The sequence below is a fragment of the Bolinopsis microptera genome, unplaced genomic scaffold (assembly GCF_026151205.1).
Source record: "Bolinopsis microptera isolate Bmic1 unplaced genomic scaffold, MBARI_Bmic_1.0 sca5, whole genome shotgun sequence".
NCBI lineage: Eukaryota > Metazoa > Ctenophora > Tentaculata > Lobata > Bolinopsidae > Bolinopsis > Bolinopsis microptera.
In genome coordinates, this window is record NW_026971777.1 from 6,248 (window position 1) to 78,336 (window position 72,089).

At 37.8% G+C, this 72,089-nt stretch overlaps 1 protein-coding gene and 1 long non-coding RNA gene across 2 annotated transcripts; both read right to left on the reverse strand.

Moving 5' to 3' along the window:
• Nucleotides 1–14,333: 14,333 nt before the first annotated feature.
• Nucleotides 14,334–17,161, reverse strand: LOC134825670 (uncharacterized). Its single transcript, XM_063837872.1, has 5 exons — nucleotides 16,567–17,161; nucleotides 15,946–16,471; nucleotides 15,581–15,765; nucleotides 15,348–15,474; nucleotides 14,334–15,149 (listed from the first exon to the last, which is right to left on the reverse strand). Exons 1-5 carry the CDS (start codon nucleotides 17,081–17,083, stop codon nucleotides 15,023–15,025), a joined length of 1,482 nt encoding a protein of 493 aa, XP_063693942.1. The 5' UTR covers nucleotides 17,084–17,161; the 3' UTR covers nucleotides 14,334–15,022.
• A 5,130-nt stretch (nucleotides 17,162–22,291) lies between these two features.
• LOC134825671 (uncharacterized) lies at nucleotides 22,292–22,991 on the reverse strand. The gene is made up of 2 exons (XR_010161589.1): nucleotides 22,770–22,991; nucleotides 22,292–22,602 (listed from the first exon to the last, which is right to left on the reverse strand). It is a non-coding gene; the product is annotated as an uncharacterized LOC134825671 (long non-coding RNA).
• Nucleotides 22,992–72,089: the final 49,098 nt, after the last annotated feature.

Sequence of the window (72,089 nt, forward strand, 5' to 3'; positions counted from 1 at the left end):
ACGGTCAAAAACGAGTCGAGTTGTTACATGACACCCGTGTTGGCTTTTGCAGAATGCAACAAGGTCGTTTTTTCTTTCTCGGGCGGAGTTACTCAGGGGGAGATTGTTTGCGAGGAGCTCCAATTTAATCACCGAGTCTCCGAGTTTGTTGGTTAGATGTGTGACCAGTTTCATTGTTTCCGTGCTACCAGTGGTCTTGCACGTTTCAAGAATATCGCAGACCTTCTTCTTATTCGCAGTGACGTTGTTAGAGCCCTTTAATCCAAGGGTTGACATTAAGGACATCAAGGCGTTCTTTTTGTGCGAATTCACTGCGTTTTTAAATAGATCAAGTGTAATGTATCTAAACACAATAGGATCGATGTTGTTCACATTAGGTATTTCATAGTCGATTTCTTCTCCCTCTATGACATTAACTGAGTTTTCACTGTGTTGTTTATTAGTTGTGCTTCTTGATTCAAGGGAATGGTCGACACTTGTAATATCGTGTTTGGTGCAATAGGCATCAGGAGCGGTAGTCGAGCCAGTAGGGATCGGAAGCGATGTCTCGATCGTAGTTATGAGTAGGCTAGCAGACGTTTCAGTGGTAGATACTGGTGGTGTTATATCAGGAGTGGGGGGTTCAATGTCGCTGATGTTGAGCTGCGATTTCGTTGTCAGTGAGGTTGCTGAATCATCTCTGACTTCTGGTACATCTTCGACATATGGAATGATCAGGACTTGTTCATCTCCGCTATCGCCTCTTTTAGTCTCAGGAGGGAAGTAGCAGTGAAGGTGTTTAGTTGACTCAGGGGACAGAGTAACTAGGCTGAAGTTGCCTAGGCTCACATCGCAGACTTCGGTGGCCTCTATGGCTGGGTTAAATCTGAGTGGGGTGATGCTGAGGTCTCTAGGCTTTCCGATATGGAGGATAACAAGAGGCATATCGTCGTCTTTGTGTGTGTTCTTCAGCGGCATTCTGGAGGTCCTGTCAAATGAGTAGACAATTCTGAGGCCGTTGAACAGGAGGTTTTTGTTTCCTAATGCTCCTAAGCGGGTGTTGATGACTGCGAGCAAGGCTTTCAGAAAGTTTTTGTCTTCAGGGTTGCTAGGGCTGGATGTTTTTGGTTGCAGACCAGATTTGAGGTCATTGCACAGTGATCTAATAACACTCGGGCGCCAAAACAGTTCAGTGCAGCTTGATATGGATTGACCTGGTGTGATTTCTGGGGAAACTTCCCGAAGAGCGTCTTTAATCGCTGATTGAACGGAATGGAGTGAAATTTCGGAGTCTTCGAAGAAAGATCGATCACTCAGTTCAAAGGGATGTCCGTCGCATGTGTGGAGGCCTTGATCCTGTATCATATACCTTTTGTACTGAAGTGGGCTCGCATCTGTGTTGGTCGCTTTTAGGGATGCTACATCGCCTTCGGATATATGACGTGATCTGTCTTGGATTTTCTCGACTTCCTCTGAGACCTTCGGCGTTGCCGCAGTGATCCGGTTCGAGAAGGAGTGTCTCCTGTTTCGATGCTTCTCCTGTATTAGTTGGCGCGGTGACAGGGAAGGCGTGTGCAGCAGTGCCTTAAGTGTATTAGGCAAACCTTTTGCCTTGGTTCGGGGCACTGGGGTGATTTCAGGATCACCGTACCCAGTAAAGAATGCATCTTGTCCCGGTTTAACTGAGGCTGGAGTTGTAAGGCAACTGTATTTTGGGCCCGCATCAGATGGAGGATGAATAACTATTCCAGGGGTCCCAGGGGTACTGACAGGGAGCGATACTTTCAGAGGACTAAGATGTTCGGTGTTGCAGTCACCATTGTCATCTGATTCCTCAGCTGGGGTCTCAAGGTCGGTGTTTCCGGATATCCAGCTGAAGCTCCTTGCAAAACCCATAAGGCTTATGTTACCAAGAAATGATGAAGATGAATTGGCTTCTTGGTTGGTTATGGGGGTTGCCTCGCATTGGGTCTTCAATCTTTGACTAGACCAATTTGGTGGGTCATCCCCCTCATCGTCGTCTTCAGCCCTCTTTCCGGTAGGGTAAGGGTTATGCCTTCGTAGGCGCGGTCGTGAGGACGCTCTGGACCCTTGCGAGGTGGCAGGAGTAACAACTAGATGGGGAAGGGGAACAACTAGATGGAGTAACAACTAGATGGGGAAGGGGAACGTAATAATGTAATTTCTACACTGTGTTTAAATTTAAAGTTACTTACAGGGCAGGAGTAACAACTAAATGGGGAGGGGTAGCGTAATAATGTAATGGGAGGGAAGTGTCAAAATGTAATTTCTACACTGTGTTTAAATTTAAAGTTACTTACTGGGTAAGTAAGAGATATTTACCCTCTGTAGCACACATTTTGCTATTGCACACATTTTCCGACACTTGTAAAAATTTCACGGATTTTCGACACTTGTAAAAATTTCACGGATTTTCGATACTTGTAAAAATTTCGAGCATTTTCGACACTTGTAAAAATTTCGAGGATTTTCCGACACTTGTAAAAATTTCACGGGTTTTCGATACTTGTAAAAATTTCGAGCATTTTCAACACTTGTAAAAATTTCACGGATTTTCGACACTTGTAAAAATTTCGAGCAATTTCATCACTTGTAAAAATTTGTTATTAAAAGGATCAACATCATTATATATCTCATTTCTCTTTTTGTTAGTTTTACAATGTCAGATATTCTTATTGAAGATGAATATCACAGAGGTTTTGTTATTGGGATCATGAGATTACTTGCTGTACATAGTTATTCGGTTACCAGAGCTTTCAGATTAGAGTTACTCTATCTTAAAGAGAATAGAATTTTAAGAGCAAGGATTTTTGAAAACACTCTTGTTTTTAATCGAGTACCCGATTTAAAAGTAGGTAAAAATTATGTTGTAGTAGGGTGGTTAACAGCAAGCAACCATATTATAGAGGTGAATGATATGAGCTAATATGCAAGAGATCCGTGATTTATCAATTGAAGATCTGCGCACAAAGCTGAAAGAGCAAAAACTCTGTTATGGTTATGAGGTTCTAACAATTTGTGAACGTCGTCGCAAAAAGTTTGAAAAGCGATTGTTCTTACACATGCAAGGAAAAGAAGCACCCACCCCTTCATAAATGTGCTGATAATAGGAGTGAATACTTTTTGCTTGATATAGAACTTCCACAGACATGGTATCCAGGAACATCAATACTGAAAAAGACATCAACTAAAAAAACTAAGAAGTCTGTCCGATTTAAGCAAACGGAAATATTTGGAAATGAACCCATCTACCCATACTGTGTTACAAAGTACAATCATAACACTAAAAGCCAACACCTACATGCACCACAATGTTCTAATGCTGTTGCAGAAACGATCGAGGTGTTGGGTCAATACAGATGGATGAATAGAAAGTTTTTGATTGAAGGGAGGCATGATATATAAGAACTTAGAGTTCCAACCTTGACTGGTTGAAGATGCAGACCAGCTCACAATATTTCCAAGAGTTCTATGTCAACTCACCATCAGAATTTCTGAGTTTCCAATGTCTCTTAGAGTCTTAGGTCAACAGAATCAACAACAATTTTAATCTCTCCAATTTGATGATAAGATATTTCAAGTGCAACTCATCAAAACTATATAATTCCTTTGTTCGATCAACAGGTTTTGATATGTCATCCTTTGTACCCATACAGATGCAATCATGACTCGGCTCAGTTTTCAACTTGGATTTTACTCACCGATCTAGAAGATCGGACTTTGCTACTAAGGTTTAAGAGTTGCATCTCGTAAACTTTCCTGGTAGTATCGGTTATAGGTCTAGGTTGAGTGTCATATTCTCTTATGATAAATACTCGAAACTAAAGAGAGTGAATGTGATCGGGCTAATTCAAAACTTATTTATCGAGGTAAATTTATATTTCTTCAAAGAACAGACTAATTCATAACCACACGACACCCCAAAGAAATATTTGCTTACCATGCCACAGCTTTTAACCAATGTCCCCAGTATCATCAGGAACAATCTCGATCAAAACCACCCTGTTAAACATGAACGGAGGTTTGGAGATGGGTGCTACTTTTCAGAGTATCCAGAGTTCATTTTGATTGAAGGGAGGCATGATATATAAGAACTTAGAGTTCCAACCTTGACCGATTAAAGATGCAGACCAGCACACAATATTTCCAAGAGTTCTTTGTCAACTCACCATCAGAATTTCTGAATGAGCTTCACTCTGAGCTTTCATACTATCAAAGAACCAAAGTTATAACTATGTTTGACATTTACCGTATTCGAAAAGAGAGTACTCCCTATGTTTGATATTTTGATATCAGCTCAGAGTAAGAGTTATGAAGATATCATCAATATCCATGAAAATATAGTTTTGCAAGCAATACGAGAAGAGCTGAACTTATCAGATGTTACTCAGATGGCAAATGAAAACAAGTACATGTTACGCAATTGTTTTAAGGTCTTCATGAATTCAATGCCCAGTGACTCGCCTATATAAATCGAGTTGAATGTAGAGAGCTCATTTCTTGATACAGAACTTTGGTTACGTTTCAAACATGGCACTCTTCAACAACTATGGATTGATTTGTGAAATTAATCCAAATACAAAAGGATACACTCGCTTGACGATCTCAACGAATATACCATTCAAGACAAGATTGATTAAGTTCAATGTTTGGGATACCGTACAGTTAAAGAAACCTGGAAGTACTAGATCCAGTACCGCGATTCCCTTCAAAGTGGGAGAAGAAGTACAAGTGGAATATTCCTACAAGGTTGGGTATCCTATACTCGTTAACATGGTTTCATCTCACGTTGACAATTGTCCAATATGATTTAACTCACTGGAGGGTATTGATACTCAAAGAATGGAGATTGGATGCGATGGATGTCGATTGATACCTGAGGAAGAACACAAGAAAAGAGTGAATACTCAAATGCAGATCGTTTCTAAAACGCTAAAGCAGTATTCAAACAGTGCAGGGTTCAAACTAGAGCTTTTCAGTGAAGTAGATAACAAAGCCTTTGCTCCGGTTATTTTCCCAAATAACTTTGCATACCAGAAACTTGAAAATATGAAAATTGGACACAAATACTGGGTCGTCGGATGGATTGCTCCAAACGGAAAGTTTCTCGATGTAGTTGATATCAATTAGTTGTAATTTTATTGGTTTTATTTTATGTCTTTATGAACTTGTTTTCATTTGTACAATAAAACAAATTTATTCAAATTATTGAAGAAACAAAATTAAAAGCTACAGAATCATTTTTTTCAAAATCTTGTGAGTAGTCGTTTAAAAAATCTTTATAATCTAACCCTAAACTTAACACATAGATAAAATGAATGCAAAAGTAACCACATGCTTTGCTATTCCAGCCTTGAACTCTATAGTTTGTGTATCTAACAAACTTAAACTTTTTTACAATATCCTTATAATATTTAGGTAGAGTTTTGTGGTCTGGCGATCGTCCAAATGAATCAAAGAAGCATATTGTATCATCTTTTGCAGCCCAAGCACACCAATGTTCTCCATTTTCATCATGCTCCTCAGTGTTTGAAATGAAAGCATAATATGGTTTGGTAGATGTAGGTGAGAAACAAGAAGGGTAAGTACCAATATAGTTTTGCTAGTAACGCTTGTGTTGAAAAGAATATCGTCAAGTTGCGTTGTGGTAACGGGTTCAAGCATTATTCAATGATGCGTACAATACGATCGGAATCTATTGAATTTGTCTGTCAAAGACAGCATAAACAATTAGTATGAGATCCTTCTGGAAAAGTCTCTGTTCCGAGATCTATTTCAATGCTGGTACTTGCTTTCTCTTGAAGATTCAGATGACGATCATTTTACTAGATCTATCAGCACCGAAGCTTATTGCAGTCATGAAATTCAAATGAAAGTTGTTCTCATTTATAAGACATGATCCTTGGGTATCCTTACCCAAGGTGCGGTAAAGTTGTCGTAGATACTCACCAAATTCTTGAATTGGAAGTTATTCTCACCAATTTTTCTGATACTACCAACTTCTAAAGGATCAGCAAAGACTGGAACACCATCACGGTAAAGTTGAAATTTTTTGTAAGGTATCATAATAAAAGGATTTGAGGGGCATATGTCCATCAAAGTCACGACTCCTCTGCAACATAAAGAATGCATATGGAGGAAGAATAGAGTTTGCAAAAATATCATTTATTCTAACTATCCTCGATGATTGCGTTACCGGACGTACTATGATTTCAGGTCTAGAAATGAAATATGGAATAGGATCTTTTTTAAGTCTCTCCTCAATCATTTCTAAAATTTCATCCCTTACTCGATAGTAAGTAATGTTAGAAAAACAATCTTCAATAACCAAACTATATCCAGTATCTGCTTTGCACAAAAGCAAGAAATCGTCAGTATTTTTAGTTAGACTCATTCTCAAAATTCATATTTGTAGGTAAACATTTTGTAGTGTTTAAACAAGGGACAGTGAAATTTGGTGTTTAGAGTAACATTTTTTCCTCTATTGAAAAGAGTACTTCTTTTAATGGCAGCTGGATTTGTTTGAGTTGGAACCCAATTATCCACTTGTGACATTTGATTCTGATACTCTATTTAAAGTAAATCCTCTAGACTAAATTTTCCCTTCTTAAATAACCCTAACATTTCGCTTATAATCGAACCTTTGGTATTTAATCAAACCTAATCCCTTTTTGGCAATCCCCTTTTTAAAGGACCAAACCCGGGAACAATTCAGATCACCCCTAAGTTTTTTCTATAAAATTTCACCCACCCCCAAAATGTTTTTAATTTTCCCTCAATGTTTTTTTTTACACCTTCATTCAGGAATCCTTCTTGTAGAACAAATACCCATCACGGTTTTGACCCGGCTTAGGTCGATTCAAAAATTTGGGTAAGCTAAGGGATTCCCTACTTTAATAACTAATGCGTTTCCTTTACAATAAAAACTTCCCCATAGATGTTGAAATATTGTTAACTACAAAACATTTTTCCGTGGGGATATCCGACCTTTTTGCTTTTAAACCGGTAAACTATTGTAAACCCTTTTAAAAGTCCTTCGGTTGTGGTGGTATGTTAAATTTAGGGGTCCCTCTTGAAAAATTTGTTACAGGCCACCTTTAAAAATCGTAAGTTCTTAAATCGAAATTGTTGGGTTTTGTCTTTCCCCATAAAGGAGAAAATGACATAAATCACTGATTTTAAAAAATTTCCCATTTTTTTTTGTTTGGAGTGATTTTTTAGGTCACTGATTTTACTAAACTTTTTTTTTTTCCCCCTGTTTTCCCCCAAGTATTAGCAAAACTTTTAACTTTTTTGCTCCTTTTTGCTCCAGAGAAATAGTTTTTTACCACACGATTCAAGGTTTTCCCGTTTTAGCTATTTTTTTAATTCCAGCGGTGGTAACGCTTTCTTTAAAAGGGAACCAAAAAAAATTCCCCCCCTTCCCCCTGATCGAAAATAATGGGTCCAAACTGAAGACCCCCCTTGCGCAAACACAGGGGTATGGTTATTTTCGATCTGAGTTAAATTCCCCATTTTATTTTCTTTCTTCTTTGGCTTTTTTAGTGTAGAAGGACGTACACTAAGTTAGAATTGTCTTGAAAAATTTTAGGATTAAAATTAAAGAATTTACCATTAATACTCTTTTCCGATCAAATTTTTAGAATTCCCTTTTAATTTTCGAAACAAAATTGGATGAGCTGAGAAAAAAAATTCCATCCGGGATTTTTTTTATGGAAATCAAAAAAATTCTAGATAATTTTCCATTAGTAGAGTTTTCGATAATTTTTAATGTAGAAAATGCGGGTATGTTTCCCCCTTCAAACGGGGTATTCTGAAGAGTGTTTGTGCTAAAAAAATCATTTTCAACCCCTACAAGCCCCGGGTGAATCTTTTCGTTCTTTAAAATTAAATTATCCAAACTTAACTGTACAATTTGTCTGGCTTAATAAAGGAAACAGTAAAAGGTTTGTATTTTTTTGGTTTTATTAATAATTCTCTTTTCTATTCAAAAAAATATGCATGAATAAATGGTAAAAACCCTGGTGGTATTGTAACTGCTCAATTAATTAAATTCACCATATGTTATCATTTTCACTCCATGGGTGTAAAAATATTGTCCGTTAACTGTTGTAAAAGGAACTTTTTGTTATCATCACAAATATGAAACATTTTGACCATGAAAATCGATGTAACGAATTTTCGGTTCTTTTATTTTAAAAGGGGGTTAACCGAGTTAAAATTTCGATTGATTGCCTTCTAACCACCAACAACAATGATTGTGAAGTTATCCATTTTGTAAAGCAATTGAAACCCTCCTTTTATATTAAAATGTTATTCCAAAATTTTAAAGATGACAAAAATGGGTTTTCGTAATGTTTTTAAAATCCCCATTACAAAAATCATTGAAAAAATCATCTATTTGATAAAACCCCGGTTTATATCTATAAAAATCAGCCCATTTTTGGGCTTGTACATCTGTTTGAAAGTTTAATTAATAGCTATTATAGTTAAAACCCGGGAAGATTTCCTTTTTGGGTATTAAATGTTTGATTTTTTTCCGAGACCCCCCTTATGGTAAAAGCTTTTGCATTCTTTACAGTGAAAGGGTGATATAATATATCGGACTTTAAAAATTGTTTTTGTATTCCCCCAAGTTTGGAAAAACGTGCAAAATTTAAAGTAATGCTCCGCCACTTTGTGCAACGTTTCTGTTTCATACCGCCCCCTTTTAAACCACTTTCGAGAATTAAAGGGGCATGCTTTTCAAAAGTTTGATGTTGTTTGTTACTAGATCCAGTTTTTTTTTTGAAAAATTTGAACCGTTTAAGAACTTTGAAAAGTTTGGGGTGAATTTTTAAAGATGTTTTTTGGGTTTTTTCATATTACAGCGCTAACTTCCCCAGATTATCGAGTTTATTCAACATATCTCCCTCTTTGGAAAAAATGTTGGAAACCATTCCCAAAATCGTTTTCATTTAGCCCCTGTGGTAGACTTGGTGAAGACTAAGTAAAATTAAAACCCCTTTTCCTGTTTTATGTTCTTTAAAGGCTTATGCACCTTCAAATCTCCCCAAAAAACATTTGTCTTGCCAATGTGTTAATTGTCTAAAAATGACGTTGGGACTTTAAAGAAAAAAATAGTGATTTAGAATCATGGTCTAAAAAGGGACTTTTTGGGAAAGGGTTTTTGGTTAGGTAAAATGTAGATATTGTTTTGTGAGTGACCCAAAATAAAACCCTTCTGCATTTCCTTGTTATCAAAAGAATTAAATCCAACAACCAACATACTAGGGGTTTGAAGATTATTTTTTCAAAATTAAGTCCTTTTAAATGTTTTCGGCACATTTTCTTCATCATTCCAAGTTTTCATAAAACTCTGCTCTATTTTGAATTAAAAATCCGTTTAGGCCAGGGGTGTACTATTTTTTTTGATAATTCCAAAATGAATTTAGTCTTTTACTCTTTTTGGCAAAAAATTTGCAGTTGTGGAGGCTAGAAACTTAAAACGGATCAAAATGAAGAGATCGAATTGAGGTTTCCAAAGGTTTTTTTTTTTCGTCGGATAACCCTTCCCCTTACAAGTATTCGGTCTACCCGTTCGTACGCTTATCTAAAAATTTTTTAATTTTTAAATCTTTAGTTTATCCCCCAATTGTATTTCACTAGTGTAAAATGAAAACCTTTAACTCTTTACCTTATTCCTTCAAATCATTGATAGGAAAGGTCTTTTTTTGATTTTGTAAACACTTCGTGACTCCAAATTTATAACCCTTTTGAAATGTTTTTTTTTTGCCTTGTTTTCCCCTTTCCGTACCCCCACTTTGAAAATGCTTTTTTTTTTAAATTAATTTTTTTTTTCACTTTAGGGAAAAAATTTTTCGAATAATCTTATTTCAGATTTATTATTGGGGGTTTTGCTTTGGGTTTGTTTCTTCTTGTATGTTTAATAGATTTGTAAACATCGATCCAAGGGATACCCTTAGACGTAAAATACTTAAACATTTGCGTTTTTTTAAAGTTCTATTGAACCGCTCAACTATTGCCCCCTTTTTTTTCCCCTATAAACACTGAGGTTTTATACGTAAATTTTTAATAAACGCAAAATTCTTTTGTAAAACTCTTTTCCTTGATCAAACGCTTTTTTGTGGAGTGTTTTGCGTAAAAAAGGGTTTCCCTAAACTACAACAAATTTCTTCTTATTTTTCATTTTAAGGCCCATCTTTTTTGCTAAAAGTATGATTTTAGTAACAATCCATTGTAACCCTCGTTGTGTTGATGTAAACTCGGGGGTCAACTAAATCACACTGATACAAGTATCCAATCCTTTGGGCCCAAAATTTTCCCATTTTTAAAAAAGGTTTTTTATGGGTTTTTGGGGTTTTTTAGCTGTCAATGCCCTTTAAAATTTTTTTTTACGTTTAATTATAAAGGCCTTTATTTTTTAAGCTTTTGTTAAGGATTCTTTCCCGTAAAGGGCCCGGGAAAAGGGAGGGTCTAACAAGTCTTTCAAATTCATTTTGTTTTCATGTATATTTCTTGTCTAAAAAAACCCCCGAGTTCCTGTAATTTTAAAAAGGTTTACAATGTGATAAGTGTGGGAAATCTTACCCAACAAACGCTACATTGTATCAACACAAACCTTGCTCTCCAAACCGAAAAACCCTTTGGTTAACCCTCCCTGGTTCATCATCTTCGGTAAAACGATCTAGAGGGTATAACACATCCCCTGCTAAAAAACGGATTTAGCCCAGAACAAAAATAATCACCTAAAAGAAACCCAAGACATAAATCAAAACTTATCCCACTCCACAAACATCGTGGGCAAACTGAGATAATCTGAAAATTTTCATTTTTGATGATGATGGAAAGGGGATAAAGGACTTCAGGTAGTTACACTTGCAAAGATGGAAATGATGGGTCTAACAGGGTTTATATATTGATAGATTTAACAAGAAATTGTATAAGTTGGGTTTTGCTTTTAAAAAACAATTTGAAAAAATATTTAAAAGAAGATACAGATTAAAAAAAAAGCACAAGAAAGAAAAAGATTTCTAAAAAGAATTATAAATAAATTCGTGATTTGGTAAAGAAATGAAGGGTGAAAAAAGATGAAAGGTTGGTGTAAAAAAAAGAGTGCTTCAAAACTACTAAAGATTTGAATATACACATGAAAAGGGAAATTATTTTGAACGAGAATCAAAAAAAAAAATAAAACTTCTTCCCGAAAACTTCAAGTTGAAAGATGTGCGAAGATTTGAGTAGCTCACAAAAGCGAAATTTTTAAATTTCACAACAATGGAGGAATTTTTTTAAATTTAAAAATTAACAAAAACCCTCAATTATGAAATTTAAATTTAAAAAAATTTACCGCCCCTGCGAAACTACTATTAGCTTGTCATTGGTTTCTAACATTTTTTCAACCACACGAGATCAGGGAACAAAGAAAACCCCACGTGTGGGGGAGCTACAAACGGCCACCCCCAAATGCAAAAAAAATTCTTAGAAAAGCGGGGGGGGTTTTTTAACCCCTTCCCCCAATTATCAAGGACTCTTCAATTTGCCAAGATACCATAACAATAAAATTTTTTAAATTTGGGTATAAAAACATGTGTCACAAACTAAAATTTAAAAAAAGGGAAAAAAGAATTCAATTTTTTCCATTTCAACTCAACCCCTTTCTTTTGTATTCAAGTTCCTGTTAAATTTTAAAGGCCCCCAAAATATTTTTTCTTTGGGGGTAAATCAAAGTGTCATTGTTTAGGTCACAGGAAAAAGTAAAACTATATTTGAACCAGGGAGAAAACTTTTTCGTTTTTGAGGCGGCAATTAAAACAATCAACATTCAATTTTTCCCGGATTGGATTTGAAATTGATGAAAAACTATGAATTTAACAAAAAATTTAGACACTTCCAAATTGAACTACAACACCGCTTTTCCCCGTACTTTATAGATGAATTGAAAGAATGTACTACAAAAAGTTCTGCCCAAATTGCAAATACAATAATTTAAAACTATTGGGATATTTTTTTGAAGTGCTAGTATGGTATTCCTTGAATCTAAAAGAGGGCTATAAAACATGGGTAAAAATCCTTTAAACTTCTGATGGAGTAAATTTCTAAAGTTCCTAAAACTTTCACTGATGTCTAACTTTTTTTTTTATATTGAAAAGCTTAAGACTTAAAGGTATATGGTCAGTTCAACTGTTGATGTCCTAATCGGTGTAGTACAAAAAAATTGCACTAAACTTTTCTATATATCTATAAAAGTACTATCTAAAATGTAAATTTCCTCAACAGGTTTTTTCCCGGTTTTTGAATTTTCAAGCCAAGCTGCCTTCACATGGAAAATACCATACGTTTAATTGGGGATTTGGTTTAAACATCATCCTAAATTTTGGCAGAGTTTTTATTTCTGTGTTTCAAGTATTTTGACCCAATATTAACCCAAGCGTGAAAAATTTTGTTGAAAAATTTAACCCTAAAATAGTTCATTTCCATTAAAACTTCTTGAATTCGTTTTAAATGAATTTTTTCGATAAAGTTGGGTGGGGTTGGGGTTCCTACCGAAAATGTGATAAGAAAAGCGTTTTATGGAATTTCAAAGTCCGGTTGTAAGTGGAATGAAAAAAATTCTCCACCAACACCATCATATCATTTGGATGGTTCAGAACCATTTTTAAAAAGCCCGAGCAATTTTGGTTCCTTTTCCAACATTTTACAAAATTTTTTTCGCCAAGCTTGCCCCATAGTTCCGACCCTAAAAAAAATGCGTCTTTATGTAATCTTGGAAAAAAATTTTCTATTAAAAAGCTTCCTCAAGCATTTACTTTGGGAGATACATCAACATTTAAACGCAGTTGATTTCTGAGGTATGGGTTAAAATAAAGAAAACAAAGCTAAAAGGGGGAGGTGGTGTTCTCATTCATTTCTTTTTTTGGAAATTTCAGAACGTTTAAAACTGAATGTCTACATACTAAACGGATATACTTTACCGAGCGGTTTTATCGTCACAGAAATTTGATGTTTTCAACAATAATTCAACCATACCCTTTTGGGAAAACCCCTTGAATCGGATCAAAATGTTTTGAAAAAAGAACCCTTTTGGTATCCACCAAGAACCCCAACCTTCCATCATATGTGGGTTTCCCCCGAGAAGATAAAAATATTTTTGGGGATTTCAAAATATCTGGTATTTCCTACAACGTTTACTTGAAAATTTTTTCAAAACATTCTACCAACAACTATATTACAAATGTAAGGAATGGATTTCAGATGCCCCGGGGTTGCCAGTGCAAATGTTTAGGTCCCCCAATCCAGATATTGTGCCAAGGGAAAATGTAGGGTATAAAAATTTTATTGAAACTTAATTTTTTTTTTTGGTGTTTTTTTGATTTGTTGGAATTTTGATTTAGTTGATTGTTTTTAGATTTTGTTATTATCATTTCGTTTTAATTTTTAAACGAATAAAAATGCGACTTTATTTTGTATAACCTAAAATAAATAAGATACAACAAAAAAAATCAATCAAATATCCTTATACCCCTATGAATTGTGCAAATTCATTCCTAAAACAACCCCTTAATTCTACAAAACTTAGGCTATTCTCTCGATTGTTCATAAAAAATTTTTGATTTTTTGTATAGGGTGTTCTGAGTAATGTTTAAAAAATGAAAAGTCAGTTTCTACAAAAAAACATGCTTCATCCTTTTGCTATTTCTTTCACTCCCCGGCTCCATTTCGTTTTTTATCTGTAATAAGTAGCATTTGGGGTCTTCACCCCGCAAACTGTGGGTTTTTTGCAAATGCCCCTTTCGTCCCTTTAATCTAAAAAGTGAAAAAAATTAAATTCGGGTGCCTTCAACCCTAATTTCTACATTGATTTTTAATTTGATTTTGTGACTGATAAACTGCCCGGGGGGGTTTATTCTAATGGAATAGAGAAATGTTCACAGGGGAGTTTTAGAATCCCTGAAATTTGGGTATTTTTCCCAAAATTTTTCAGTAAATCGCCCTTTTTGATGTGGTATAGAAAAGTCGTGTCCGTAGCACAACTGAAATTTTTAAATTTTAAATAGAAAAATAAGAACATCAGTAATGGTTGTTGTTGTTTCGTTAAGCTAGAATTGAGTAGAAAATAACCTCAATTTTCCCCGGAAACAGGTCGCATAACTTTTTTAATAAATTTATACATGTGGATTTTTTCAAGTTCCAAAATCACTGGAAAAAAGGCAATTACAAATGAGCTTGCAAAATTTTTTTTGGAAAAAATGATAAATTACGTATAAAGAAAGCGATCACATTAAAATCATTTAAACACCCTTTCCATGCCCGCTAAAGAGGTTTGTTTAACGTTATCTCAAGGTTGTTTGACTCAAAAATGACGAGATTTTCGGATACAACGACAGCAGACTTTAGTTCAACTCTTTGAGAGAGGCGTTTGACTTGCTTTTCATTTGTTGCCAGGTCAAACTTTCGATATTTTCTAACGTTCTCACAGGTCTTGCCAAAGACACTGAAATTATCGATTTAGCAACAAAATTTTAAAGATTCGCGTTTTTCTGAAAATAGTAAAAATAACTTATTTTTTCCGTCAATAATCACCTGTTTATCAGAAGTTTAAAGAAATCCTTCTCAAACTTGTTTTGGGCTTCAATCCTCTTCATAGTATTTGTTTTTATATATTCAGCCATCCAAGAAGATTGGTAAAATGTCACAGCTCGATGTATCTTTTTGATAACAAGTCCTTGTTGTGTGTAAAACAGCAAGTTCTTGACATGCGTGACATAATTCGTTTTAGGTAAGACAGTTTGCGTGAGTCTGGTCTGGGTTGAATATGATATGTTGAAATCATCAAAAACTGCCTCGTCTCCTCACTCAGCATATCCTTTGTTATAGATAACCTCTCCGGAGCCAAGGGATAATCTCTGTGACTCGAATGAAGTGAGTCAGGGTATTCTAAGTCAACCTGTAAAAATTTAGAATAAATGTAATGAAGTCAGAAACATTACACTATATAGTCTTGAAATAATTAAGTAAACTCTTAGCTAACCTCCAAAATCATCCCTGTATCACCATTAACGTCGATCTTTGTGACATCCAGAGAGGATATCTCTTGCTCAGTCAACCATTTAAAATCTTTGTGGGGCAGCTTCATTTGCATGCAATACCTGCAGAGGAAAATAATGATATTGAAAGCATGGTGCATGGTTGAAAGCATGGTGCAGACCTAAACTAACCATCCTTATCTACCCCGATCCAGTTTACAAACCTTGTAACAGAGACCAGATAAGGCTAAACAGAATGTAGTTAATATGATTTACACTTAATTGAGTTACACTTGCCAGTTAATTTATTTTAAAACTTACCCGTACAGGTTATTACAATCTGTGTAGAAAATCGATGACTGAGGCATTTGATCGTTATATCTTTGTAGACCTCTGTTGTTAGCTGTGGCTAGACGTTTGAAAACTGTGCTGCAACCTCCTCTCATTCCTGAAAAATCCTTAATCAATATTCAAGTGAGTTCAAAAGGTTTCTGTATTTTTATTAATATGAAAAACATGAAGAAATAATCTACTCCCTACATTAGGAAACTAACCTTTTTCAAAGAATTCATACATGTTCACATCTGTCAACAATTCTAACTCAACATTCGTTAGATGCAACATAGCGTCAAACGAGTAGCTTGGTGAACTTATGTAATACGCTGGATCTATAGCAAACATTTCAAGACCCAACCGTCTGTAGTCCTCAAAGACACATGCTAGTATCAAAACATCCACTCTGAAGCATGAATTTAGATTAGGCAGGAAAATATCATTCAACTCGTAAGCTTATCAAAATTCTAGAAGGAGGGAATTCAAGGTTACATATCAAACTCATGCGATTTCTTGAGTATAATCGCGAAAGGGTTACATGATAGGCTATTAAAATAAGAGCATTAAAATGTAATTAATGTTTCACCTCAAGTACAAATCGTGAAGTTCCCCTAAAGTAGTTATATTGAAGATTTTGCAAATTCTTAAGAGTGTGTCATAATCTTCGTCAGACAAATCTTCATCGGTGAGTTTGTTGAAAAACGCTGGTTTACCAGGAATTGGCTCCTCGAATCTGTCAAACCCGTCTATATAGTCGTAGGGGTAGATTAACTTTTGCAACACACATCGAAATTGATCATCGAGGGGGAATTCGTTTCGCATTAGATTAAACCCATCCAAGCCCCTCTGTCGCAAGCTTTTGCAGAGATTATCTAGACTGCCAACGAGGTGACTCATTGAATCATGGACTATGAATCTTTGGGTCTTAATCTGGGTATATTTCTCAGCAGTATTGGCAATAACCTCTATGGTACCTGTTCTCTTGTCATCAGCTAAAGCTGTTAGAATGAAATGATTGTCGTAACCCTTCCCATTGTGAAAGTAGACAAACAACCTCTTTTGTTGACAAGCCTTCAAATTACATTGAGAATGAGCGGCACCACGAAATGAACCTGAATAAGATGTCACATTAGTGATAATCAATTTTAGATTTATATTTCAATTGTAAACGTTTGTATTAATCAATAGTATAAGTTAACTTATCAACCTGAAATATGACAGTGATCGCGAACAACAGGATTGTTCAAATCGCTCCAAATTAAGCTTTGTTTACAGATTGAGCAGTTGGTTGCTGTTTGAAATTGCACCATGTTATCGTCTGTGAACTCCATCGGTTTCACCTCGTTGAGTATATCCTCTATGTCGTAACACTCATTTATCAAACAGTCTACAAACTTTGCGGCTGCGTCTTCACCTCTATATAACTTCAATGGTCTACAAAGAACATCATGAGGTGACACGATCATGTATGCGAACCCTGTTGGTTTTTGTTCAGCGATGTTTGAGCTTTTTGAACCGGTGCTCTCGTTCATGCTGATCTGATAGGCTTCAAAATCGGCATACATGACCACAGGACAGGGAAATTTGTATTGAAAGTTTTTGAATTTCAATACAGGGTCTTCAGGCATGAAGACAGAGGGTTCTCCTGTCTCACAGAACGTTGCATGCTTTTCAAAAAAACGTTTGGATGTGAACCTTCTAAAACATCTTTCACATGTCAACATTCTTTTCTCGTATTTCGTGACCAATCTCAAAAATGTTGATAGGGATTTGATCAGAACATAATGTGTTTTATTTCTTTCTGTCAAACTGATAAGATGTACTATCCTCTTAAACTTGAAGTTCGTCGTGTAAATGGGGAAAATGTGTGTTCTTGGCTCACTCTCACTGTAACCAAAAACATTGACGGATATACCTGAAAATCGTAGTTGATATAAGAATAAAGATAAATTTAAAAATATTATGAATGTGTAATTAGGAAAGTTGCTTTATTATATGGATAAAGGGACTTACAGGTTTGTTTCTCAAACAGGGGGATGTCCTCCAACCGTTTTGGTGCGTTGATTCCTGCGGGTACAAGTATCATTTTCTATTCTTCACTAAGCTTTAGATATTCACTAGATTATTACAGTCACGTGATGGTTGCATATGTTATAATTGTTAATATTTGATATATACCTGTCGTGATTAGTTTCTTGACATAACGCTTATAGAATCCTGGTCGTGTTGGGTTTCTATCAGGTCTTTTCAAAGCAGCCACAATACAATAAAGGAATGATTTGTCATCTTTATTCCGTATGTTCAACAGACATCTTCTCTTTTTCAACGGTTTGGGAGTTGGTAAGTAAGTCGACATTCTAGAATTTAAGAGAGTTTATATAATGTTATATAGAGTGTTATATATAACATGGTTAATTACATTCTTAAATCACGTCATAATTCAAACTAAAACGCAATATGTCTTCTATCTCCATTTTAAATTTCAATCACTCTTGTTATTGATTTGTGGTTTTAAACTATTGAAAGTTCTTAAAGTTAATTGAAATTAGTAAGATATAAAACAACAATTTTCAACATTATAGTGATCCCTATATAGACCTTTAATCAATCACTCAATCAATCATCCTGATACAGGGTTGTACTTTATGACCAGCACTGTAACCATTGGCCATCGTCTCCATATCCAACCGCTACCTGTTGAGATTAATTGTAGTAATCTTTGTATCTGCAATTTTAACGTAACTCAACTTGGTTTAATTAGGGTCAAGGTAGTTGGAGGTTAATGAAATAAAAATTAGAAAACTTTACCAACCCATTCCTTGAAAAGACTCGTATGAGTTCAAGAGTTTATTTCGAACTTCATTGATCATCTCATCCTTATTTGATGATCTCAGGCACACAGTTGTTCGTGTCTTGAAACCAAATGTCTGCTCTTCACCGTTTATATGTTTCTGTAAATGAAATATATCAACTTCTATTTATCTATATTTTTTCTTGTTAAACCACTTCTTTTTGATTTGAAAGTTTCCTTATCACTATTTTAACAGATTGTTAGTAGCAAATCAAATACCTGAAATACTCCGTCCAAAGTGACATGGAACTTGAAACAGTTCCGTCGTTGTATGGAGTGCTCTATTATCGTGTCAACACCCCCAAGAGCACCTCCAACCCTTCTTCGGGGGTTCCGTTGAACTGTGTTTCAGGGGCTCTAACCTTAAATTCAATGACAGAGTCATTCAAGGCTCGTGTTACATTAAAAGTCAGTTCGCTCATGCTAATAGTTTTGTGATAAGAGGTCTGTTTTTAAGCCTTTATATAGTACTAAGTATTTTATAACCGATCCGCCGTATTTAGTAACCTCTGCATTGGAAAATAAAAATATAAGTCAAAAAGTAGAGTAAAATAAAATGCAGAGAACGGGGTCACCTCGTGAAGGATGTGGCTATTCACCACCTACGGGCGGTCTTTTTTCTGTGAAAACTGGTTCATATTACAGAACCTTGACGCAAATTCACCCCCTGCAGCTGATCAAAGTTTTAAAATGATAAGAATATTAGAAAAATAAAGTAACGACCAGCTGAGGAAGGCAAATTTTCCCCAAAAATAAAAAAAGAAAAAAGTATGGTTAACCATTTAAAAATAGATAGCAAGAAAAGATAGTAGCAAAATGTGTAATAAGATAATATTTAAAATTAAAATAGAATAACAAGTAAATTCAAACAGTAGTATAACTAGAGAAAAAAAGTAAACGAAGAGAGTGCTCTCCTATTACATTAAATATAGTGGGAATTCCCACCTAATTTAATCCTTTTATCTTTCAGTACTAGTGGTTTCATTATTATAATTATCAGTGATGATAATAACATTGAAGCAGTATGAATTGCAAACAGTCATTTTTCAATTTTTGGAATTAGAGAGAATACTCTCTTATTTTGTTATATTTAGCGGGAATCCCCGCCTTGCTGGAACCCTTTGCTTACAAGCGATCTTACCATTATCTCACACAAACAATGCCCAGCCGTATCATGAGATAGTCAGATTTGTAGCCTTAAACTACAATCCGGTCCACATCCATTGGGGGCATTGGAAACACAAACTCGATAGAGCGGATGGGACCGTCTGCTTGTAAATTGCAATAAGATGATGATTGACTGTTTGCTCTTCATAGCTTCGTATCATTCTGTATTAAATATAATTTGACTCATGCTGCACAGTGTGATAGTCAGGCTACCAGTGATTTAGCAGAGCTTTCGAATATCTTTCAGATTCTTATTTTCATATCTTTATTAAAATATAATTTGACTCATGCTGCACAGCGTGATAGTCAGGCTACCAGTGTTTTAGCAGAGCTTTCGAATATCTTTCAGATTCTTATTTTTATATCTTTATTAAAATATAATTCGACTCATACTGCACAGCGTGATAGTCAGACTACCAGTGATTTAGCAGAGCTTTCGAATATCTTTCAGATTCTTTATTTTTATATCTTTATTAAAATATAATTCGACTCATACTGCACAGCGTGATAGTCAGGCTACCAGTGTTTTAGCAGAGCTTTCGAATATCTTTCAGATTCTTTATTTTTATATCTTTATTAAAATATAATTCGACTCATACTGCACAGCGTGATAGTCAGACTACCAGTGATTTAGCAGAGCTTTCGAATATCTTTCAGATTCTTATTTTTATATCTTTATTAAAATATAATTCGACTCATACTGCACAGCGTGATAGTCAGACTACCAGTGATTTAGCAGAGCTTTCGAATATCTTTCAGATTCTTTATTTTTATATCTTTATTAAAATATAATTCGACTCATACTGCACAGCGTGATAGTCAGACTACCAGTGATTTAGCAGAGCTTTCGAATATCTTTCAGATTCTTTATTTTTATATCTTTATTAAAATATAATTCGACTCATACTGCACAGCGTGATAGTCAGACTACCAGTGATTTAGCAGAGCTTTCGAATATCTTTCAGATTCTTTATTTTTATATCTTTATTAAAATATAATTCGACTCATACTGCACAGCGTGATAGTCAGGCTACCAGTGTTTTAGCAGAGCTTTCGAATATCTTTCAGATTCTTTATTTTTATATCTTTATTAAAATATAATTCGACTCATACTGCACAGCGTGATAGTCAGACTACCAGTGATTTAGCAGAGCTTTCGAATATCTTTCAGATTCTTATTTTTATATCTTTATTAAAATATAATTCGACTCATACTGCACAGCGTGATAGTCAGACTACCAGTGATTTAGCAGAGCTTTCGAATATCTTTCAGATTCTTTATTTTTATATCTTTATTAAAATATAATTCGACTCATACTGCACAGCGTGATAGTCAGACTACCAGTGATTTAGCAGAGCTTTCGAATATCTTTCAGATTCTTATTTTTATATCTTTATTAAAATATAATTCGACTCATACTGCACAGCGTGATAGTCAGACTACCAGTGATTTAGCAGAGCTTTCGAATATCTTTCAGATTCTTTATTTTTATATCTTTATTAAAATATAATTCGACTCATACTGCACAGCGTGATAGTCAGACTACCAGTGATTTAGCAGAGCTTTCGAATATCTTTCAGATTCTTTATTTTTATATCTTTATTAAAATATAATTCGACTCATACTGCACAGCGTGATAGTCAGACTACCAGTGATTTAGCAGAGCTTTCGAATATCTTTCAGATTCTTTATTTTTATATCTTTATTAAAATATAATTCGACTCATACTGCACAGCGTGATAGTCAGACTACCAGTGATTTAGCAGAGCTTTCGAATATCTTTCAGATTCTTATTTTTATATCTTTATTAAAATATAATTCGACTCATACTGCACAGCGTGATAGTCAGGCTACCAGTGATTTAGCAGAGCTTTCGAATATCTTTCAGATTCTTTATTTTTATATCTTTATTAAAATATAATTCGACTCATACTGCACAGCGTGATAGTCAGACTACCAGTGATTTAGCAGAGCTTTCGAATATCTTTCAGATTCTTTATTTTTATATCTTTATTAAAATATAATTCGACTCATACTGCACAGCGTGATAGTCAGACTACCAGTGATTTAGCAGAGCTTTCGAATATCTTTCAGATTCTTTATTTTTATATCTTTATTAAAATATAATTCGACTCATACTGCACAGCGTGATAGTCAGACTACCAGTGATTTAGCAGAGCTTTCGAATATCTTTCAGATTCTTATTTTTATATCTTTATTAAAATATAATTCGACTCATACTGCACAGCGTGATAGTCAGACTACCAGTGATTTAGCAGAGCTTTCGAATATCTTTCAGATTCTTTATTTTTATATCTTTATTAAAATATAATTCGACTCATACTGCACAGCGTGATAGTCAGACTACCAGTGATTTAGCAGAGCTTTCGAATATCTTTCAGATTCTTATTTTTATATCTTTATTAAAATATAATTCGACTCATACTGCACAGCGTGATAGTCAGACTACCAGTGATTTAGCAGAGCTTTCGAATATCTTTCAGATTCTTTATTTTTATATCTTTATTAAAATATAATTCGACTCATACTGCACAGCGTGATAGTCAGACTACCAGTGATTTAGCAGAGCTTTCGAATATCTTTCAGATTCTTTATTTTTATATCTTTATTAAAATATAATTCGACTCATACTGCACAGCGTGATAGTCAGACTACCAGTGATTTAGCAGAGCTTTCGAATATCTTTCAGATTCTTTATTTTTATATCTTTATTAAAATATAATTCGACTCATACTGCACAGCGTGATAGTCGGGCTACCAGTGATTTAGCAGAGCTTTCGAATATCTTTCAGATTCTTTATTTTTATATCTTTATTAAATATACTTTATAAATGTTATTATTTTTATTTCAAGTACATGGACTCATGTTGTAACTAGAAGGGGAAAGAAACATTTTAGAATTAGTATTACAAAATATGATTACAGTAAATTGAGATCACGATAGTTAATTCTTTGAATTATAGCAAAAATATCTTTATCACTTAATTATTACTAGCAGCTCGAAGTAGAATTTCTTGTCTTGTGATAGAAGTAGAGGAAGCTGGCATGGTAACAGGGGGAGGGGGAGTAGAAGTAGAACTAACGGTCTCCCAACCAGATTTACGTTTCTCTATAAACGGTTTTATCAACTCTTTTAATCTACCCACAAAATCGAACTTAGGTTTTATCAAAACGTCCAGGGAATCTTGAGGCACAATTTCAGACTGAAATATAAAAACTTTATTTCAGATTAAAATATAATGGCAACATGTAAAAGTATTAATAAATACCACTTTTACAGAATATTACCTAATTTTAAATGCATCTGAATAAAAGATGATAATATAAAACATGATAACATTTTAACAGACTGTTCACATATAAAACCAACCTCAAATGGTTCCTGAATGAGAAGCAGTTTCAGAATAGATTCCCAAGCCTCCTTAGGTGCAATATCTCTCAGTTTCGACAGGATTTTCTCAGCGCCCTGAATAAAGGTGTTGATATATAGTTGAGTTTTATCACAAGTTTAACAAGTCCTTTACATGCACTATTTATAAAGGTAACTGCACCTTCTATAATCATTCTGAGTGAGAATTTAATGTAAACAATTAAAAAAGCAGATAGTTTAAAACATTAATAACCTGGTCATAAAAATTAACGACAGTAAAGTATTTGAACATTTGTAGTGATAGTTGTAGATATATACTAAATCATAAAAACAACCAACAAAAAAACAAACTAATATATCACTTTCAGGGTGATCCCGATCGCTCATGGTTAAATATCGTCTCAGAGTCTTAAACAAAGAACTTAAACTTAAAGAGAACCGAATGTTAGTGAACTGGAAGTGGAGCAGCTACATAAGAACGGCTGTGCTCATTTCATTTGGGCTCAACATTCCTCCTTTTCTGCTTACTTGTATCCAGTCCAAAAAAGAATTTCACTGTAGTTTGCTTGCATCAAGATACCTTACTAGCTTGCATCAAGATAGTATGGTAGGTAAACTGTGCTACACTTCACTCTGTTACTATGATCTGTGATAAATTTAAATTAAAATAAAATTTGTCACCGTTCAAGTTAAATAAGGCAGTCCAAAAAAAATTTCACTGTAGTTTGCTTGCATCAAGATACCTTACTAGCTTGCATCAAGATAGTATGGTAGGTAAACTGTGCTACACTTCACTCTGTTACGATGATCTGTGATAAATTTAAATTAAAATAAAATTTGTCACCGTTCAAGTTAAATAAGGCAGTCCAAAAAAAATTCACTGTAGTTTGCTTGCATCAAGATACCTTACTAGCTTGCATTAAGATAGTATGGTAGGTAAACTGTGCTACACTTCACTCTGTTACTATGATCTGTGATAAATTTAAACTTCTAAGAATTTAGCTTCCATGCAATAGACAGTGAGCTAGTTGAACAATGAGTTTATCGTGCACCTGGATCAGTAAACAGTACTTTCATCTAAGGACTGAATAAAGGAACGAGTTTGTGATGAATGCGTTAAAGTCTAGTAGGGCAGGGGTGTGGTAGTTTTTAGATCAGATAAGTGAAGAATTTAGCTTCCATGTGGTGGATATCAAGTTGGTTGAACAATGAGTTATTGAATTTTACAAGCTCACCGCTCGGTTCAATCATCTGCTCTATCTAAAATGAAAAACTTCGTACGCTGTTAATTAATCTTCATGGTTCATACAATAACTTCACTCGAGGAGAGACCGTTTGCACTGTTAACAATATCTAGAGAGGCCAGAGGGTTGACTGTTTTCTCTATTCTAGATCTATTCAATAGAGGCTGACAAAGTTTTATGGAACTGCAGACAATAGTTAAAAAGAACTAACTGTTTTCTGGATCTTCAGACTCTAATCATAGAGAGTTACTCTTTAGATCTACAGATAATAGTAAAAAAAGGAGTGATTGGTTCAGCAATAGAGTTTGTAAAACGGTTATCAAGTATCAAAAATCCGTGAAATTTTTACAAGTGTCGAAAATGCTCGAAATTTTTACAAGTATCGAAAACCCGTGAAATTTTTACAAGTGTCGAAAATCCTCGAAATTTTTACAAGTATCGAAAATCCGTGAAATTTTTACAAGTGTCGAAAATCCGTGAAATTTTTACAAGTGTCGAAAATGCTCGAAATTTTTACAAGTGTCGGAAAATGTGTGCAATAGCAAAATGTGTGCTACAGAGGGTAAATATCTCTTACTTGGGTAGGAGTAACAACTAAATGGGGAGGGAGAGCGTACTAATGTTATTTCTACACTGTGTTTAAATTTAAAGTTACTTACAGGGCAGGAGTAACAACTAAATGGAGAAGGGAGTGTAATAAAGTAATATCTACACTGTGTTTAAATTTAAAGTAACTTACAGGGCAGGAAAACAACTTAATGGGGAGGGGGAGTGTAATAATGTAATTTGTTCACTGTGTTTAAATCTAAAGTGACTTACATGGCAGGAGTAACAACTAAATGGGGAGGGGGAGCGTAATAAAGTTATTTCTACACTGTGTTTAAATTTAAAGTTACTTACAGGGCAGGAGTAACAACTAGATTGGGAGGGAGAGCGTACTAATGTTATTTCTACACTGTGTTTAAATCAAAAGTGACTTACAGGGCAGGAGTAACAACTAAATGGGGAGGGGGAGCGTAATAAAGTTATTTCTACACTGTGTTTAAATTTAAAGTTACTTACAGGGCAGGAGTAACAACTAGATGGGGAGGGGTAGCGTAATAGTCTAATTTCTATACTGTGTTTAAATTTAAAGTGACTTACAGGGCAGGAGAAACAACTAGTTGGGGAGGGGGAGCGTAATAATGTAATTTCTACACTGTGTTTAAATTTAAAGTAGCTTACAGGGCAGGAGTAACAACTAAATGGGGAGGGGGAGCGTAATAAAGTTATTTCTACACTGTGTTTAAATTTAAAGTAGCTTACAGGGCAGGAGTAACAACTAAATGGGGAGGGGGAGCGTAATAAAGTTATTTCTACACTGTGATTAAATTTAAAGTAGCTTACAGGGCAGGAGTAACAACTAGATGAGGAGGGGGAGCGTAATAATGTAATTTCTACACTGTGTTTAAATTTAAAGTTACTTACAGGGCAGGAGTAACAACTAGATGGGGAGGGGTAGCGTAATAATGTAATGGGAGGGAAGTGTCATAATGTAGTTTCTACACTGTGTTTAAATTTAAAGTTACTTACTGGGTAGGAGTAACAACTAAATGGGGAAGGGTGTGTAATAATGTAATATCTGCACTGTGTTTAAATTTAAAGTAACTTACAGGGCAGGAGTAACAACTAGATGGGGAGGGGGAGCGTAATGAAGTTATTTCTACACTGTGTTTAAATTTAAAGTAGCTTACAGGGCAGGAGTAACAACTAAATGGGGAGGGGGAGCGTAATAAAGTTATTTCTACACTGTGTTTAAATTTAAAGTTACTTACAGGGCAGGAGTAACAGTAATTGCTCTACATAGAAACATCTGGCCTGATCTTATCACATTGTGGTCCCCTGGGGTTCGGTAAAGCCCTTACAGGCAACTGGGTCCTTTTACCAGCCACAATAAAATTGTTCATGTCAGTACTGTCATAAACTGTAACCAACTATTTAAAAATAAGATATCTTTTGCTAGAATTTTAAATTTTAAGCCATAGAGCAATCTTCTCAATTTTAAAATTTAAAAATAACATTTTACCCTAACTATGATGTGGTGGCATTTCATACTTAACTAAAATTCAACTTTGAAAGTCAATAGATTATTAGTCACAACAAAATTATAGTTTAAGACATCCATTTTGCATTGTGTTTCCAATATTAGAATTTATGATATGTATTGATTGAATAATTGGTAATAAATTTAACTTTTGTTTTATTAAAAACTTTTGTTTTATTAACAACTAAATGAGGAGGGGGAGCGTAATAATGTAATTTCTACACTGTGTTTAAATCTAAAGTAGCTTACAGGGCAGGAGTAACAACTAGATGGGAGGGGGAGCGTAATAATGTAATTTCTACACTGTGTTTAAATTTAAAGTAGCTTACAGGGCAGGAATAACAACTAGATGGGGAGGGGGAGCGTAATAATGTAATTTCTACACTGTGTTTAAATCTAAAGTAGCTTACAGGGCAGGAGTAACAACTAGATGGGGAGGGGTAGCGTAATAATGTAATTTCTACACTGTGTTTAAATTTAAAGTGACTTACAGGGCAGGAGTAACAACTAAATGGGGAGGGGGAACGTAATAAAGTTATTTCTACACTGTGTTTAAATTTAAAGTTACTTACAGGGCAGGAGTAACAACTAAATGGGGAGGGGGAGCGTAATAATGTAATGGGAGGGAAGTGTCATAATGTAATTTCTACACTGTGTTTAAATTTAAAGTTACTTACTGGGTAGGAGTAACAACTAAATGGGGAAGGGTGTGTAATAATGTAATATCTACACTGTGTTCAAATTTAAAGTAACTTACAGGGCAGGAGTAACAACTAGATGGGGAGGGGGAGCGTAATGAAGTTATTTCTACACTGTGTTTAAATTTAAAGTAGCTTACAGGGCAGGAGTAACAACTTAATGGGGAGGGGGAGCGTAATAAAGTTATTTCTACACTGTGTTTAAATTTAAAGTTACTTACAGGGCAGGAGTAACAGTAATTGCTCTACATAGAAACATCTGGCCTGATATTATCACATTGTGGTCCCCTGGGGTTCGGTAAAGCCCTTACAGGCAACTGGGTCCTTTTACCAGCCACAATAAAATTGTTCATGTCAGTACTGTCATAAACTGTAACCAACTATTTAAAAATAAGATATCTTTTGCTAGAATTTTAAATTTTAAGCCATAGAGCAATCTTCTCAATTTTAAAATTTAAAAATAACATTTTACCCTAACTATGATGTGGTGGCATTTCATACTTAACTAAAATTCAACTTTGAAAGTCAATAGATTATTAGTCACAACAAAATTATAGTTTAAGACATCCATTTTGCATTGTGTTTCCAATATTAGAATTTATGATATGTATTGATTGAATAATTGGTAATAAATTTAACTTTTGTTTTATTAAAAACTTTTGTTTTATTAACAACTAGATGAGGAGGGGGAGCGTAATAATGTAATTTCTACACTGTGTTTAAATCTAAAGTAGCTTACAGGGCAGGAGTAACAACTAGATGGGAGGGGGAGCGTAATAATTTAATTTCTACACTGTGTTTAAATTTAAAGTAGCTTACAGGGCAGGAGTAACAACTAGATGGGGAGGGGGAGCGTAATAATGTAATTTCTACACTGTGTTTAAATCTAAAGTAGCTTACAGGGCAGGAGTAACAACTAGATGGGGAGGGGGAGCGTAATAATGTAATTTCTACACTGTGTTTAAATCTAAAGTAGCTTACAGGGCAGGAGTAACAACTAGATGGGGAGGGGGAGCGTAATAATGTAATTTCTACACTGTGTTTAAATCTAAAGTAGCTTACAGGGCAGGAGTAACAACTATATGGGGAGAGGGAGCGTAATGAAGTTATTTCTACACTGTGTTTAAATTTAATGTGACTTACAGGGCAGGAGTAACAACTAGATTGGGAGGGGGAGCGTAATAAAGTTATTTATACACTGTGTTTAAATTTAAGGTGACTTACAGGGCAGGAGTAACAACTAGATGGGGAGGGGGAGCGTAATAAAGTTATTTCTACACTGTGTTTAAATTTAAAGTTACTTACAGGGAAGAAGTAACAACTAGATGGGAAGGGGTAGCGTAATAATGTAATATCTACACTGTGTTTAAATTTAAATTAGCTTACAGGACAGAAGTAACAATTAAATGGGGAGGGGGAGCGTAATAATGTAATTTCTACACTGTGTTTAAATTTAAAGTGACTTACAGGGCAGGAGTAACAACTAGATGGGGAGGGGAGCGTAATAATGTAATTTCTACACTGTGTTTAAATTTAAAGTTACTTACAGGGCAGGAGTAACAACTAAATAGGGAGGGAGAGCGTAATAATGTAATTTCTACACTGTGTTTAAATTTAAAGTTACTTACAGGGCAGGAGTAACAACTAAATAGGGAGGGAGAGCGTAATAATGTAATTTCTACACTGTGTTTAAATTTAAAGTAACTTACAGGGCAGGAGTAACAACTAGATGGGGAGGGGAGCGTAATAATGTAATTTCTACACTGTGTTTAAATCTAAAGTTACTTACAGGGCAGGAGTAACAACTAGATGGGGAGGGGGAGCGTAATAATGTAATTTCTACACTGTGTTTAAATTTAAAGTAGCTTACAGGGCAGGAGTAACAACTAAATGGGAGGGGGAGCGTAATAAAGTTATTTCTACACTGTGTTTAAATTTAAAGTTACTTACAGGGCAGGAGTAACAACTAGATGGGGAGGGGTAGCGTAATAATGTAATGGGAGGGAAGTGTCATAATGTAATTTCTACACTGTGTTTAAATTTAAAGTTACTTACTGGGTAGGAGTAACAACTAAATGGGGAAGGGAGTGTAATAATGTAATATCTACACTGTGTTTAAATTTAAAGTAACTTACAGGGCAGGAAAACAACTCAATGGGGAGGGAGAGCGTAATAAAGTTATTTCTACACTGTGTTTAAATTTAAAGTTACTTACTGGGTAGGAGTAATAACTAAATGGGGAAGGGAGTGTAATAATGTAATATCTACACTGTGTTTAAATTTAAAGTAACTTACAGGGCAGGAAAACAACTAAATGGGGAGGGAGAGCGTACTTGGTACTAATGTTATGTCTACACTGTGTTTAAATCTAAAGTGACTTACAGGGCAGGAGTAACAACTCAATGGGGAGGGGGAGCGTAATAAAGTTATTTCTACACTGTGTTTAAATTTAAAGTTACTTACAGGGCAGGAGTAACAACTAAATGGGGAGGGGTAGCGTAATAATGTAATTTCTACACTGTGTTTAAATTTAAAGTAGCTTACAGGGCAGAAGTAACAATTAAATGGGGAGGGGGAGCGTAATAATGTAATTTCTACACTGTGTTAAAATGTAAAGTAACTTACAGGGCAGGAGTAACAACTAGATGGGGAGGGAGCGTAATGATGTAATTTCTACACTGTGTTTAAATTTAAAGTTACTTACAGGGCAGGAGAAACAACTAAATAGGGAGGGAGAGCGTAATAATGTAATTTTTACACTGTGTTTAAATTTAAAGTAGCTTACAGGGCAGGAGTAACAACTAAATGGGGAGGGGGAGCGTAATAAAGTTATTTCTACACTGTGTTTAAATTTAAAGTTACTTACTGGGTAGGAGTAACAACTAAATGGGGAGGGAGAGCATACTAATGTTATTTCTACACTGTGTTTAAATCTAAAGTGACTTACAGGGCAAGAGTAACAACTAAATGGGGAGGGGGAGCGTAATAAAGTTATTTCTACACTGTGTTTAAATTTAAAGTTACTTACAGGGCAGGAGTAACAACTAGATGGGGAGGGGTAGCGTAATAATGTAATTTCTACACTGTGTTTAAATTTAAAGTAGCTTACAGGGCAGAAGTAACAACTAAATGGGGAGGGGAAGCGTAATAATGTAATTTCTACACTGTGTTTAAATTTAAAGTAACTTACAGGGCAGAAGTAACAACTGAATGGGGAGGGGGAGCTTAATAATGTAATTTCTACACTGTGTTTAAATTTAGAGTGACTTACAGGGCAGGAGTAACAACTAGATGGGGAGGGGGTGCGTAATAATGTAATTTCTACACTGTGTTTAAATTTAAAGTAACTTACAGGGCAGAAGTAACGACTAAATGGGGAGGGGGAGCGTAATAAAGTTATTTCTACACTGTGTTTAAATTTAAAGTTACTTACAGGGCAGGAGTAACAACTAGATGGGGAGGGGTAGCGTAATAATGTAATTGGAGGGAAGTGTCATAATGTAATTTCTACACTGTGTTTAAATTTAAAGTTACTTACTGGGTAGGAGTAACAACTAAATGAGGAGGGAGAGCGTACTAATGTTATTTCTACACTGTGTTTAAATCTAAAGTGACTTACAGGGCAGGAGTAAGAACTAAATGGGGAGGGGGAGCGTAATAAAGTTATTTCTACAATGTGTTTAAATTTAAAGTTACTTACAGGGCAGGAGTAACAACTAGATGGGGAGGGGTAGCGTAATAATGTAATTTCTACACTGTGTTTAAATTTAAAGTAGCCTACAGGGCAGAAGTAACAACTAAATGGGGAGGGGGAGCGTAATAATGTAATTTCTACACTATGTTCAAATTTAAAGTAACTTACAGGGCAGAAGTAACAACTGAATGGGGAGGGGGAGCTTAATAATGTAATTTCTACACTGTGTTTTAATTTAAAGTGACTTACAGGGCAGTAGTAACAACTACATGGGGAGGGGGAGCGTAATAATGTAATTTCTACACTATGTTCAAATTTAAAGTAACTTACAGGGCAGAAGTAACAACTGAATGGGGAGGGGGAGCTTAATAATGTAATTTCTACACTGTGTTTTAATTTTAACTGACTTACAGGGCAGTAGTAACAACTACATGGGAAGGGGGAGCGTAATAATGTAATTTCTACACAGTGTTTAAATTTAAAGTAGCCTACAGGGCAGAAGTAACAACTAGATGAGGAGGGGGAGCGTAATAATGTAATTTCTACACTGTGTTTAAATTTAAAGTAACTTACAGGGCAGAAGTAACAACTAAATGGGGAGGGGGAGCGTAATAATGTAATTTCTACACTGTGTTTAAATTTAAAGTAGCTTACAGGGCAGGAGTAACAACTTAATGGGGAGGGGGAGCGTAATAAAGTTATTTCTACACTGTGTTTAAATTTAAAGTTACTTACAGGGCAGGAGTAACAACTAGATGGGAGGGAAGCGTAATAATGTAATTTCTACACTGTGTTTAAATTTAAAGTTACTTACAGGGCAGGAGTAACAACTAGATGGGGAGGGGGACCGTAATAATGTAATTTCTACACTGTGTTTAAATTTAAAGTTACTTACAGGGCAGTAGTAACAACTAGATGAGGAGGGGGAGCGTAATAATGTAATGGGAGGGAAGTGTCATAATGTAATTTCTACACTGTGTTTAAATTTAAAGTTACTTACTGGGTAGGAGTAACAACTAAATGGAGAAGGGAGTGTAATAAAGTAATATCTACACTGTGTTTAAATTTAAAGTAACTTACAGGGCAGAAGTAACAACTAAATGGGGAGGGGGAGCGTAATAATGTAATTTCTACACTATGTTCAAATTTAAAGTAACTTACAGGGCAGAAGTAACAACTGAATGGGGAGGGGGAGCTTAATAATGTAATTTCTACACTGTGTTTTAATTTAAAGTGACTTACAGGGCAGTAGTAACAACTAAATGGGGAGGGGGAGCGTAATAATGTAATTTCTACACTGTGTTTAAATTTAAAGTACTTACAGGGCAGGAGTAACAACTAATGGGGAGGGGGAGCGTAATAATGTAATTTCTACACTGTGTTTAAATTTAAAGTGACTTACAGGGCAGGAGTAACAACTAAATGGGAGGGGGAGCGTAATAATGTAATTTCTACACTGTGTTTAAATTTAAAGTAGACTTACAGGGCAGGAGTAACAACTAGATGAGGGAGGGGGAGCGTAATAATGTAATTTCTACACTGTGTTTAAATTTAAAGTACTTACAGGGCAGGAGTAACAACTAAATGGGGAGGGGGAGCGTAATAATGTAATTTCTACACTGTGTTTAAATTTAAAGTAGCTTACAGGGCAGGAGTAACAACTAATGGGGAGGGGGAGCGTAATAAAGTTATTTCTACACTGTGTTTAAATTTAAAGTTACTTACAGGGCAGCTGAGTAACAACTAGATGGGAGGGGAGCGTAATAATGTAATTTCTACACTGTGTTTAAATTTAAAGTTACTTACAGGGCAGGAGTAACAACTAGATGGGGAGGGGGACCGTAATAATGTAATTTCTACACTGTGTTTAAATTTAAAGTTACTTACAGGGCAGTAGTAACAACTAGATGAGGAGGGGGAGCGTAATAATGTAATTGGAGGGAAGTGTCATAATGTAATTTCTACACTGTGTTTAAATTTAAAGTTACTTACTGGGTAGGAGTAACAACTAAATGGGGAGGGAGAGCGTACTAATGTTATTTCTACACTGTGTTTAAATCTAAAGTGACTTACAGGGCAGGAGTAACAACTAAATGGGGAGGGGGAGCGTAATAAAGTTATTTCTACACTGTGTTTAAATTTAAAGTTACTTACAGGGCAGGAGTAACAACTAGATGGGGAGGGGTAGCGTAATAATGTAATTTCTACACTGTGTTTAAATTTAAAGTAGCCTACAGGGCAGAAGTAACAACTAAATGGGGAGGGGGAGCGTAATAATGTAATTTCTACACTGTGTTTAAATTTAAAGTACTTACAGGGCAGGAGTAACAACTAGAATGGGGAGGGGGAGCGTAATAATGTAATTTCTACACTGTGTTTAAATTTAAAGTGACTTACAGGGCAGGAGTAACAACTAAATGGGGAGGGGGAGCGTAATAATGTAATTTCTACACTGTGTTTAAATTTAAAGTAACTTACAGGGCAGGAGTAACAACTAGAATGGGGAGGGGGAGCGTAATAATGTAATTTCTACACTGTGTTTTAATTTAAAGTGACTTACAGGGCAGGAGTAACAACTACATGGGGAGGGGGAGCGTAATAATGTAATTTCTACACAGTGTTTAAATTTAAAGTAACTTACAGGGCAGGAGTAACAACTAAATGGGGAGGGGGAGCGTAATAATGTAATTTCTACACTGTGTTTTTATTTAAAGTGACTTACAGGGCAGGAGTAACAACTACATGGGAGGGGGAGCGTAATAATGTAATTTCTACACTGTGTTTAAATTTAAAGTGACTTACAGGGCAGGAGTAACAACTAGATGGGAGGGAAGCGTAATAATGTAATTTCTACACTGTGTTTAAATTTAAAGTGACTTACAGGGCAGGAGTAACAACTAAATGGGGAGGGGGAGCGTAATAATGTAATTTCTACACTGTGTTTAAATTTAAAGTGACTTACAGGGCAGGAGTAACAACTAAATGGGGAGGGGGAGCGTAATAATGTAATTTCTACACTGTGTTTAAATTTAAAGTTACTTACAGGGCAGGAGTAACAACTAGATGGGGAGGGGAGCGTAATAATGTAATTTCTACACTGTGTTTAAATTTAAAGTGACTTACAGGGCAGGAGTAACAACTAAATGGGAGGGGGAGCGTAATAATGTAATTTCTACACTGTGTTTAAATTTAAAGTTACTTACAGGGCAGGAGTAACAACTAAATGGGGAGGGGGAGCGTAATAATGTAATTTCTACACTGTGTTTAAATTTAAAGTTACTTACTGGGTAGGAGTAACAACTAAATGGAGAAGGGAGTGTAATAAAGTAATATCTACACTGTGTTTAAATTTAAAGTAACTTACAGGGCAGAAGTAACGACTAAATGGGGAGGGGGAGCGTAATAAAGTTATTTCTACACTGTGTTTAAATTTAAAGTTACTTACAGGGCAGGAGTAACAACTAGATGGGGAGGGGTAGCGTAATAATGTAATTGGAGGGAAGTGTCATAATGTAATTTCTACACTGTGTTTAAATTTAAAGTTACTTACTGGGTAGGAGTAACAACTAAATGGGGAGGGAGAGCGTACTAATGTTATTTCTACACTGTGTTTAAATCTAAAGTGACTTACAGGGCAGGAGTAACAACTAAATGGGGAGGGGGAGCGTAATAAAGTTATTTCTACACTGTGTTTAAATTTAAAGTTACTTACAGGGCAGGAGTAACAACTAGATGGGGAGGGGTAGCGTAATAATGTAATTTCTACACTGTGTTTAAATTTAAAGTAGCCTACAGGGCAGAAGTAACAACTAAATGGGGAGGGGGAGCGTAATAATGTAATTTCTACACTATGTTCAAATTTAAAGTAACTTACAGGGCAGAAGTAACAACTGAATGGGGAGGGGGAGCTTAATAATGTAATTTCTACACTGTGTTTTAATTTAAAGTGACTTACAGGGCAGTAGTAACAACTACATGGGGAGGGGGAGCGTAATAATGTAATTTCTACACTATGTTCAAATTTAAAGTAACTTACAGGGCAGAAGTAACAACTGAATGGGGAGGGGGAGCTTAATAATGTAATTTCTACACTGTGTTTTAATTTAAAGTGACTTACAGGGCAGTAGTAACAACTACATGGGAAGGGGGAGCGTAATAATGTAATTTCTACACAGTGTTTAAATTTAAAGTAGCCTACAGGGCAGAAGTAACAACTAGATGAGGAGGGGGAGCGTAATAGTGTAATTTCTACACTGTGTTTAAATTTAAAGTAACTTACAGGGCAGAAGTAACAACTAAATGGGGAGGGGGAGCGTAATAATGTAATTTCTACACTGTGTTTAAATTTAAAGTAGCTTACAGGGCAGGAGTAACAACTAAATGGGGAGGGGGAGCGTAATAATGTAATTTCTACACTGTGTTTAAATTTGAAGTGACTTACAGGGCAGGAGTAACAACTAGATGGGAGGGAAGTGTCATAATGTAATTTCTACACTGTGTTTAAAGTTAAGGTGACTTACAGGGCAGCAGTAACAACTAGATGGGGAGGGGGAGCGTAATAATGTAATTTTTACACTGTGTTTAAATTTAAAGTAACTTACAGGGCAGGAGTAACAACTAGATGGGGAGGGGGAGTGTAATAATGTAATTTCTATACTGTGTTTAAATTGAAAGTAACTTGCAGGGCAGGAGTAACAAGTAGATGGGGAGGGGAGCGTAATAATGTAATTTCTATACTGTGTTTTAATTTAAAGTGACTTACAGGGCAGGAATAACAACTAGATGGGGAGGGGGAGCGTAATTATGTAATTTCTACACTGTGTTTTTATTTAAAGTGACTTACAGGGCAGGAGTAAGAACTAGATGGGAGGGGGAGTGTAATAATGTAATTTCTACACTGTGTTTAAATTTAAGGTGACTTACAGGGCAGGAGTAACAACTATAGATGGGAGGGAAGCGTAATAATGTAATTTCTACACTGTGTTTAAATTTAAAGTAACTTACAGGGCAGTAGTAACAACTAGATGGGGAGGGGGAGCGTAATAATGTAATTTCTACACTGTGTTTTTATTTAAAGTTACTTACTGGGTAGGAGTAAGAACTAGATGGGAGGGAAGCGTAATAATTTAATTTCTACACTGTGTTTAAATTTAAATCTCATTAAACTATATAAAAAATAAGTATAAAGAATAAGGAAAAGGAACGGGAATGAAGCCAATACCAGAAGTGAAACCCCACCAAAGAATAATTGATCCTTAGGTAGACCTGGTGAAATAAAGTAACTGAACTGTAAGTTTAAGAAAAGACGGAAGGAATAAAGGAGAGAGGAAATAATGTTATGTGAACATCATCAGCAGATGACTTGGCACACCGGTTTCGGGGGTTTAATACCTGTACCGGTTTAATGTGCCAAGACCCCCTAGCAATCACTCGTCAGTGATCACCTGTTCACGTTAAATGTGATGTCAAGGATGTCGCTGACATCAAGTATACTGTATTTGTACAGAATACTAGGTCGGTCTTTCAGAAGCTTTCTGAATTAACTCTTCAGGAGTCTGTCATTATAACATCTTGAAAGAAGTGTCCTATAAAGGGTGTTGGTAGAACACAGAAAAGAATCAAGGTCAGAGATAATGGAAGAGTAACGAAGGACCTGACCGTAAAAAACATTATAACCAACAGAAGAGGAAATATTACTGTTAGGAAAGGTGTACATGACCACAGGAAAGTTGAAGTCATCAAGTTTGTTGTAAAGCTTGGTGGCGACGTGTCCGGAGTTATTCATCGAGATGTTGATGTCGAGATAGTTTACGGACTTATTGTCGTCACCACTCCTCTCCATAAGCAGGTCAGGTGGATAAATGGACCTGATTAGGTTAGAGAAATGCAAATAGTTCATGGTGTTGAGGTCGTCGACATATCTGCAGTTTCTTGAGAGGAGCTTAGCGAGACCGAACTTCTTTTCTTTGATTAGGCGTGTCATGTAGTTGAATTCACACTTCCCTAGCGAAAGATCAGCGAACTGGCTACTAGAATTCCCTCCCATGGGAATGCCTTTCGTTTGTCTTAAAATCTGATCCCCAAAACAAACAAAAGTGTTAAACAGAATAAATGTAATAGCTGTTTTGAGTTTATCAGCAGAAAAACATAAGTATCCGTTATATTCCTTTTTAGAGAAAAAATTGTTGTTCTTATACAGAGAAACACAAATAAATTTATTCGTATTACTAAAGAGGAGATCTATTAGCTCGAAAAGCAGTGACTGTACAACCTGAAGGTCTAGATTGGTATACAGAGTGGTAAAGTCGTATACCTGCATATTAAAAATCTCTAGTCTAGGCAGCCTTTCCAGGAACTGTTTAGAGCTGTTAATGCTCCAGTCGCAGTTAATTCCAGTATTGTTGTAGATAGAGTTGCAGTATTTGGAAAAGTATTCTTTTAAAACTTTTAAAGCTTTGTTGACTACAACTGATATCTGCTTAGTGGTACATTTACTGGCCCCAGCTATAAATCTAGACTTATAAGGATTCTTGTGAAGTTTAGGAATCCAAAAGATTCTCGGTAGACAAAGGTTGTCCTCAGAAACACGAATATTAAAGTTATCTTTAATGAAGTTCACATGTTCCTGAATAATATCATCCTCTACAGAGTTAACCGGATGATAAGTAGAATTGCCACGACACTCTAGAGAAGTGAGATCGTAGCCAAGTTCGTTGAGAAGGGTTAAAAGATAAAACTTCTTGCAGACAAAAACATAATTATTTGAAGCTTTATCTACGGAGCAAATAATAAAAGAAGAAGAAAGACTGTCGAGATAAGATTTAACATCATCCCTTTGTAGAATGGAATTGTAGGGAGTGAAGTTATTAGGGGAGGAGGAGAGGAAGTTAAGGCGATTGGTGAAGATCCGGGAGACCTCATCTTTCCAATCCTGGAATTCCAAACATGAAAGTCCATGTTTCCTAGCCATACGGGTGGCGAAGTTGGCTGAACACTCGTTGAGGCTCTCCAAGATTTGCTCAGGAGGAACAGACACAGGTTCCCTAAATTTGGTACCGTAACTCATGATGCCTCTTAAATCCTCGTGCTCAATGAAAGCAAGGTCACCGGTGATGATGTGGCCTCGAGGCTGATAGCAATAAGGGTTACTGGAACAGGGGCAATCACCTTCCAGGATGGAGGAAATAGTAGTATTATCAAGTGATTTAAGGAATCTATTATAATTAAAAAGCTTACGCCCGACAGGAATATCGTACTTATAGTAAACTTTTAAGGGAAGGAAAGGCGTAAGGTTTGGAGGGAGAAGAGTCAAGATCCTAGAGTCACGAATGACTGATTCTATTCGGAGTTTATCAAATATTTTAGAACAATAGTGAAAAGTGATAAACTCGCTATTAACAGAGGTGATATTAGGAGAAGAAGTGCTGTCTTGGCCAGCAAAAGATTGTATAACAAGGAAAATGGCTCCAGATTTGCAGAGGGAATGAGAGCTAAGTTGCTTGAGTTCGCCTTTTTGAAGGCTACTTATATCTTTATAAAAGCTGTATTTGCCTTCAGACATTTTTCTTTTTAAACTTTCATATTTATTGTCAATCTCTCTTAAAGTGAGAGTCCTTTTGTATATTCTATCTTCATGGCTTTTGTTTTTCTTTTTTCTGCCATGTCCTCTTTTATATCTTTTTATTTTACTTTTAAAATAAATATCGTTAAAGTTGCTTTTAGAAATATTACCAGAACCTTTTATGTTGTCATTGAGACCTAGAGGGTGAGCAGTGCTCAGGAGATTAATCCAAAGAAGTTCCCTGTCAGCTAAGGCCAGACGAGGGTCTTCAGTAGAGGAAGGGTCAATAAAATCAATAATTTGAATGGAGGCGTCATGAAAATTATGACCGGGAGTATTAAAGTGGTCATGGACAAAGGAGGATTTGCCGGCTTTAACCGAAGCACGGTGTCCATTCATGCGTTCATTAAGGCGCTGTTCTGTGAGCCCAACATATTGAATACCACAAGAACAAGTGAGGAGATAGATAATAGAAGAAGATTTACAAGAAAAGGATTCAGAGTGAGTTAACATGAAAGAATTATTAGTAACGTAACTGGTGAAAATATTACTTGACCTGAATGGTTTACAGGTGAGACATCTTGACTTATTACACGGTGTTATATCAGGGGAAATAATACTGTTGGGATGAATCCAAGTGTTGGATGTGATGTTATATATTTTATTTCCTTTCTTAAGTCAAGAATTTACAGGACAAACTTAACAGCCGACTCCAACTGAAAAAGCCCTGGGAACCATCACCAACCAGATGCCTTGGGGCTGCCAAGGTTAAGCGGGCGTTAGGTGACATGAACTAATGTTCTCCCACTGTCACAGTGCAGCCAAGCAGAGTGCTGTTGTTCCAAGAACACTCTTTATAACCGGATCACACACTGCCGCTGCTTCTCGTACCGTAGCTAGGGCGGGCAGCTCACGCCCCTGTTTGGTCTAAGGAACAGAAAACATGAAGGGAAACACTCCTGAAGAACTGTGCAAAAAGGGGGTAATAATATCATAAAAAGGGCCAACTAGCAAAAACTAAGGACGTAAATCATATAATAACAAGCTATCACTTGGCGCATCCGGCAGGGCGGAGGAACCGCCACACACTTTCAACAGTGATACAAATTGTAATCTCATTAAACTATATAAAAAATAAGTATAAAGAATAAGGAAAAGGAACGGGAATGAAGCCAATACCAGAAGTGAAACCCCACCAAAGTTACTTACAGGGCAGGAATAACAACTAAATGGGGAGGGGGAGCGTAATAATGTAATTTCTACACTATGTTTGAATTTAAAGTGACTTACAGGGCTGGAGTAACAACTAAATGGGGAGGGCGGTTCTAAAATGACTATCATGTGACCTACGTAAAAAGTGATAACTTATATGGAAAATAACTGATAGTGGTTGTTTTAACTGAGAGGATTGCAATATTTTTAATCCAAATTCACCACATGAACATCTAGGCAGGCTGTGATTGGTTCAAGCACGTAACCAAACACCAAAATCTGCTGCTGAGTCGGCTGAGATGTTTTAGGAAAATCTCTCAATTCTAGTCTTTTCTGAATTTGGGGGATCATTTTTCACATCCGTAATTTTTTTTTCAAATTTACACGTGAGTAGATCCAATTTTTTGAGTTAAGCTTTACCTCAACCTGACTGTGTATGTTGTATGTACAATCTCGCTCATTTCTTAAGCAGTGGTTCTGATAAATGCTCAAGGTCCTTAAAATGTTCAAAATACAACAGTTCAATTATTGGTTACTCAATACTGACAATAAAAACTATTGCGTGACCATAAGAATGATCATTTCCAGTATCAGTAAGTCAGTAAACTGCTGAACTCGTAAACAAATCCCTGTGTAACACCTTGCTTAAAGATTTCCCCTACACCAATCTAACATATTTATTAATTCTCTTTAGATCTATCAAATGATGGATATCCTGTAAACACCACCAGAGAGAGAGGTGAGATTACAAAGATCTTGGTAATGGTTACCATAGTAACCATCTACAGATGGTACCATGGTAACAGAGATCTTGTCAAGGTTCACAAAAGCAAGAGGAAGTTGCCGGTCGCCAGATGAACATTTTTTCAATATTGACGACTACAACATTGACGGCTACATCATTGACTGCTACAACATTGACGGGCGACGGCTACAACCTTGACGGCTACAATTACATTGACGGCTACATTGTCGGCTAGCTCCACGAGTACGCTGCTTATAGCCTTGTAGGACGTGTCACTCAATGCTGATTGGTGGGATATCGACACAATGTCGTCTAAAGTAAGTAATCTAGCTTGGTAAAATGATGATTGATTAGCGTTATGCGGTAGGTAACTGGTATCATAATATGTCTGTCTGTCTCTCATTCTTAGTTACTTGAACCGTCGTCCTGATCACTGACACATCCTTGTCATATAGCCACTTGACCCCTTAGGCCTGAAATCTGGCCCTTCACACCCAAAGTTGATATCTTACTCCCTCATTGCCTCAACCATGGTGACCCATGAACCCTAACAGGACCAACTTTTATTTAAACATGTATCTTAACTTGCACCATTGATTAAGATAAGCTTGGTAGTGAATTTGTAAAAACTAATGATTGATCTATGATGAATAAGTGGTTACTGTTTTCTAGTCTAAGAAATCAGTCTTAAGTTAGATGACTTCCGGCCCCCAAAGTTTAGGCTGGCCAATGGCCTTATAAGTTTAGGCTGGCCAATGGCGTAATAATGTAATTTTTACACTGTGCTCTAATTTAAAGTGCCTTACAGGGCAGGAGAAACTACTAAATAGGGAGGGGGAGCGTAATAATGTAATTTCTACACTGTGTTTAAATTTAAAGTGACTTACAGGGCAGGAGTAACAACTAGATGGGGAGGGGTAGCGTAATAATGTAATTTCTACACTGTGTTTAAATTTAAAGTAGCTTACAGGGCAGGAGTAACAACTAGATGGGGAGGGGGAGCGTAATAATGTAATTTCTACACTGTGTTTAAATTTAAAGTAACTTACAGGGCAGAAGTAACAACTAAATGGGGAGGGGAGCGTAATAATGTAATTTCTACACTGTGTTTAAATTTAAAGTAGCTTACAGGGCAGGAGTAACAACTAAATGGGGAGGGGGAGCGTAATAATGTAATTTCTACACTGTGTTTAAATTTAAAGTGACTTACAGGGCAGGAGTAACAACTAGATGGGGAGGGGGAGCGTAATAATGTAATTTCTACACTGTGTTTAAATTTAAAGTGACATACAGGGCAGCAGTAACAACTAGATGGGGAGGGAGAGTGTAATAATGTAATTTCTACACTGTGTTTAAATTTAAAGTAACTTACAGGGCAGTAGTAACAACTAGATGGGGAGGGGGAGCGTAATAATGTAATTTCTACACTGTGTTTTTATTTAAAGTGACTTACAGGGCAGGAGTAACAACTAAATGGGGAGGGGGAGTGTAATAATGTAATTTCTACACTGTGTTTAAATTTAAAGTGACTAACAGGGCAGGAGTAACAACTAGATGGGGAGGGGGAGCGTAATAATGTAATTTCTACACTGTGTTTAAATTTAAAGTGACTTACAGGGCAGAATAACAACTAGATGGGGAGGGGGAGCGTAATAATGTAATTTCTACACTGTGTTTAAATTTAAAGTGACTTACAGGGCAGGAGTAACAACTAAATGGGAGGGGGAGCGTAATAATGTAATTTCTACACTGTGTTTAAATTTAAAGTAGCTTACAGGGCAGGAGTAACAACTAGATGGGGAGGGGGAGCGTAATAATGTAATTTCTACACTGTGTTTAAATTTAAAGTGACTTACAGGGCAGGAGTAACAACTAGATGGGGAGGGGGAGCGTAATAATGTAATTTCTACACTGTGTTTAAATTTAAAGTGACTTACAGGGCAGCAGTAACAACTAGATGGGGAGGGGGAGCGTAATAATGTAATTTCTACACTGTGTTTAAATTTAAAGTGACTTACAGGGCAGCAGTAACAACTAGATGGGGAGGGGGAGCGTAATAATGTAATTTCTACACTGTGTTTAAATTTAAAGTGACTTACAGGGCAGGAGTAACAACTAGATGGGGAGGGGAGAGTGTAATAATGTAATTTCTACACTGTGTTTAAATTTAAAGTAACTTACAGGGCAGTAGTAACAACTAGATGGGGAGGGGGAGCGTAATAATGTAATTTCTACACTGTGTTTTAATTTAAAGTGACTTACAGGGCAGGAGTAACAACTAAATGGGGAGGGGGAGCGTAATAATGTAATTTCTACACTGTGTTTAAATTTAAAGTGACTTACAGGGCAGGAGTAACAACTAGATGGGGAGGGGGAGCGTAATAATGTAATTTCTACACTGTGTTTAAATTTAAAGTGACTTACAGGGCAGAAGTAACAACTAGATGGGGAGGGGGAGCGTAATAATGTAATTTCTACACTGTGTTTAAATTTAAAGTGACTTACAGGGCAGGAGTAACAACTAAATGGGAGGGGGAGCGAAATAATGTAATTTCTACACTGTGTTTAAATTTAAAGTGACTTACAGGGCAGGAGTAACAACTAGATGGGGAGGGGGAGCGTAATAATGTAATTTCTACACTGTGTTTAAATTTAAAGTGACTTACAGGGCAGGAGTAACAACTAGATGGGGAGGGGGAGCGTAATAATGTAATTTCTACACTGTGTTTAAATTTAAAGTGACTTACAGGGCAGCAGTAACAACTAGATGGGGAGGGGGAGTGTAATAATGTAATTTCTACACTGTGTTTAAATTTAAAGTAACTTACAGGGCAGTAGTAACAACTAGATGGGGAGGGGGAGCGTAATAATGTAATTTCTACACTGTGTTTAAATTTAAAGTGACTTACAGGGCAGGAGTAACAACTAAATGGGAGGGGAGCGTAATAATGTAATTTCTACACTGTGTTTAAATTTAAAGTTACTTACAGGGCAGGAGTAACAACTAGATGGGGAGGGGGAGCGTAATAATGTAATTTCTACACTGTGTTTAAATTTAATGTGACTTACAGGGCAGGAGTAACAACTAAATGGGGAGGGGGAGCGTAATAATATAATTTCTACACTGTGTTTAAACTTAAAGTGACTTACAGGGCAGGAGTAACAACTAGATGGGGAGGGGGAGTGTAATAATGTAATTTCTACACTGTGTTTAAACTTAAAGTGACTTAGTACAGGGCAGGAGTAACAACTAAATGGGGAGGGGGAGTGTAATAATGTAATTTCTATACTGTGTTTAAACTTAAAGTGACTTAGGTACAGGGCAGGAGTAACAACTAAATGGGGAGGGGTAGCGTAATAATGTAATTTCTACACTGTGTTTAAACTTAAAGTGACTTAGGTACAGGGCAGGAGTAACAACTAGATGGGGAGGGGGAGTGTAATAATGTAATTTCTACACTGTGTTTAAACTTAAAGTGACTTAGGTACAGGGCAGGAGTAACAACTAAATGGGGAGGGGGAGTGTAATAATGTAATTTCTACACTGTGTTTAAATTTAAAGTGACTAACAGGGCAGGAGTAACAACTAGATGGGGAGGGGGAGCGTAATAATGTAATTTCTACACTGTGTTTAAATTTAAAGTGACTTACAGGGTGTTATGAATCGTTGTGACAAGGTAAACGCAAGACTAAAAGCTAAAAGCTAAACCAAAACCAAAACCAAAACCCAGGTAGTCATCCTGAATAGTATATCGGTTAATAATACAATAAATTACTAGGATATATAACATCCCGTTCAACTAAAAAGTGTTAAAAACAATATAGATTTAATAATTTAACTGAATTCGTAAAAAAATGTGATATAAATCAATCGTACAAAATTTAAAATGTTTGAAAACGTGGTCAAAATGAAATCTACAAAAAGTGTGAAGTGAACTCACGTGAAAATGTTGAAACGTGTTGCGCTCGCTACACGATTTAAAACTTAGCGCATTCCGTTTAAAACAAAAAATAACGTGTTATTCTTCAAAACTTAGACGTGACAGGGAATCTTTAATGATTTTACGTTTGATCTGGATAATTTAACTGGATTAATGTGTGGTTAGATTTACACATTCAAAATAAAACAACTGTCATAAAATGTGTTAATGAAACGTGTTTTATGTTCCTCCCAGTTTGCGGTAACTTAGCCTGTCTGGTGGTTTACTATCACGTGCAAAGTTTGCTGGCAGAAGCAAATTAGGTTGTTGCAATTCATGCTCTCTAACAATATTAGGTTTTATAGTGCTACGGTTAATTTCTATGGCAAGCTCACGTGGTTTAAGTGCAGGTTGTGCAGTGTAGAGGCGTGAGCTAGCCGGCTAAGCCGGCTTAGCCAGCCGATTGAAATTGCCGGCTTAGCCAGCCGATTGCCATCGGCTAGCCGATCGGCTAACACATTTTCAGCAGTTATCACTTATCTCTACTTCAGGCCGGGAATCTAGACGGCATGTAACAAATTATACCATGATCGACTTTAGAGATAAATTTCAGAACCGTCAGACGGATCGTCTTCAAGACGAAATTAAAGTATATAAGGCCTTGCAGTGCCCTAAAAACTTTCTGTCCAAGATGGACACTCTTAGATTTTGGAAATGTCGTAGTGATACATTGCCCCTTCTTTCAAAATTAGCATGCGCTATATTTTCGGTTCCTGCATCCGCTGCTGATGTGGAAAGTTAACATGGTCAGCAGCAGGGCTGACTGTAAACAAGAGGATATCAAAGATCTCATCAGACAATTCAAAAGCCATTATGCTCATTAATCGTAACAGAGATCTTTTGTTAAGTTTTATAAGTAAATTAGAGATTGACTCTGACCAGTGAGAATTTCCTAACTTATTATTGACTAACTTATTATTATTGAAGTTGTGAAATTGTATCACTTGTTACCTTCCATTTCAAGTTTTGCCCTTAAAATCGACATAAAGTATAAAGAAACATAAAGTATAAGCCAATCAATTTTAATACAAAATAGTAATATTAGCAAAATAAAAATTTTTGGTACAATATCTGATATTAGGATCTGGTAATCCCATTCCCAGTTTTAGCCGGCTTAGCCGGCTAGCCAGCCGATTTTTTCTCTTAGCCAGCCGATTGCCGTCGGCTAGCCGGCTCACGGCTCTAGTGCAGTGATTATAGGTTCAACGGCTGCCTTATGGTCAGGCTCGGCGGGTAGATTTGGATTATTACCAACTATAATCGAAGTTTCCGGCTCTGTACTCTCAGGTAAGCTAGCTGTCTTCTCGAAATCACCATCAATAGCTGTAGAAGTCTGCTCATCTCTTATCTCCAGCTCAACTCTCGGTGTATCCGGATCTGTTTGTTGCAACGGTTCTGACACAACAGATCTCTTGATCACCTGGTCCAAATGCTTGCGGTAGACTCCATCAGGTGTCTTGATCAGTAGCACTTTGGTACCTTCCTTACCCTCGATAACACCGTTTCTCCAGCACTTCTTGTTCTCATCAAAGAACGATATAGTGTCATCAATCTTCAGATCACGAAGTCTCGATTCAGCAATCGTGTTCTGATCGTTTAAAGCAACTTTGGCAAACTTACTACTCGAACTCGGGTGTAGAAAACTCAAGGCGTTTCTCGTCCGTCGTTTCATCATCGCAACTGCAGGCTCTACTCCGGTAGTGGTGTGTGGTGTGTTGCGGTAGTTTAGCAGCCAATCAGCCAGGTTACACATAACGTCAGGGTTTTTCAAGATCATTCGTTTCATAGCTCTTTTAAACAGTCCGACTGCAACTTCTGCTTGTCCATTACTTGCAGGTGAGTAAGCAGGAATAAGCACGTGTCGAATCTGGTTATTATTCGTGAATACTTTAAACTCTTCTGAAGTTAAACTCGATCCATTGTCTGATACTAGTATCTTGGGTAGTCCCCAACGGCTAAAGATGTCTCGTAACTCTTGAATCACTCTCTTACTTGTAATGTTCGTCATTCTAACAACTTCTAACCATTTTGAATACGAACAGATAACTATCAGCCACATAGATCCAAGAAAGGGTCCACAGAAATCTAGATGAATCCGCTCCCAAGCCTCCATAGTTTTAGCCCATGGGTGTGGTGTAGATCTAGCGGGTTTCTTCTGGTTTAGTTGACATGGTTCACATAGTTTAACCATTTTCTCGATCTCAGTATCCATGTTTGGCCAATAAACATAGCCTCTCGCTAGTGCTTTGGTCTGTGAAATGCCCATGTGTGTTGCATGAAGCATTGAAAGCACGCTCTTTCTCATACTCTCTGGAATAACAACTCGAGATCCCCAGACAATACAGTTCTGGTCTACTGACAACTCGTTTCGACGTGTGTAAAACGGTTTCAGCTCGACATCAACAGGGGGTTTCTCGTTCCAGCCGTCTTTAACAAACTGTAACACTCGACCAAGTGTTTTGTCTCTTCTTGTGTGACTAGCTATTAACTCAGCGTCAATCAAAGGTTTGTCATCACCGAAGTAGTGCACGCTGAAAACAGTATCTAGAGGTTTCATTTCAAACTCCTCTGTTAACTCGTCATCAAACTCTCTCGTCTCTGCCGATGTGTCTAAAGGCAGTGGAAAACGGGAACATAGATCAGCATTACAATGTTTACCAGTGGGTCGAAACTGGATCTTGTAAGTGTAACCGCTAAGGAACAATGACCATCGTTGTAAACGACCTGCCACCATGCTAGGAATTCCACGACTAGGGTGAAAGATAGATTCCAGCGGCTTGTGGTCTGTAACTAGGGTAAACGGTCGTCCAAAAAGATAACGGTGCAGTCTCTTAGTCGCCCAAACTATTGCCAATGCTTCTTTTTCTATCATGGAATAGTTTCTCTCAGATTTCGTCAGAGTTCGAGATATATACTCGATCGGTCGCTCTGTCCCATTTTCATCAATATGTGACATAACAGCTCCTAAACCAACGGATGAAGCGTCCGTGTCAAGCTTTAACTCCAGCTCAGGGTTGTAGACTGTTAGAACCAAGTCAGACGATAACAGTGCTTTTAACTCATCAAAAGCTTTCTTTTCTCTATCTCCAAAGTGGAAAATACTGTCAGCGGGTCTTAAACGGTTAAGTGGTTCAACAACTGTTGACATGTTGGGAATAAAACGTGAATAGTACTGTGCACCACCAAGAAATGATATCATCTCCGCTCTAGTAGTAGGATACGGTGCTCTCACTATGGTTTCAACTTTCGAACTCAGCGGTCTTATCCCGTCAGCAGATATTTCATGGCCTAGAAATGTCACCTTAGGCTCCATGAAAACACACTTGTCTAGCCGGCATTTGTAGCCTTCATTCTCTAGTGCTGTAATCACCGTTCTCACGTTCTTCATGTGACTCTCATCATCAGGTCCTGTTATTAGGATGTCGTCAACACGCCATGCTGTGTTCTCCGTCTTTCTCAAGGTATCATCCATCTTGCGTTCAAATATCGGTCCGGCAGATGAAATACCGAATGGTAGAGAAGTAGGACTGAACAATCCTTTGTGTGTGTTCAAAGTCACAATCTTTTGGTCACATTCTCTCAACTTCAAACTATTATAAGCGGCTCTGATATCCAGCTTAGTAAACAGTTTACCTCCGACAATCTTACTCAAGCAATCTTCTATCGTAGGAAGTGGGTAAATAGCTGTGTCGAGATTAGGATTTACAGTAGTCTTGTAGTCACCACATATGCGAATCGTACCATCCGCTTTCATGACAGGAACTATGGGTGAAGCCCAGTCTGAGTGCTCTGTTGGAATCAGCTGTCCATTCTTCACTAACTCGTCTATGGCTTTCCCAACCTTGTCTACGATGGCAAATGGGACCTGCCTTGCCTTGCAAAACTTTGCTCTCGCATCAGGCTTAAATTGTAGACAAGCTTCGAATCCTTTAACAGTTCCAACACCAGGATCGAACACAGGACTGCGGAGTATCTCACTAACAAATTCATCTCTCTGAAGCTTGGAGACAGCGTAAGATTGCTCAACATCAACAAGTCCTATCATATGATCCAACCAGTCTTTACCAAACATCTGGATGATCCACTCTCGACCTAGGAGTGTGGGAAACCGACAATCGACAACATATAGTGGTAAAATCCATTTCTTACCTCTAAATTCAACGTTTACAAGGGCCTTGCAGTCAATGCTTTCACAATTAAAATTAGCTACTCGCAATTTCTGGGAACATGGAACAATCTGGCAATCAGTTAGTCCTAGTCTAGCAAAATCAGACTTACTTATACAGCTTAAAGATGAACCAGTATCTAACTCCATTTTCAAAATCTTATCATTAATCTTAACTTTAAGAAATGGTTTCTGATTACAATCAATACAACTGGATAAATTACTAACAACTGATGCAGGAAGAGTACCATCGGGAACAGGAATCTGTACTGGAATCTGGACAGGATCAGCCGTCTCCACGCAGTACAACGTGTTCTCCAACTCTTGATGTGTGTACCCATAATCAGCAGCGCAAGCGTTGCCATCATCATGATCACCAATCCCTTCAACACAATGGGATTGCTTCTTAGCTGAACGACAGTTCTTCGCGATATGTCCGGGTTTGCGACAGTTTCTGCAACGAACTTTGCAGTTTTTCGCAACGTGACCACGAACAGTACAACGTGAACAAACAATGCTAAGGTCGGCCTTTTGATGGAACTTAGAGTTTTGAGGTTTCTGAAACTTCCCGGGTTTTTGAACATAGTGTGTTGTGACTAACATTGAACTTTGCAGAGCATTCTCCTTCGTCTGAGCTTTATCAAACAGGCTGGCAGACGTGTCGTTGGTAGCAGATTCTGATATGAGTTCAGCACGTATCCTATCAGAGGATAGTCCAGCCACAAAACGTGTACGCACCATTAAATCAAACAAATCACCGAACTGACAAACATTAGCAGCTTCCTTCAATCGTGACATAAAAGTACATAAGGATTCACCAGCAATCTGATTTAAAGTCATAAACTTCTGCTGTTGAGCTACAATGTTCGTTTTGGGTGATAACCGATCAACAAGAGTTTTTCTCAGGGTAGCGTAGTCAGTGTCTTTAATTTCAGCTGGAAATGTAAATGCACGCAACTTCTTCAACGCGTCAGGCCCCAGATTGACTGTTAACAGTGTTCTCATGAGTTCTGCTTTTTTAGCAGTTTTCTCGTTTGCGTCATCTGGTAACTTATCTGCGTGTGCAAAAATGAACACAGAAGCGGCGTTTTCAAAGATTTCCAGCCACTCTCTGACACAATCAGTTTCCTTGGATAAGCGTAAGTTCGAAACCAGACTCGTCGCCATTGTTATGAATCGTTGTGACAAGGTAAACGCAAGACTAAAAGCTAAAAGCTAAACCAAAACCAAAACCAAAACCCAGGTAGTCATCCTGAATAGTATATCGGTTAATAATACAATAAATTACTAGGATATATAACACAGGGCAGGAGTAACAACTAAATGGGAGGGGGAGCGTAATAATGTAATTTCTACACTGTGTTTAAATTTAAAGTAGCTTACAGGGCAGGAGTAACAACTAGATGGGGAGGGGGAGCGTAATAATGTAATTTCTACACTGTGTTTAAATTTAAAGTGACTTACAGGGCAGGAATAACAACTAGATGGGGAGGGGGAGCGTAATAATGTAATTTCTACACTGTGTTTAAATTTAAAGTGACTTACAGGGCAGCAGTAACAACTAGATGGGGAGGGGGAGTGTAATAATGTAATTTCTATACTGTGTTTAAACTTAAAGTGACTTAGGTACAGGGCAGGAGTAACAACTAAATGGGGAGGGGTAGCGTAATAATGTAATTTCTACACTGTGTTTAAACTTAAAGTGACTTAGGTACAGGGCAGGAGTAACAACTAGATGGGGAGGGGGAGTGTAATAATGTAATTTCTACACTGTGTTTAAACTTAAAGTGACTTAGGTACAGGGCAGGAGTAACAACTAAATGGGGAGGGGGAGTGTAATAATGTAATTTCTATACTGTGTTTAAACTTAAAGTGACTTAGGTACAGGGCAGAAGTAACAACTAAATGGGGAGGGGGAGTGTAATAATGTAATTTCTACACTGTGTTTAAATTTAAAGTGACTAACAGGGCAGGAGTAACAACTAGATGGGGAGGGGGAGCGTAATAATGTAATTTCTACACTGTGTTTAAATTTAAAGTGACTTACAGGGCAGAAATAACAACTAGATGGGGAGGGGGAGCGTAATAATGTAATTTCTACACTGTGTTTAAATTTAAAGTGACTTACAGGTCAGCAGTAACAACTAGATGGGGAGGGGAAGTGTAATAATGTAATTTTTACACTGTGTTTAAATTTAAAGTAACTTACAGGGCAGTAGTAACAACTAGATGGGGAGGGGGAGCGTAATAATGTAATTTCTACACTGTGTTTTTATTTAAAGTGACTTACAGGGCAGCAGTAACAACTAGATGGGGAGGGGAGTGTAATAATGTAATTTCTACACTGTGTTTAAATTTAAAGTGACTTACAGGGCAGGAGTAACAACTAAATGGGAGGGGAGCGTAATAATGTAATTTCTACACTGTGTTTAAATTTAAAGTAGCTTACAGGGCAGGAGTAACAACTAGATGGGTAGGGGGAGCGTAATAATGTAATTTCTACACTGTGTTTAAATTTAAAGTGACTTACAGGGCAGGAATAACAACTAGATGGGGAGGGGGAACGTAATAATGTAATTTCTACACTGTGTTTAAATTTAAAGTGACTTACAGGGCAGCAGTAACAACTAGATGGGGAGGGGGAGTGTAATAATGTAATTTCTACACTGTGTTTAAATTTAAAGTAACTTACAGGGCAGTAGTAACAACTAGATGGGGAGGGGGAGCGTAATAATGTAATTTCTACACTGTGTTTTTATTTAAAGTGACTTACAGGGCAGGAGTAACAACTAGATGGGAGGGAAGTGTCATAATGTAATTTCTACACTGTGTTTAAATTTAAAGTTACTTACAGGGCAGGAGTAACAACTAGATGGGAGGGGGAGTGTAATAATGTAATTTCTACACAGTGTTTAAACTTAAAGTGACTTAGGTACAGGGCAGGAGTAACAACTAAATGGGGAGGGGTAGCGTAATAATGTAATTTCTACACTGTGTTTAAACTTAAAGTGACTTAGGTACAGGGCAGGAGTAACAACTAAATGGGGAGGGGTAGCGTAATAATGTAATTTCTACACTGTGTTTAAACTTAAAGTGACTTAGGTACAGGGCAGGAGTAACAACTAGATGGGGAGGGGGAGTGTAATAATGTAATTTCTACACTGTGTTTAAATTTAAAGTAACTTACAGGGCAGTAGTAACAACTAGATGGGGAGGGGGAGCGTAATAATGTAATTTCTACACTGTGTTTTTATTTAAAGTGACTTACAGGGCAGGAGTAACAACTACATGGGAGGGAAGTGTCATAATGTAATTTCTACACTTTTTTTTTTTTTTTTTTTTTGAGTGCAGTACCCACAGACTGTGACTCTAGAAAGAGCACAGCAACTCTCCAGAAAGGAGCATTCTACTGGGGTCCATCTGGTTGCACCGTTAGTTTTGCTAAGGTCTCTTTCCTAGACACCAGATGATACAGCCCGAGGGCTGCAACTGAGCGGGGGCGCCCCTCCTAGGATTGACTACCATAGTTCCCTTGGAAAGAAGGTTAGGTTATTATGCCTGGTCCCTCGAGCATGATACCGTGGTTACATCGGTATGCCACCATGACGAGTTGTGCTGGACTATTCATTGTATTAGTCTTGGTAAGAGAAGGAAGAGAGATAGATGTGGCCTTATTAAAGTGGTATATTGTTGTGATGATGTGGTTAGGAGATAGAACAACAGGTACAGAGTCTTGTTTATTTCCGCGCGCGCACGAAAGTGCTGAAAAGATGTGTTAACTATACTGCTAAAGTCCTTGCGCGCGCTCGTTGGCTCAGTTTATGCAGCGTGCTCGGAGTCTGGATAGTAGTTTTTGTTTGTTCTCCCAGTAAGTTTGATGTACTGTATAAGTTTATTTGTGCCGAATTCTGTAATTATTTGAGAGAGGTCAATGTAAGGTAAACCGAAGATTTGAATCCTTACCATGGCGTAAGCTGGACATTCTCCAATATAGTGTTCAGCGGTTTCCTCAATGTCATAGCAGTGGTCACAGAATGGAGAGATGTTTGGTTCTCTTTTGCTGCGACTGTTGTGGAGCCAGCTCTGGTCTGAGAAGAGATGAGTAATCTCCCGTATATGTTTTTTATTGTTGGATGCTAATCTGAATCCATATCTTCCTATATAGTTCAAAAGGGGGGTTTTTGCATTGGGTCTTATGGGGTGTTTACTAATCCTGTTTGCTGTTTCATCCTTAGCCTTCTTGAGGAGATCCATAATTATGTTGCTCCAGCTTATAGTAAGAAAAGGTTCCGGGCCTATTGGGGTGGAATCAGCCCCCTTTTTTGCTAAATCATCTGCTCTTTCATTTCCTTGTATGCCTATGTGAGCTTTGACTTTAATAAGTGTCAGGTTATTGAGTTTGCCTAGTTTATTTAGTAGCTTAACTGATTCGATGGTAAGTCTAGATGAGGAGCTACCTTTGTTGAGTTGTAGCAGGCAATTAAGCGAGTCTGAGTAAATATTAATCGTTTGATTTTTCATATCCGCAGTGTTCAGAAGGGAAACTGCGTTGTTTATGGCTACCATTTCACATTGATTGATTGTAGCAAGCTTACCTAAGCTGATGGAGTGTTCCGAGATTGTTCTCCCGTTCCTGTAGATAACGAAACCAGCTCCGGCTTGGACCGGGGATTTCTTGAGAGATCCATCTGTGAAGATGTTTAGATCCTCCTCCTTGATGGGAGCCTGAAGAAAGTCAAAGATAATCTTATAGTTACATTCTAGGAGGGGAGTTTCAATGGTTCTGTCTATAAGAGTGGTTTCACTGGGTAGGTTCAGTTTGTCAACTTGAGTGTCAAGGAACTTAGCATGTGAAATGATTTTGCTTGACAGAGAGTATTGCCCAGCCCAGTTATTTTCTATTTTTAGTCTTAGTGTCGTTTTGGTAGCGTTATATTTTAGTTGAATGTCAATTGGCATGATACCAGCAATGGTATCGAGTGTGATGTTGGGTGTTTTGTTAAAGCCCCCCGTTATTTGTAAGGTTGCCAATTTTTGAATTTTCGCAAGCCTTTCACGGAGATAAGCTGTCTCATCAACTCTGTGTATCCAGACAAAACATGAGTAGCTTAGCGTCGGGAGTATGACTTGTTTGTACAGCCATCTCATCCGTGCTGGAGACAGTCCCCAGGTCTTCGCAACATAGTTGCGGCACATAAACAGGAGTCTGGTTGCTTGTTTGCATTTATTTTGGATGTGTGAGTTCCATCGTAGGTGGCTGTCGAAGGTTACTCCAAGGTATTTAACCTCTTTGGAAACTTCAATGGGTTGCCCGTTCAGAATTATGGGTTCCATTGAGAATTTCTTTCTAAGTGTGGAGAAGACGATTACCTTGGTTTTAATTGCACTAAGCTTAACTCCATTTTCTGTGCACCATTTGTCAATGATGTGGAGATACCTGGTTGTTATATCTCTCATTGTTAGTCGGAGATCGATTCCTTGAATGAGGATTGCTAAATCATCTGCGAAGGCTTGGATGAAATCTGGGTTTAGACGCTGATCTGCTAGAAGGGTGTTAAGTGTTAGATTCCATAAAAGCGGGGATAGAATTCCTCCTTGGGGACATCCTTTGAATATCTCCTTTTTTATTGAGTATCCATGCAACTCTAGGATGATTGATCTGTCATTTAACATCTCCCTGATCCAGTTTGCAACGATTGGTGGAACTTTAGCTTTATTGAGCGCTTTCCATATAGAGTTATACTTGATATTGTCGAAGGCCCCCTCAACGTCGAGAAAGACTCCAAGAGCAAACTGGCCGTTCTGTATTGCATCTTCAATTTTCCTGGTCAGTCTATGTATCGCTGCTTCTGTGCTTTTCCTCTTTCTGAAGCCAAATTGATTCTTAGTTAGTTTTCTATCAATGTTAGTGTCCCTCTCTAAGTAGTCCAGGATTGCTCTTTCCATAAGTTTTTGTATGTTTGATGTAAGGCTGATGATTCTGTAGGCTCGAGGTTTGGTGTAGTCATCCTTTCCCTCTTTTGGAATAATGATGCCTTTGCTTGTTTTCCAAATTTTTGGACAATAAGTGTATGTTAGACTTTGTTTGAAAACGTGTATTAGCGGAAGTTGGATATGTTCCCACGATGCTACAATCATGTTGTTCCGTACATTATCCAGACCGGGAGCTTTGTTGGAGGGCAGTTTCTTTATTATTCTGTCCATTCTGTCCTTATTGAAGATGGAGTTGATTATGTCCTCATATTCTCCGCTTAAGTTTGCGTCCACAGCAGAGGGGTCCTCAGCTTGGTTTCCGACAGGCTGGGGGTAGTGAGCCTCAGAGAGTATTTTCAGGGTTTCTAGTGAGTCCTCAGTATATTCCCCATTTTCTTTGATGAGAACGTTCAGTTCCTCCCATGGCTGGGTCTTTTGTTTGGGAACTCTTGCTATTTTTCTAGAGTCAGTTAGATTAGAGCAGTAGTTTCTGTAAGATTCTCTATCAGCTTTCCTTAGTGCTGCGTGGTACTCTGTTTCTTCCTTTTTGAGATTCTCTTTTAGGGCTTCCTTTTGATCCGGTGTCAGTTTGGATTTCTTCGAGTTTGAATTGATAACTTTTCTTTTCGTTCTTTTAACTCTTTTCTTTTTGTTATTTAACTCATTGGTCCAAGGCATTTTAGATTTGTGTGTAACTTTGATCATAGGGCATACTTCATCCATAGCTTCAGTTAGCAGTTTGTTTATGTATTGTAACGATGAGTCAATGCTGCCCTTTTTGAATTTTGCTATTTTGCTCCTGAAAGGAGCTTTATCCATACGTGATTTGACTGCTTCTTTGAAAGCTGTAGGGTCCATGCTCTTGTAATTTCTAGTATAATACTCCCAGCTATTGCCCATGTCAATGTCGAATGTTATCAATTTGTGATCAGATAATGAGGTTTTTGTTGATACATTCCAGTTAGAGATTATTTCATTACCCTTTTTATTTGTTAGTGTGATGTCAATAATACTCTTGTGGCCCCTGCTGTTTACGAAAGTGGGGTTCTTCCCTTTATTTGCAACAGTAAGGTTAAGCTTAGCAATTTGTTCGGCCAGGATTCTGCCTCTGTGGTCATTGTTTTTGAAGCTGTTCCAAAGGATGTGGTGGCCATTACTGTCTGCTCCCATCACTAAGGGTAGGTTTTTGGATTTGGAGAATTCCACCAGTTTAGTAAATCTGAGGAGGGTTGTAGGTTCGATCTCTGGTCGGTTTGGTTCGTGACCCATGTAGATTGAGCAGAGGATCACGTCCTTTCTGTTTTTAATATTGCATCTTACAGATATCATATCCCTGTTGCTGAAAGGTGTCATGTTGTAGGAGATTTTCCCTAGTTCAGTGGGAAGGAGTATGCACACTCTTGGTGTCTCCTTGTGATAAGGAGTGAAGGCTTTGTGGGTTTGTGGTACATAAACTAGTCTGTTTTTGACAAAGTATGGTTCTTGTCCTAGTAGAATGTCGTTCGAGTTCAGCTCTTGGAAATAGGTACGGGATGCCGTCTTTTTCTTCTGGAGATTGATCTGTTTGACTGTTGTTGTGTACTTTTGGTCGACTCTGGACCTGGTTTGTAATTTTTTCGTACGGATTGGTGTTGGAGCAGGTGCTGATACTACAGTGGGTGTAGGTGAGTTATTTCCATTTGATTTAGATCGTAGCTCATAGAAGCGTGTTATTTTAGAGTCTCTCATCCTCTGCTTATTATTATTCGCAACTGAGGGCCTAGGACTACTCTCATTCGAGTTGTTTGTTGTGGCTATATGACCTTCAGTGAGTGAACTCTCTTGATAGGATTGAGTGCTTCGTGAGCTGGGGTTGCTTTCATAGCAGAGATTGCCTTCAGGGCAGGGGTTGCTTTCATAGCAGAGGTTGCCTTCGGGGCAGGGGTTGCTTTCATAGCAGATGTTGCCTTCAAAGCTGGAGTTGCCATTAAGGCTTATGCCAGTGATGGCCGAATATCCCTTCCTTTCACTCATTTAATATAAAATATTGTGTGGTAGGATGTAGTTTAACGTAGTTTATTCGTCTGTCGAGTCGGTTGACCAAGCTAGAAAGTTAGTCTCAAAAAAGCAGAAGTACGGGATGTAGAGAGTGGTACTAACCTGGGGAGCCGTGTTGTTGATGAAGGAACAAGTGTTATCGTATGCAAACGCCAGATAAAACAAAATTGATCTGTTAATATAAGGAGGTAACGCGCACTCTCTTAGGCAGGAATGCTAGCGGAGGGAAATCACTTTTCCTTGTTTGTGTGAGGGGTTTGACATAGTGCGCGCGGCGCAGCACTTTTTCTGGCTCTTTTAGGTATTATACGTATGGTTAGGTATTACTACGTTTACGATTTTATTTTCCACTACACTGTGTTTAAATTTAAAGTTACTTACAGGGCAGGAGTAACAACTAGATGGGAGGGGGAGTGTAATAATGTAATTTCTACACTGTGTTTAAACTTAAAATGACTTAGGTACAGGGCAGGAGTAACAACTAAATGGGGAGGGGTAGCGTAATAATGTAATTTCTATACTGTGTTTAAACTTAAAGTGACTTAGGTACAGGGCAGGAGTAACAACTAGATGGGGAGGGGGAGTGTAATAATGTAATTTCTACACTGTGTTTAAACTTAAAGTGACTTAGGTACAGGGCAGGAGTAACAACAAAATGGGGAGGGGGAGTGTAATAATGTAATTTCTATACTGTGTTTAAACTTAAAGTGACTTAGGTACAGGGCAGGAGTAACAACTAAATGGGGAGGGGTAGCGTAATAATGTAATTTCTACACTGTGTTTAAACTTAAAGTGACTTAGGTACAGGGCAGGAGTAACAACTAGATGGGGAGGGGGAGTGTAATAATGTAATTTCTACACTGTGTTTAAACTTAATGTGACTTAGGTACAGGGCAGGAGTAACAACTAAATGGGGAGGGGGAGTGTAATAATGTAATTTCTATACTGTGTTTAAACTTAAAGTGACTTAGGTACAGGGCAGGAGTAACAACTAAATGGGGAGGGGGAGTGTAATAATGTAATTTCTACACTGTGTTTAAATTTAAAGTGACTTACAGGGCAGGAGTAACAACTAGATGGGGAGGGGGAGCGTAATAATGTAATTTCTACACTGTGTTTAAATTTAAAGTGACTTACAGGGCAGAAATAACAACTAGATGGGGAGGGGGAGCGTAATAATGTAATTTCTACACTGTGTTTAAATTTAAAGTGACTTACAGGTCAGCAGTAACAACTAGATGGGGAGGGGGAGTGTAATAATGTAATTTCTACACTGTGTTTAAATTTAAAGTAACTTACAGGGCAGTAGTAACAACTAGATGGGGAGGGGGAGCGTAATAATGTAATTTCTACACTGTGTTTAAATTTAAAGTGACTTACAGGGCAGGAGTAACAACTAAATGGGAGGGGGAGCGTAATAATTGATTTCTACACTGTGTTTAAATTTAAAGTAGCTTACAGGGCAGGAGTAACAACTAGATGGGTAGGGGAGCGTAATAATGTAATTTCTACACTGTGTTTAAATTTAAAGTGACTTACAGGGCAGGAGTAACAACTAGATGGGAGGGAAGTGTCATAATGTAATTTCTACACTGTGTTTTTATTTAAAGTGACTTACAGGGCAGCAGTAACAACTAGATGGGGAGGGGAGTGTAATAATGTAATTTCTACACTGTGTTTAAATTTAAAGTAACTTACAGGGCAGTAGTAACAACTAGATGGGGAGGGGGAGCGTAATAATGTAATTTCTACACTGTGTTTTTATTTAAAATGACTTACAGGGCAGGAGTAACAACTAGATGGGAGGGAAGTGTCATAATGTAATTTCTACACTGTGTTTAAATTTAAAGTTACTTACAGGGCAGGAGTAACAACTAGATGGGAGGGGGAGTGTAATAATGTAATTTCTACACAGTGTTTAAACTTAAAGTGACTTAGGTACAGGGCAGGAGTAACAACTAAATGGGGAGGGGTAGCGTAATAATGTAATTTCTATACTGTGTTTAAATTTAAAGTGACTTAGGTACAGGGCAGGAGTAACAACTAGATGGGGAGGGGGAGTGTAATAATGTAATTTCTACACTGTGTTTAAACTTAAAGTGACTTAGGTACAGGGCAGGAGTAACAACTAAATGGGGAGGGGGAGTGTAATAATGTAATTTCTATACTGTGTTTAAACTTAAAGTGACTTAGGTACAGGGCAGGAGTAACAACTAAATGGGGAGGGGTAGCGTAATAATGTAATTTCTACACTGTGTTTAAACTTAAAGTGACTTAGGTACAGGGCAGGAGTAACAACTAGATGGGGAGGGGGAGTGTAATAATGTAATTTCTACACTGTGTTTAAACTTAAAGTGACTTAGGTACAGGGCAGGAGTAACAACTAAATGGGGAGGGGGAATGTAATAATGTAATTTCTATACTGTGTTTAAACTTAAAGTGACTTAGGTAAATAGGTACAGGGCAGGAGTAACAACTAAATGGGGAGGGGTAGCGTAATAATGTAATTTCTACACTGTGTTTAAATTTAAAGTTACTTACAGGGCAGGAGTAACAACTAGAATATGGGGAGGGGGAGCGTAATAATGTAATTTCTGTACTGTGTTCAAATTTAAAGTGACTTACAGGGCAGCAGTAACAACTAGATGGGGAGGGGGAGCGTAATAATGTAATTTCTACACTGTGTTTAAATTTAAAGTGACTTACAGGGCAGGAATAACAACTAGATGGGGAGGGAGCGTAATAATGTAATTTCTACACTGTGTTTTTATTTAAAGTGACTTACAGGGCAGGAGTAACAACTACATGGGAGGGAAGTGTCATAATGTAATTTCTACACTGTGTTTAAATTTAAAGTTACTTACAGGGCAGGAGTAACAACTAGATGGGAGGGGGAGTGTAATAATGTAATTTTTACACTGTGTTTAAATTTAAAGTGACTTACAGGGCAGTAGTAACAAATAGATGGGGAGGGGAGTGTAATAATGTTATTTCTACACTGTGTTTACATTTAAAGTGACTTACAGGGCAGGAGTAACAACTAAATGGGGAGGGGGAGTGTAATAATGTAATTTCTACACTGTGTTTAAATTTAAAGTGACTTACAGGGCAGCAGTAACAACTAGATGGGGAGGGGAGTGTAATAATGTAATTTCTACACTGTGTTTACATTTAAAGTGACTTACAGGGCAGGAGTAACAACTAAATGGGGAGGGGGAGTGTAATAATGTAATTTCTACACTGTGTTTAAAGTTAAGGTGACTAACAGGGCAGGAGTAACAACTAGATTGGAGGGAAGTGTCATAATGTAATTTCTACACTGTGTTTAAATTTAAAGTTACTTACTGGGTAGGAGTAACAACTAAATGGGGAGGGGGAGTGTAATAATGTAATTTCTACACTGTGTTTAAACTTAAAGTGACTTAGGTACAGGGCAGGAGTAACAACTAGATGGGGAGGGGGAGTGTAATAATGTAATTTCTACACTGTGTTTAAACTTAAAGTGACTTAGGTACAGGGCAGGAGTAACAACTAAATGGGGAGGGGTAGCGTAACAGGGACAAAAGGATTTCGCGATTATTTTGGCCAAAAATCGCGGTACCGCGAAATTTAACAGGCTATACATTAAACTATACATCAAAATTGTCGCGGAGAATGGGAAAATTCGCGATTTCGTACATGCCGCGAAATCCTTTTGTCCCTGAAGCGTAATAATGTAATTTCTACACTGTGTTTAAACTTAAAGTGACATAGGTACAGGGCAGGAGTAACAACTAGATGGGGAGGGGGAGTGTAATAATGTAATTTCTACACTGTGTTTAAACTTAAAGTGACTTAGGTACAGGGCAGGAGTAACAACTAAATGGGGAGGGGGAGTGTAATAATGTAATTTCTATACTGTGTTTAAACTTAAAGTGACTTAGGTACAGGGCAGGAGTAACAACTAAATGGGGAGGGGTAGCGTAATAATGTAATTTCTACACTGTGTTTAAATTTAAAGTTACTTACAGGGCAGGAGTAACAACTACAATATGGGGAGGGGGAGCGTAATAATGTAATTTCTGTACTGTGTTCAAATTTAAAGTGACTTACAGGGCAGCAGTAACAACTAGATGGGGAGGGGGAGCGTAATAATGTAATTTCTACACTGTGTTTAAATTTAAAGTGACTTACAGGGCAGGAATAACAACTAGATGGGGAGGGGGAGCGTAATAATGTAATTTCTACACTGTGTTTAAATTTAAAGTGACTTACAGGGCAGCAGTAACAACTAGATGGGGAGGGGGAGTGTAATAATGTAATTTCTACACTGTGTTTAAATTTAAAGTAACTTACAGGGCAGTAGTAACAACTAGATGGGGAGGGGGAGCGTAATAATGTAATTTCTACACTGTGTTTTTATTTAAAGTGACTTACAGGGCAGGAGTAACAACTACATGGGAGGGAAGTGTCATAATGTAATTTCTACACTGTGTTTAAATTTAAAGTTACTTACAGGTCAGGAGTAACAACTAGATGGGAGGGGGAGTGTAATAATGTAATTTCTACACTGTGTTTAAATTTAAAGTGACTTACAGGGCAGGAGTAACAACTACATGGGAGGGGGAGTGTAATAATGTCATTTCTACACTGTGTTTAAAGTTAAGGTGACTTACAGGGCAGGAGTAACAACTAGATGGGAGGGAAGTGTCATAATGTAATTTCTACACTGTGTTTAAATTTAAAGTTACTTACTGGGTAGGAGTAACAACTAAATGGGGGGCAATATCCGTCGCGGAGTAGAGTCCGCGGCGGAGCCGCGGACTCTTCCGACCGCGGACTCTACCGACCGCGGACTCTACCGACCCTCGGCTAAATTTGTCACGTGACATACAACATAGCCAATAGCATTTTGCGATATTGTGTTCAGATGAAAAGGTCGCTAGTGATAAACCTTAACCATTACCCTCACAATGTCAATAGTGTACAACTCTAGTCCTAACTTTGACCCTATAATGTATAAACGTTGACCATAACCCTCCACCAAACCGCCAGCAGCGAAATATCAATGTCATTGACTGGTCACGTGACCAAAACAATTTTTGTCATATTATCTCATATAGGGAAGCGTTTTTAGTTTTACCCTACACGTTGCATGTGGCGTCATTCGGCCGGATCCCAGCAAGCAAAAATATACGTCGACCATCACAGGACGACGCCAGCCAGCACTCTCTACGCTCTTCGAGCTCCGATCGTCCTGTGACGAAGTAAGGACGAAGCCTGAGGTCCTCAGGTAACATCGACCACCGATTGAAAATTCAAAGATTTTTTGACATAAAGGTCAAATGTAAAACTAAAATTTTGATGTTGATTGATTGAACGATAGATGAACTAACAATATATTTTGAATTTTTTTTTTGAAGTATATTATTATTATATGTATTGATTATTCTGTGGCAAATAAAATTCTCTTTTTCTTAAATTCTCTTTTTCTTAATTCTTGTTCATTGAAATATTACCGCCAGCGAGGAGCCGCAGCTGCGACTGCAAGCCGTGTTACCCATTTCCCTGTACTGTATTGTGATCAGCATGAGTTTAATCAAAGTAATGTGTATCACTCGCTTCACTCGATCCGAAATTAAAGTATATAATCCTACAACGCCAAGCTAGTAATAGAGTTTTATGAAAGCACTCTGGCCAAGTCAGTGGATTCTTTTTACCTAATTTTACCTCATCCCATTAAGGAACGCGCGCTGGGTAAAAAGAAACCTAGCCCAGAGTGGAAGTCGGCGCCCTCATTAAATTTTTGGAGAAAATCGCTCGCCAAAATTTGTTGGACCAGGACGATGTCCTAGCCTGGCAGCTCATTGCGCGTCGCAACGAGCTTCGTTGTTCGTCGACGTGCGACGAGCAACGAAAAAAATTGTGTGGCACGTCGGGTGGCACATCTTAACGGGTGATACGCGTATAAATTTCGATCGCTGACGTACAGCGAGCAGCACAGCTGCGAGTGGCGTCAGCTAGTAGGATTTCATCCTACAAGGCACATCGCGTTTACCTAGCTAACCAGGTCATTTCCGCCTCCGGCGGTCGCGCGCTACTGCAAGCTTACCTGAGGACTCCAGGCTTTAATGTTGTTAATAGAGATTAGGCGGAATGACAGGCTGAGCGCGGCCCAGTAACTGCAAGCGAGAGGGCTATAGTTAGATTTAGAGCAACACAAGCCAAATATTTATCAACATCTTGACTAGCTACGCGGTCCTTTTCCGCATGCGCTCGCGCTGTGCTCAAAAATTGACGTCGCGTCGTCAATCAATTAACATCAAGATTTTAGTTTTACATTTGACCTTTATGTCAAAAAATCTCTGAATTTTCAATCGGTGGTCGATGTTACCTGAGGACCTCAGGCTTCGTCCTCACTTCGTCACAGGACGATCGGAGCTCGACGCGACGAGCGTAGAGAGTGCTGGCGTCGTCCTGTGATCAGTGATGGTCGACGTATTTTTGCTTGCTGGGATCCGGCCGAATGACGCCACATGCAACGTGTAGGGTAAAACTAAAAACGCTTCCCTATATGAGATAATATGACAAAAATTGTTTTGGTCACGTGACCAGTCAATGACATTGATATTTCGCTGCTGGCGGTTTGGTGGAGGGTTAGGGTCAACGTTTATACATTATAGGGTCAAAGTTAGGACTAGAGTTGTACACTATTGACATTGTGAGGGTAATGGTTAAGGTTTATCACTAGCGACCTTTTCATCTGACCACAATATCGCAAAATGCTATTGGCTATGTTGTATGTCACGTGACAAATTTAGCCGAGGGTCGGAAGTCGGAAGTCAGTGGACTCTGTTGGAGTCCGGCGGACTCCGAGCGGAGTCCAAGCTCCGCCGGACTCCGCCGGATTCAAGTCTGGCGGAGAGGTCCGGCGGAGTCCGCCAAGCACTCCGCCGGAGTCCGCGGCGGACCGGAGTCCGCCTGGTGGCTTAGTCCGCGGCGGACACTCCGCCGAGCCGCCGCGGAGCCGCTCGGAGTCCGCGGCGGACTTTAAAGTCCGCTCGGCTCCGCTCGGAGTCCGCCAAAATGTACTCGAGTCCACTGTAAATACATTTTGGCGGAGCACCGCCGGAGTCCGCTCGGAGTCCGGCGGCTCCGCCGGAGTCCGCTCGGAGTCCGGCGGCTCCGCCGCGGACTCTACTCCGCGACGGATAGTGCCTACTGCTTATATTTTACCCTTGACCAACAAGATCTATATAACCTTAAATGAATTAAAACTAGCAGGAATAATTCTATTGCATATTATTGATAATTCGTGAATTTATGCAACCTACAGTACCTAAAATTCAATTAGCTAATTACCGGCCATGCGTTGCATAAACCATATTATGGCCCATTCGGCCATTTCGGTCACGAATCGGAGCTTAAATTGAGTTTATTGCACGCGCGGTCAACAAATTGTGTGAAAACAACTGTGCTGTCACAAATAATGCGCGTTATAGAGGTGACCAATGAAATCACGGCATTAAAAACACGTGATAGCGCGCTGGCGAGTGAGTTAGTAAAATCCGTTTAAATTCGCTAATGGATTAAAACTGATAAGAAGACCGACTGTGCGACGTGAATGATTCCTTACTGACTGACCATGGATACCACTACAAACACTCCAACTTCTTCTCAACGGACTCTCGGGCTTCCAGGTAGCGGCACGCCCAACGCTACCGCAGACTCTAAGGGCTACCTGGCAGACCCCCTTTACACAGGTACGGTAGATAGGGGCACTCAAACTACCATGAAGTCATTTAGTCCACAACTCTGCCTTGACCTTGTTGATCAGCTCTCGGAAGATTAAATGACACTTGAACTCGAAAGAACTTGTAATGAGAAGCTCATCAAATCTCGAGGCAAAATACGTAAAAGTAACACGCTTACTGAACATTTCAAACAAGTAGTCATAGAAGACAGTACCGACTTAACACACGATCTCAACAAATTAACCTCTAATTTTGCGAGGCACGTGTCGGAAGCAAACAAACAACTGGAGCAGCTGAAGGAGAACGTAGTCCGTGCCCAGACGCTCGTTAAAGACCTACAACAGCCAGCAGCTCCTGCAGCCCGTGACGTCCCCCTCCTGCCGACTCCTGCCATCCTACCTACATCATCCTCAACAACTCGCAGTACTAGTAACCTGGAGCCTGAAGGTATCATGCCTTATACACTTTATGCAGAAAATTTATTTAAACAGTTTCAAGCTGCGCATTTGGACAACAACACAACATATGACCGCAATTTTGGAAATAGGAAAGTTGCCCACTATGGGAACATGCCTTATGAGTATGCTGGAGGCCGCCATGTGGCACGTGAAATCAGCACCAACACTTATCTGGCGAATATTGTTGATCATTTGAACTCCCTATTCCCTGACCAGGCCAAACCTTTCAACAGTTTCCTCGTGACCAAATATGATAACCATATCTCACACATCTCGCCACACAGTGATAACGAGCCATCAATAGACCCAGAAAGCACCATTCTAACCATCACGCTGGGTGCCCCTCGCCCCGTAGTGTTCAGAATAAAACCACCTGGTAGCGGTTCTCCCTGACCCCAGAACATGGGTCAATGTACACGATGACTCGGGCTAGCCAGGATGTGTTTGACCACAGTGTACCCCGGGTCAAGGAACAAGATTTCTCTGGCACTAGAATTAGCATTACCTGCAGGGTCCTCCGCCATGCATCAGCACCATACCAGAGAGGTAATTCTAGTCATGCTCGGCCTAAAAGGGTGTTGATTCTTTCAGATTCGAAGAATAAGTCGTTTGATTGTTCCACATTGCATGAGCCAGTTGTTGCCTTCAGAGAGGATCTCTTTCATCTGTGGGATCTACACCAGCACTGCAGATCCATTGAGCAGGCTGATGTTGTTCTCCTCTCTGCAGGCATCAACGACCTCAGAAAACACCGCGGTCACCCCTCGACTCTACACAACTTTGTTGAACGCTCAGTGAATCAATATAAAAACACTAAGTTCATTTTTGATTCAATCTCACCTCTCAACATGAGCGCCGATAGATTCAACAACATGAACAAATCTATCGACCAGCTGAACATGACATTGTTCGAACTTTCAGTTCATACTTCTAACTTCAAACTGTTTGATAACTTGAAATTTGGCACCTCACACCTGGCACGAGATGGCCTTCACTTTAATTTGTCTGGTCAATCCGTGCTATCTGAGTGTTGGGTTCACTGCATTTTACTTTCTCTAGGACTAAAGAGAGGATATCTGCCCCTGCGGCGCCAGTATAGAAATTTATTATGTCAGTTTTCTTTTCGTGTTAAGTGATTACTCTTTATGATAGAATTGCTGCACTACTTAACAATTTCACTCAAGAACAGAACAAGACCGACTAAACAAGCATGTAGCTGACAGAACAAACTGCGGAAATGGTCACCTTATAAATCCACCATAATAACCTGTAAACTAAATTCGGACAAATTTCAGCCTAAGTTATACCTAAATAATATCACGTATAATTTTAATTCATCATGAGCCTCAATATTAGTCCAGCATCTATGTCCATCACTCTTCGAATGAGCTGATTGGCTGATCACATCTTATCTAATCTAAGACGAGTTATCTCCGTTTCTCAGAATATTGCTTATTTTCTCAATTTAAATAGATGAAAATGAATTCTACAGTTACGTGATTATATCACATAACTGATTATGATAGTATAACTAATCACGGACGGGCGTTGATCATGCATACAAACTGGACACGGACAATAATACAAGTACAAATTACACACCGTAAAGGGAATTATTGCTCCACAGTCGGTCGTTTAATTGTTAGATTTCACATGATTGAGTTAGAAACATATAGAAAACGTATTGGCTACTTTAATAATAGCCACTCAAACAAGAAGAGAACAAAGAATTCAGTAATACACTCCACACCCGTTCAAAACTCATTCAAACCACATCACATATGTCTTGCTTTTATGTACTATTATTTCGTCCTTGTTATGTTACTCTGTTTTACCACCTGTATTTTGGAAAACCCACCTACAAATCCTGCTAAATTGATACAGCTTATTAAATCTCCACTCCTACTAAATATTAACAGTCTTGGTAATTTACTTTGCAATTTCTACCTTGTTATCTTTGGTATTGCAATTAGACGTACAATGAGTAGCTTATCTATTAGAGGTAAAACACTACATACGTTGTTTGTTAAATACAATCCCAAACGAGGCTTAATCCCATATCTACAAAATATAACTGCATCACTTTACCTTTGGATACTACTCATAAACTTTCTCCTTATCTTTATTTGTAACCCTAGCATGAAAAATCCAGGACCCCCGGGAAACTGCTCAGTTTTTTATTGTAACGTTCAGGGCTTGATCCCTTTTGGTGAACTTGGAGATGCAAATCCCACTCTCCACTCTACAAAAATTCACGAACTAAACCATTTTATTTATATCAATAAACCAGATATTGTAGTTTATAATGAAACATGGTTAAAGGACAATATCCATGATAGTGAAATCATCTCGACAGCTGATTACAAAGTATTTAGACTTGACCGTTCTAGCTTTACTCATCCCCCGGACCCCCAGAATAGTCGGAAATTCAGAGTAAATGGGGGTGGTGTCCTTATTGCCATAAAACATTGTCTTGACATCTAAAATCATTCCTGTCAAATGTAGAGCCGAGATTTTGAGTATTGAGCTTTCTGACAAGTTAGGAAGAAAATCCATATTTAGCTCGTTCTACAGAGTTGGCACACTTGGCAATGATAACCATGATAGAGTCAAGCAATACCTACATAACATCCGTAGGCGTAGAAGAGTACAGAGCATTACCTTGGTTGGTGATTTGAATATGCCCCAGGTCAGATGGGATGAGGGCTCCTCCTCTGTTCCTATTGAACAAGCATTCATTGATACGTTTAATGATTTATCTTAACAGCAGCTGGTAACAGACCCTACACATTACAGGGGAAATGTTCTAGATGTAGTTTTGACGGATAAGCCAGAAATTATATCAGAATTAATTGTTGACAGTAAACATGGTATTTGTGGGTCGGATCACTATGCGATAAGATTTGACATAAGACTTAACGCTAGAAAGAAAAAGTCTACCAAACGAAAAATCTATAGCTTCAAAAGGGCCAATTGGACCAATTTAAATAATGCACTGAATTCTGAAAACTGGGAACATCTACTTAGGGGTGGGCGACAATTGACCCCCCGACAATTGACCCCCCGACAATTGACCCCCCGACAATTGACCCCCCGACAATTGACCCCCCCGACAATTGACCCCCCGACAATTGACTCCCCGACAATTGACTCCCCGACAATATAATTTAATACAATTAACCCTGACCTTGACCCTGACCCAGCTAGGACCCAGTACCCAGTACCCAGGACCCAGGACCCTAACCCTGACCCAGGACCCTGACCCTAACCCTGACCCTAACCCTAGCCCTAACCCTAACTCTAACCCTAACCCTAACCCTAACCCTAACCCTAACCCTAACCCTAACCCTAACCCTAACCCTAACCCTAACCCTAACCCTAACCCTAACCCTAACCCTAACCCTAACCCTAACCCTAACCCTAACCCTAACCCTAACCCTAACCCTAACCCTAACCCTAACCCTAACCCTAACCCTAACCCTAACCCTAACCCTAACCCTAACCCTAACCCTAAGTCTAACCCTGACCCTAACAATTGTCGAATGTCGGGGGGTCAATTGTCGGGGGGTCAATTGTCGTACTAAACCCTAAATTTCGCGACAATTGACCCCAGTGTAATTACATAGGGGTCAATTGTCGGGGGGTCAATTGTCGGGGGGTCAATTGTCGGGGGGTCAATTGTCGCGGTACCCTACTTAGTGGTAAACCAGTCGAAGAGGCCTGGTCAGTTTTCAATACTATTTTCACTTCTCATTGTAATTCACATATTCCTAAGATATCTGTCTCCGATGAATTTCAACCCCCATGGTTTGACTCAGATGTCTTTGATTTATGTAGAAAAAAGGAGCGACTACATGACGAATGGAAACAGTCTTCTAATCCAAAAAAATATTTAAAATTTTCCAAAGCTAGGAGGGATTTTAAAAATCTCGTTGATGCAAAATTGGACGCAAACTTTGAAGATGATGATAACAGAAATCTCATTAACAAAAAGTTCTGGTCTTTTGTAAAATCTAAATCAAACTCTAATCGCATTCCTGAAACAGTCAGCTACAATGGTTGCCTAAGGTCCGATCCGCAAGGACAGTGTGAGTTATTCAATAAATATTTTAACGAACAGTTTACAGAGGGTAGTGATTATGATATAGATATTGACTTTTCCAGCGACCGTGATTTTCAGGTCAATTTCGACACTTGTAAAATCAAAGGTTTACTTGAAAATATTGATCCAAGTAAAGCGCAAGGGGCCGACAATATCCATGGAAGAATTTTAAAGTACTGTTCAGTGAGCCTGTCTAAGCCTCTTGCTATCCTTTTTGAAGCCTCTTATAAAACTGGATGTATTCCAGCAGATTGGAAAATGGCAAACGTTGTTCCAGTTCATAAAAAAGGCTCTAAAATTGAAGTTAACAACTATAGGCCAATTTCTCTGACAAGCATTATTATGAAAGTTTACGAAAAAGTAATCCGGGATGAATTGCTCAATCGATGTGAACATCTTATTGATCAACGTCAACATGGTTTTATGAGTAGGAAATCATGTACAACTCAGCTAGTAAATTTCTGTGACAGCTTAGCCCTATCTCTCAATGACAATGTTCGCACTGACATAATATACTTTGATTTCCAAAAAGCTTTTGATTCTGTCAACCACGACATAATTCTGTTGAAGCTCAAAGAACAATATAACATTGATGCATCTCTACTGAGATTCTTCAAGTGCTACCTTGAAAACAGATACCAAAGGGTTGTCATTGGAAATAAAATGTCTGCTCCCTGTCAGGTTAGATCAGGTGTCCCCCGGCCCAGGGCTCAATTTTAGGGCCTACTTTATTTATACTTTTTCTTAATGACATTACAGACGATTTGTCACCGGAAACAAATATAACCATGTATGCTGATGTTACAAAAATATGGCGTAGAATCACGTCCCAGGATGACCATTGGCTGCTCCAGCGGGATATTAACAGTCTTCAAAATTGGGCTCATCATAATAAGATGGTGTTTCACCCTTCAAAAAGTCACGTTCTTTCTATTACCCGAACATATTCTATGAATCGTAGTGTTAATTTTGTGTACTCAATGAATGAAACGGCTATCGAATACACAGACATTGAAAAAGATCTTGGAGTACATATCAATAATAAGTTAGATTGGTCACATCACTGTGATATGATATACTCTAAGGCTAGTCAGAGGTTAGGCCTTCTAAAAAGAACATGTTACTTCACCAAGAACACTAAAAAACGTCGGGCCTTCTATCTATCTCAGGTTAGAAGTCATTTCGAACACTGCACAATTGTCTGGCGGCCTCATTCAGAAACCTCGGTGGAGAAACTTGAATCGATACAAAAATGAGGTATCAAGTGGATCCTTAATGATATTTACTTGAGCCTTAGGGACAAAAAAAGGTATTTCATAGCGTGTAAGGAACTAAATATCCTTCCACTCTCGGTAAGGTTTGATTACAAGGATATATTATATTTTCATAATATTTTTTATGACATGTCAGTTGTGACATTTCCACCTTACTTACGACGTTTCATGGGAAGTAGGTTAAGGCGATCACATCTAGACGATCTCAGTATGATTAGTGACATTTCTCCTCAAGTTCCACAAAACCTTACGTCAAGCCAGACCAGATGTTCAGGCATATCTAAGTCTTACTTTTACAGAGCACACATTCTTTGGAATAAACTCCCTTATGAATTAAGGGAAATCTCAAGGCCATCCGTGTTTAAAACCCATTTAATTAAGTACCTCTGGACAGTTCTAAACGACCATATAACATCCTCTGACAGTTAAACAATTTACCTTAATGTAACTATATTGTCTAAATATAAATTGATAAAAAGTATAATTAATAAAATATGTTAAATAAAGTGTGTTTATAATTATGATTTATGGTACATTGTTATTTATTATATTTATATTTTAGGCTGTAACCTTATTAGTTCAATGGAATAAACTTAGCATGCCTTGGTTGCAGCATCGCTTCACTTATAGGTGCATTTAGGGCCCGATGTAATTGCTATGATCAGTTTACTGGTCAACTGGTGTTTCGGTGTCCCTTATTTTGTTTACACTCGGTCACTTGTCAAGGCATGTAAGGTCATTCGGCGATATTTTCTTTGAAATAAAATGATGTATTTGTGTAACAATTTGAAAGTTTATTGATAAAAAAAATATAAAAACCAAAGTCACGTGATAATTTTTGGGCGAGTGAATTAGTAAAACTTAAAGTCAAGTGCTAGAGTTATAGTCCTGAGATTAACGATTTAAATAAAAAAGGGCAGCTGTATTTTACTACAGGCGCAGGATCGGAATAATTTAACTTTCCGAAAATTTGGTTGTTGGTGGATATCAGAGTTGATATTAATATTATATTTATAGATGTGGATACTGGCGGGGAGGTGATAATTGTTTGTTTACATTAATAGTGAGCACATGTTAAGCAGGCTGAGGAGGTGATAATTGTTTGTTTACATTTTAGGTCGAGCACATGTTAAGCAGGCTGAGGAGGTGATACATATTTTGTATTATAGAAGGTTTGTAACACTTGTAACGCCTTCTTGTTACCCCCCTTTGAGGACCCCGAATTATTTTCTGAACGAAAGCTCAAAAATAACCGAGAAATCGACCTTCTTATTAACTCATTTTGATGACTGTTTCTGACCTAAAATTGCACGAAAAATCGATTTAGCTAGGTTTCAGAACCTATAAACACTTCCTTATCCCTCAAAATTGATGTTTTATAGTTAATACGACCAACAAGCAACATATATTTTGATCCTTCGGTTCTACTCATGACCTAGACAGTTAAGCTGAACCCGACAGATTGAGGCAATCCTCACCTTAACTGATCAAACTGGTACTAACACAATTTTCAGATATAAATGTTCTTTGCGATACGTTTATTGCAGCTTTGCAACTTGAGTGAAGACCAGAGTACGAAAACACACAGCAGGTAAGCAACTCACTTTTGGAGACTGTTCCTCACGAACATTCTGATCCTGTAACATATGAACAGGGAGATCGTCTCCTTAACAAATCGAACAGGTACTATCACAATTTCCAGAGCACAGCATGATAACAAAGTCAAAAGAAACACAATGAAGGTAGGTTACCAACACCACAATATAACAATCATACTGACAACTGAATTAAATGTATTCTGACGACGGGCAGCCCTGATGTGCTCCGTGGTTCTCAACGAGCGACCACTTGTAATAGAGGTGTTATGTCATGTGACACCGATCCGTCCAATCACAAACAGGAAAAGTGAGCAGATCGATATCGTGTGTTTACTTTCCTTATCTTTATTTGACCCTCTGTTCACATTGTTATCTCTACCACATCTTGACTCGGCAAGGTCCGCGTGCAATATCTGCACCGCGGTAAACACGCCATGATTACGTCATGAACTTGAAATAGTGTGATTGTTGTACACTTATATAACCGTGCCCATCGCCCACGTACATTACAAACTGTTGGGGGGGGGGTGGGGGCGGGGGATGGGGTTTAAGATAAACAACCGATCTTGATAGTGTGTTGGTCGCTGATGTTGCCTTATCTGAGCGACATCGCATTCGTGTGCGCCCAACTGGTCAATTTGAACCCTGTTTTTTTAAGGGAGGTCGACAACGATTTTTTTTAAATGACCAGGGCTACTTGAATAAATAAAAAATTATGTTATTATTCTGTTCCTGACTGGACGATAAGCACCACAGTCAGTTG

What these genes read in the sequence shown, in the direction of transcription:
- LOC134825670 (XM_063837872.1), bottom strand. Translation starts at nt 17,083, where the DNA reads ATGTTGACATGTGAAAGATGTTTTAGAAGGTTCACATCCAAACGTTTT. An exon ending in CTTCACGATTTGTACTTGAG is followed by an intron (nt 15,766 to 15,945) that starts GTGAAACATTAA and finishes TTCATGCTTCAG; the next exon opens with AGTGGATGTTTTGATACTAG. An exon ending in GTATGAATTCTTTGAAAAAG is followed by an intron (nt 15,475 to 15,580) that starts GTTAGTTTCCTA and finishes AGGATTTTTCAG; the next exon opens with GAATGAGAGGAGGTTGCAGC.